General features: G+C 51.4%; 7 protein-coding genes across 9 annotated transcripts; 1 reads left to right on the forward strand and 6 right to left on the reverse strand.

The window, feature by feature from the left end:
• Positions 1-5,170: 5,170 nt before the first annotated feature.
• HOXD8 (homeobox D8) lies at positions 5,171-7,647 on the reverse strand. 3 transcript variants are annotated; one of them, XM_036254806.1, is made up of 3 exons: positions 7,325-7,618; positions 6,585-7,192; positions 5,171-6,223 (listed from the first exon to the last, which is right to left on the reverse strand). In XM_036254806.1, the coding sequence occupies exons 2-3, from the start codon at positions 7,144-7,146 to the stop codon at positions 5,931-5,933; spliced, it is 855 nt and encodes a 284-aa protein (XP_036110699.1). In that variant the 5' UTR covers positions 7,147-7,192; positions 7,325-7,618; the 3' UTR covers positions 5,171-5,930. The 3 variants fall into 3 exon arrangements, with proteins under 3 accessions (XP_036110699.1, XP_036110700.1, XP_036110698.1); XM_036254807.1 differs by having other exon boundaries at positions 5,514-6,223; positions 6,585-7,647; XM_036254805.1 differs by lacking the exon at positions 7,325-7,618 and having other exon boundaries at positions 5,931-6,226; positions 6,585-7,146.
• A 5,623-nt stretch (positions 7,648-13,270) lies between these two features.
• HOXD9 (homeobox D9) lies at positions 13,271-14,686 on the reverse strand. Its single transcript, XM_036254891.1, has 2 exons — positions 13,879-14,686; positions 13,271-13,539 (listed from the first exon to the last, which is right to left on the reverse strand). The coding sequence occupies exons 1-2, from the start codon at positions 14,654-14,656 to the stop codon at positions 13,298-13,300; spliced, it is 1,020 nt and encodes a 339-aa protein (XP_036110784.1). The 5' UTR covers positions 14,657-14,686; the 3' UTR covers positions 13,271-13,297.
• Positions 14,687-17,578: 2,892 nt separating this feature from the next.
• HOXD10 (homeobox D10) lies at positions 17,579-20,859 on the reverse strand. Its single transcript, XM_036254704.1, has 2 exons — positions 19,905-20,859; positions 17,579-18,540 (listed from the first exon to the last, which is right to left on the reverse strand). Exons 1-2 carry the CDS (start codon positions 20,857-20,859, stop codon positions 18,263-18,265), a joined length of 1,233 nt encoding a protein of 410 aa, XP_036110597.1. The 3' UTR covers positions 17,579-18,262.
• Positions 20,860-27,749: 6,890 nt separating this feature from the next.
• HOXD11 (homeobox D11) lies at positions 27,750-30,178 on the reverse strand. Its single transcript, XM_036254903.1, has 2 exons — positions 29,331-30,178; positions 27,750-28,589 (listed from the first exon to the last, which is right to left on the reverse strand). Exons 1-2 carry the CDS (start codon positions 30,106-30,108, stop codon positions 28,354-28,356), a joined length of 1,014 nt encoding a protein of 337 aa, XP_036110796.1. The 5' UTR covers positions 30,109-30,178; the 3' UTR covers positions 27,750-28,353.
• Positions 30,179-36,607: 6,429 nt separating this feature from the next.
• Positions 36,608-37,696, reverse strand: HOXD12 (homeobox D12). Its single transcript, XM_036254821.1, has 2 exons — positions 37,122-37,696; positions 36,608-36,966 (listed from the first exon to the last, which is right to left on the reverse strand). The coding sequence occupies exons 1-2, from the start codon at positions 37,693-37,695 to the stop codon at positions 36,728-36,730; spliced, it is 813 nt and encodes a 270-aa protein (XP_036110714.1). The 5' UTR covers position 37,696; the 3' UTR covers positions 36,608-36,727.
• Positions 37,697-41,531: 3,835 nt separating this feature from the next.
• On the reverse strand, positions 41,532-44,682 carry HOXD13 (homeobox D13). The gene is made up of 2 exons (XM_036254789.1): positions 43,734-44,682; positions 41,532-42,988 (listed from the first exon to the last, which is right to left on the reverse strand). The coding sequence occupies exons 1-2, from the start codon at positions 44,506-44,508 to the stop codon at positions 42,738-42,740; spliced, it is 1,026 nt and encodes a 341-aa protein (XP_036110682.1). The 5' UTR covers positions 44,509-44,682; the 3' UTR covers positions 41,532-42,737.
• Positions 44,683-53,044: 8,362 nt separating this feature from the next.
• On the forward strand, positions 53,045-56,821 carry EVX2 (even-skipped homeobox 2). The gene is made up of 3 exons (XM_036255073.1): positions 53,045-53,657; positions 54,573-54,838; positions 56,105-56,821. Exons 1-3 carry the CDS (start codon positions 53,231-53,233, stop codon positions 56,819-56,821), a joined length of 1,410 nt encoding a protein of 469 aa, XP_036110966.1. The 5' UTR covers positions 53,045-53,230.
• The last annotated feature ends 2,120 nt before the right edge of the window (positions 56,822-58,941 follow it).

Consider the following 58,941-nt stretch of genomic DNA (forward strand, 5'->3'; position numbering starts at 1 on the left):
TTTGCCTCCCAGGTACCTCTGACCACAGACAAACCACAGAACACTATACTTTTAGGGGCCCCCAGCAAAGCTGAGACATCCAGGAACCATCTGCACACTCTCTCCCCAGGGTGGGGATTGAGGTGCTCTGATCCAGGCAGTGGGATCCGCCACTATCCATCTCTCCAGAGGAAATGGGGCTTCCTCTCGACTTCTGAGCTCAGCAGGACCCCACCCGGATCCCCGGGGTCGCCCGCTCCGAGACAGACTGATTAGGGAGCAGGGGCCGCAGACAGCCCACCCCAGGTTCCGGGCAAGTGCAGGGGTCGGGTCGGGCTCACCGAGCTGCACGAGAGGGTGGGCGCCTCGAGCTTCCTCCTCGGTGGCCGTGCTCGGGCGTGAGGAGAGGCGACTCTTACCCGGAGCTGCCGAGCAGGAGGCGGGGGGCGGCCCGGGAGGCTGCTGTAATCCATTAGGCGCTGCCGGGCTACGGGCACTCTGGGCGGCATGGACCTGCTCAAGTCTTGAGAGGGAGCCTCGTCGGAACCGCGGCGCTGCGGCCACCCGGAGCAGGCCGGCCGCTCTTGGCGGGCGTTGTCGGCACCGGCGGGGGCTTCGGAGCCTGGGGCTCCTTCCGGGCTCTCCCGCCCGCCGGGCTCCCCAGCGGCTCCGGAGGCCGCTGCCGCGCGGCCGGAGCTGAGCAGCGGTGGGGCCAAGTTGGGCGCCGGGTGGGAGCCGAGGCCGCCGCGGAGCCCGCACTCCCGCAGCCGGCGACTGTAGCCCACCTCTGAAGAGACAAAGGTTAGAAAAAGAGGGGGTGAGGCTCTAGGAAGGCAGAATGCGGGGGGGAAATTCGCCTGGGAAATCAGGAAAAAGGCCGTGAAGGCGAGCGGCGCCTGCACATGACCAGCCGCAGCCAATGACGACCGCAAATAGGTCATAAAAAGGTCTATTACCAAGTTGTAAATTTTCTTCAAACAAAAAGGAATTTACTGCAATTCCTTGCGGATTTTGCACGTACAGCTCGCAAGCGCCATGTTTTTTCCTCTCTTTCTCTTCTCTCTCCTTGCCCCCCCACTTTGTCCCTCCCTCCCCCAGTTTCTCTCTCCATCCTCCCCACTTTCTCTCTCCCCACACACTTTCTCTCTCCCCCTCTCCCTAACTGCGTCCCTCCCAGCCTCCCTTCTCTCTTCCTCGTCTTCCTTCCTCCCTTCCTCCTCTGTATTTCTTCCTCTATGTCCCTTACCTCTGCTCTCTCTGCTTCTTTTGCTTCCATGGTTTCTGACTCTTTTTCTAGGAATTTCCCCCCCCATTTTGGTTTGCTTCTAAACATCTACTCAATTTGGCGCTGTTAGAGAGAAATGAGTGCGATGTACTGCCCAGGTGCTTGGTGATCCTGACAGTTACCTCCCTCCGACTCTCCTCTTGCCACCTTGGGGGGGTGGGGTTCCCAGCTTCTCTTCTCCACCCCTCACAAAAAGGCCCGCTCTGGAAGGCAGCCAAGCATTTTTGGGTTTTGTCCCTCACATATCCTGGCAAGCCAGCGCCAGGGATCTTGCGCAGAAAGCCTGGGATCTGCAGGCCAAAAATCGCACTCTCCTCCCTAACCCCTCTCCAACATAAACTGGGGTTCATCCCATTTCTTGGGGTTTCTGCAGTAGGAGCGTCACCAACCAGCTGAAAGACTGGAGATGGTTTTAGATACTTGTCAACTCCAAAATAACAGTTTGAGCTCCATTGCCTGGCCTTTATCTCAGCAGAAACACCTTCCGGGTCAGTTCTGGGTTAGAGGAGAAGCAATCTTTCTGGATCCTCACTGAAACCTCTTGCATAAGTCTCCTCTAAGTGCAGTTCTAATTTCTATGGAATTCTAGTTCCTCTCCTCTTCCCTCACACCCCAAATGTTTGTCCATTGAAAAGCCTGCTCAATACAGTATTGGAGAGAGGCTTCATTTATTCAGGAAAAAGAGTGACTCACCAGTTTCAGCCTTGAAAAAACGTATTTTTTCTTCAAAAGCAGGAATAGCATTCCCTTTGCACTTCTGATAGGAGCCGCTTCAGTGAATCTCAGCCGAAAGTAAACGTCCTAGGCTAGTTCTAGCATTCCCCTCATTATTAATGCATGGGCATGACCATCCAGGCTTCAGAATCTGCCTGAAAGAGGTAACTCCTTCCCCTCATCCTTTCAAGACACTGTATTTGGACTTCTAGTAATATATGTGTAAATATTTGCATTGGATGACTACGTGTAAGTTCTCTGCTATTAACATCCTCACACCCAGTAAGTACCTAAGTGGATGTGCACCTAAGCAGGAAGTGCACAGCACCCTCTGGAGCAGACCATTTGTATTTCTTGAAAAAGTTCCGATGACCTTGGGTGTTGCTGATTAAAGGATTTCTGTTGCCACCTGTCAGCAAAAGTCATATTCTTCCTAGAAAAAGTCTTTGGTTTGTGGAGGGAATCATAACAGCAGCCAGGGTCCTTTAAAATGTTCTCTCTCTTCCCCTGTCCACCACCAGATTCCCAAGGATTCAGAAAACACTGGAGAAGCACAGGACACAAGCTCGGATGTAAAATAGCAATACATTCTCCATTGAAGAATAAAATAATGTTTTTGATTATACAAGAAAAGAGGGCAAGTTGTTGGGCCCTCCTAAGCTAGAACACTTTCCGCTGGTGTGTTCATGTGGAACTGAACAGATTGTTTACTTCTTAAATTTTCTGATAATCTCAACTGTCAATTTTCTTTACCCCCTCTACTCAAAAACAGCTTTACGACCCTCCTTTTCAGCTTGGGGAAGAAGGGCTGGGAAAAGACTATGCACTGAAAAGGCAGCCATATTTGCACTTTTTCCCCTAGTGCAGGGATAAGAGATATACTGGGCTTTGTGGAACATCACAAAATGGCAATCTCTGAACTGACTTTTTCTCTAGGAACCATTGAGACCCACACTCTTTTGTTTGTTTCTGTTTCTTGCAAACAAAGAACCTAAATCACTTAGAAGGCTTGGTTCTTTCATTTTATGTTAACATTAGAGTGTCCTATTTTTCTCTAAACGGTTTACAGACCTCTTTAAGCAGATTCCCTAAGCAGTCAGGGAAAAGAAGCAGTCGCCTGGGTTTGCAAAGGGTTCGAGGAAGGTTTATGCAAATTTCTGCAGCAAAAATGTTTGTTCAGTTGCCAAAACCCAAACCCATGGGTATTAACAGATTTTAGCCAATTAGAAGAGCATCTTCCACACGTCACTGGGAGTCTGTCTGCGTGAAATACCATGATGGGCGGTTTCTAGCCACTGTAAGAAAAAAGGTGGTGAGTGTGTGTGATGTTTAATTCCCCAAGTTCTTTATTTGGAGACAAATCTATGGTTTTCTTAGCTACAAATGAAACATACATACTGACATTTATTTCCAACACTTTCTGCACATGTGCAATTATATATATATATATTTCAATCCACCAAATATATACAAAAAATGATCGAATCTGTATATGTATAAATATTCTCAAATACACCAGTAACTGCAAGTCTTTTTCTGTACATGAGCTATGCTTTTACCATGCGGTTAGGGAGACGATGGGGCCAGAAGGTACAGCACTTCCAGAGCAGCACAGAATGCAGAGGAAATAAGGACATTTTTACTCCCCTTCTTTATTTCCACATCCATCCACGCACCAGGTTACCCACCTGATAGAATCTTACCCAAATCAGTGGTTCTAAAAGTGGTATTTGGGTAGTATTCCTGAGTGAGAGAAAGCAAATTTTGCTAATAGGGGAGTCTCTTAAATGGAAGGCAGCTGGAGTTTAGCCAGTACCAGTCTCTGGCCAGCTTACCACCACCCCCACCACACACACAGGCTGTTCCCTAGTCACGCTCTCAGGCGCTTGGCATCCTTGCTCTTTATCAGCCAACAGCAGTCTCAGGCAGCACACAGAGCAAAATGTTTCCAAATCCGGCATGCACGTTTGCAGCTGTCTCTTCTCCTACAAATGTTTCTTAAGCCCCAAGACACCCATGACTTAAAATTGTCTTTCCTGGCTCAGGTCAGTGAATGCCACAGCCATGGTCTCTTCCCTGGATAAGATAGTCAGGCGGTGCTTCGCCTCTGGCCCCATCAGTGACAGTTCCCTGGTCCTTGTAGCGGAAGGCAAACAGCTCACCAAAGCCTGAGGGGTGATTGAGGCCTAAAACTATAGGATTCCATTTCCTTACCTGTGCAAGAAATGCCACTCTGGAAATTAAAACGTACCTCTTAAAAAATAAAGTCATCTAGAAAAAGCAGAGAGCTCTTCAATGTCTACCTGACAAAGATGCTTTCCCTTTTGCAGGGAGAAATGTTATTTTACTTAAATTTCTTCTCTCTTCCACCTCCTCTTCTCATAAAATGGCAGCTGCAGGAGCAGCCTCAAATGGAAAATGGATCTTGTTAATAACAGTGCAAACCCCAGCATCAGTGCGGGCTCAGCGGAATAAACTGTGGTGTAACCAGGGCTCTGGGTCATCCCCCACTGGGTCTGCAACTGGAGTCCTTTGTGAAGTTCAAAGCTTTCACAGTATCTTAGCAAGGTTATTTAAAGCAAGATGAAGCTAGGGTAGCCTAGTCAGCCCTCTCTGGAATGAAAAAGACCAACCCCCCTCCCGCATTTATTTATTTTTATGGCATGTAACCCCCACCGTTTTTTTTTTTTTTAAACCAAATAGCTTTATCGGGACACTGCCTTCATGTAAGCACAGGCAATTATTCCTAAGGAAAAGGTTTATTTGCGGCGCTCAAAGATACTAGCTCTAGAAAAAGATTCATTTCTTTATTAAGGAGCTAGCTACGTTCTGGAGCGGTTGTTTACACTCGGATTTTTCTGCATTTGCTCCCAGGGCTTGTTTCAAATAGGTGAGGCCATTCTGGAGAACAACAGAGGACGTACCAACCGACATCTGAGAAGCACACAGTAAGCTGGCTCAAAATGGGTGTGCAAACAGCGAAGGGAGTACAAATAAATATGGCACCCACTCAAAAAACTGAATCACAGCAGTGACCACAGCATTGAGACCTAGCAATTTCAGTTGATACCAAATGCAGCTCAAAACAAAAGCAAGTTTTGAAAGAAAAGGCATTCCACAAAATGACTTGCCAAAATGAAAAGTTAATGAATAAAAATGTTATGATTGGCTTTTCAAGTATTCATTCACTCTAGATTATTAAATTGTCATATCTGCATAGACTATAGAAAAAATTATTAAATGTCAACTTTGACATTGCCCTGAAACTTTTGTCACTGGCCCAACATTTCCCCCCAAGTTTAAGGAAACTGCAGAGCCGAGACTACGCATTACACTCTTCAGTTAACATGTGCTTTTCAAATATTTGGCCCAGACTCTTCCCAGAGATACTACGTTTACAAAATAAAGAAACCTCTTAAGAGTAAACAAAAGGCACCTGAACCATTATTATAAAAGCAGAAAGGAAAATACATAAATAATACATTTTAATCAAATAAAATAAAGTAAATATTCTGCAAGCATAATTTTTAAAAAATTAATAGACTTATTTTAATTTACTCACCATAAAGAAATGATTTTAAATGTTCAAGTGCACTTGTTTGATTAATAAAGCATTTTATATTCAATTATTTAGTGCTAAGTCATTAGGAAGTTTATGTTGTTGAGGCAAATCACCAGCTCAGACATTAAAAACTACCATTATAAAAATTTCACTATAAAGTCAGTATCAAATTACCCTTACATAGGACAGCTCAAGGGCTGTTTCTATTTGATACAAGAAATTTTTTTAAACACCCAAATCCCTCTCAAAGCGCAGAAACCTCAAGAGCAGTGGCATGAAGGTAGCTTGAAATACAGGTAAAGTCTTTCAACAAAGAAAATAGGTGGTATCCCACCAGCATATGTTGATCATTAGCTTTAATAGTCTGTGGTAAATTTTTAAAGGTAGAAGTTAATTCGTGGGGCCTTCAGTTCTGTCTTCCTCCAGCTCTTGGACTTCCTTTTTAGTTTCCCCATCCTTCACCTCCTGTCGGGAAACTGGGAATTTGTCCTTGTTATTCTCCTTTTTCCATTTCATTCTCCTGTTCTGGAACCAGATTTTTACCTGTCTCTCTGTGAGGGCTAGGGCGTGGGAAACCTCGATTCTTCTCTTTCTGGTCAGATAAGGGTTAAAAAGGAATTCCTTCTCCAGCTCTAGGGTTTGGAAACGACTGTAGGTTTGTCTTCCTCTTCGTCGACCAGGAGCTGCTGATTAAAACAAAAAAAGAGAAAAATAAATATATTTTTTAAATGGTGTCTCTGCAGGTTGCTGGAAGTTGCTGGAGTGGGTCTAAGGGATGAAATATACGAAACTCTCTTTAGCTCTGATATATGTATGATGTGCAGAAGAGGGGGAGAGAGAGATCTTCACAATTATTCTGTCACCATCATCTTTTCGTGGTTTCTACTTTAAGGAAAAAAGTCTGTATCACTTTATGAATAAGAGCCACTGTAGCAACACAAGAAGGAAAAGGACAGGGAGAGGGAAAGGGGTTTTAAAACTAGAACGTGAGAGGAAAGCAGATTTCTCCCCCTCTCCCCGCTTAAAAAAAAAATGCATCCCAACCTTGTGGTCTCATCCAGGGAAACATTTGAGAAGGAGACGAGCTCTGATTTAAGTGGTCTGGGTCCTCGCCAATATTACCACTGGACGATTTACAGTCAGGATATTGTACCAGCTCGGCCTCTTGCTGGGTCGTAAAAATCGGCTGTCTCTGTAAGTTATCGTATCCGTAAAACTTCGCGGGCTCCCCGTGACAGGCAATCCCGCCGCAGGGGGGAGGCGGCGGCGGAGGATGCGGAGGAGGAGGGGGAACGGCCTGGTAGGCTGCGGCCGGGCTGCCCCCGCCGGGGTGGTAGTAGTCCTGGCCGGGGCCCAGGCCGCCCCCACCACCGCAACCCGGCCCGGCGGGCGGCGACGACGGGTGCGGGTGCGCGTGCGCCTGCGGGGGCGCGTGCGGGAAGCCAGCGGCGCTGTTGCCATAGAGTTGCAGGGCGGCGGCGTGGCGGCCGCCGACCTCAGGCGCGAAGTGACAGTCGTAGTAAGTGGGATTGATGGCCTCGCCCGCCGCGGCCGCGGCCGCCGCCTTGTACTTGGAGTACAGCGGGTTCACGAAGTACGAGCTCATCGGGGCGGCGGCGGCGGCGGCGGCCCGGGGCCGAAATAGGGCGGCCCTGAGCGGGCGGGCGGCGCGGAGCAGGCAGGGAGCGCGCCTCAGCGCGGCCGCACTGCCGCAGGGACCTCTGGGGCAGCTGCTCGCGCCTCTGGAGCCGCCAGGTTACGTTGCTGCTGCCGCCCGCTCGCACGTCGCCTCTGAGGCTCGGCAGCCGCGGGCGCTCGCTTACTGGGCGCTCATGCCCGGCTCTGGCTCCCGCCGCCTCGGCCTCGCACCGCCTCCCTTGTGGGTCGCGGGGCCTCACCCAGCCCCCGCGCTCGCCGCCCGCCCGGCCTCTCCCTGCGCGCGCCGGCTTGGCCGCAATATAATCGCCGACGCCCCGGGTGACCTGCCCTGCTGCCTCCACTGTTTCCTCTCAGGCACCAGGCGGCCCTCTGCGCACCGGGACAAGAAAAAAAGTGCGCCCGGCCCACGGGGACACTCTTTGGCTTCGATTTACAAACCCCCCGCTCTGGAGGGAAAAGGAAAAAAAAAACACCCTCTGCCCGTCGCCACCTCTCACCTCGCCCCCCCCGCGGCCCCCTCCCACCGCTCTCGCCGCCGCCGCCGCCGCCGAGGCTGCCGCCCCGGTGCGCCCCGGCGAGGCATTTTCGCACCACGCCACTGCGCGGAGAGAGAGCGAGATGGAGGCGAGATAACCGCGCGGAGGGATCCGAGGCGACACCACTGCTCTCGACGGGACTCCTCACGCTCCCGGGGAGATGCCTCCGCCGCCCTTAAAGGGGGACCATAAAGCAGCACTGCCAAGGGCTCTCGGTGCCCCTGGAGCCCAGGGAATGTGGGTCGCGGCTAACGGGGCAGGGGTGCAGCAGAACCTTACACTTGGGTGGGAGGCACGGAGGCCACTCCCAGGAGGCTGCAGAGCAAATGACTCTCTCCCCCGGTCCCCGGAGCAGCCCCGCAGAAGTTGGCGGTGGCTTTTGCACCTCTGGACACGTGGGCGCATCCCAAGAACATGGGCAAGCTGTGTAGACGGACCGGACCGGACTTTTTGGGTTAGGTCCTATTCACGTAACTTGATTAAAGACCACAAGGGTGACCCTCCCCCCAAAAGAAAACGGTATTATCAAAGAGAATCTAAGCCCTCCTTTTCCAGCCGAGCGGGCCTTGTGGAAATGAGATGTACATTTACCCTTGACGCACTGCACGCCTGGCTGAGGCTCCCAGGTTAATTGATATTTAATGGAAATCATGCCCATGAATATAGTTTCCATCATTTCACCCTTGATAGACGTCAGCACCAGGCGCAGGGGGGAAGCTGAAGAATGTGGGGAGGGAGGCATTAGCATTGCTGAGGGAGTAAATAAAAAAGCGGACAGAAATGTTCCAAGGCGGGAAGGAGGACTCACGCTGGGGTGCCTGGTATTTCCTAGGGCAGAACGCGCGGCTCACGGGTCTCAGCCCCTGTGTGGAGCGGACCAGGGCAGGCGGTGTGTGGCCCCCCTCCGTCCCCAACGTGACTTCGAGCTGGCCTTGGGATCGTGCTGGTTCCAGGCAGCTGCAGGCGGCACCCATCTCCTGCTAATGATTTTAGTTCACCCGCCCAGTGTGTGCAGTTACTGCCTAGAGTAGGCGCCCTGCTCAGCTGTAAAAGTTACTAATTTTTCCAAAGAAAAGAAAGAGAACGCTCGTCCTAGCTTGTGAGTGATGAGGAAAACAAGTGTCTAGAGTCATTTGGGCAAGTCCAATGTGAATCGCAAATATGAAGGTCGCTCTAAAGCTGGAGTTACACCACCAACCAACCACCTTCTCTCTCCCACATTTTTTTAACCCCCTCTCAACTCCCGTTTTAATGTCCAATAAATGTGATAGGTCTCTGTTGAGTGACTTTTCCCTTGCCTTCTCGGCCTTTATCGTGGGTTCTTTGGGTGACCCAGCCGTTTCCTTTGGAGGATAATCCATTGTTGTAATGGCGCCGGGCCCGCCGGCCTTGGGAACCAACCTGGAAAACCCTGAGCCCATTGAGGAAGCTCCCGCTAATGCTGAAACCTTCCACGCCGGGTTTTCACGCCAAATGCAAATCTCTAAAAACTCCAGGTGGCCCGCAAAGGCGCCCCAGGCCAGTGATTTCACCTACTTCTCTCTCCTTGTGGGTTGCCCCAGCCTGAGTGCGAGCCTGAGGTCAGTCCCGGTGGACTGAGTGTCATATTTTGCAAATGGAGAAAATAAGGTTGAGATGGAAAGGCATAACAAGATAATGTCTAAGACTCAGTTGTTTTTACAGGAAATGACTGGAAATGGTTAAGGTAAACGGATTACTAATAAATCTCCAGATGATAAGGGCATACTTTAGTTTTTAAATTAGCAGAGTGCAGGAGACTATTGTTGTGGGACTGTTGGAGGGTAGGGATTTGTTTTGTGGTGGTTTTCTGTCGATTATCGCCAGGTAAAACCTACTTTAAATCCTAAGGCGAACGAACGGATTCTGACAGTTAACGATTTGCATTTCATCCTTGCAAATATCTAATTTTAAAGTATTATTTTCAACAAAGCCTTGGAACTAACTTTGTAATTGTGCCTTTTTAATTTCACTGTTTGGCATACGGGCGTTTGCGTGTTTAAACACTGGATAAAAGAGTGGGTCTGGAATGGAATGGGGAAAAAGAAGAGGGAGCCCAGATCTCAATATTGTAAGGCGTCTTCTAGAACTGTAATTCCTGAGGGTGAAAAAGAAATACAAATACTACAAAATTCATTTCTACATTTTCTGGCCTAATTAAAAAAAAACATTACAACACGACATTCCCTCTTGGGACAAAACACTTAATTTTTCTTTCAAGCATTTGTTTATAATTTGAATGGCAAAAGACCACGATTAACTTCGTAAATAAAGATCTATGACTTTACAGGCTTCTGTTTTGATAGAATGCATTAACTTACCATAATGTTTAGTTTCAGCAGTTCCATAGTCCAAATTTTCTGAAATCCTGACTAAGCCAAAAATGTATCTCTAACAAAGCGGCTGTAGCATTTAATAGTGCACATTGCTTCTTTTTTGTTAAATTTATTTTAATTTTGAATTAAAAATAAGATTGTAAATATTTTAAATCAAAACCTTTCTTCACAGTAATGCCAGCTTTACGAGATCACAAAGTGGAGCAACGGCGCTCTCTAGTGGCCAAATGCCACCTCGAGCCGACAGAACTTAACTTCTCTTTATTGGACACAAACCAACTTCAATCTAGTTCTTCAGTTTCGGACTTGGATCGCTGAGGCTAATAATGCTTCATCTCTTTGATTGTCAACAAATCTAGTGCAGCAAGCAGGGGCTCCTAAGTGCCAAATATATTTTTGTGCCCCCAAGAGCTTCCCGAAATGTCTTTTTCAAAAGCTCCCAACCCTTCTTTTGCCAGACACAGTAGGTCCTCATATTGTAATCACCCACAATTATAGGATGGACTAGATTTAACAAAAATCCCAGCTTTCTAAATATCAACTGAAACAGGATTTTTTTTTCCAGAGAAGCCAAGAACTTCAAAAACTAAGAAAATATAGAAGTTAACTTTATTTTTTTCTTTTAAAGCTGTTATTCTTAGCATTAAATCATATTTGCTATTTTAATTTTGTAATTTTAATGTTTCAGGTCCATTTCGCTGGGCAATGGGTAAGGGGCGTGGAGAAATCAAGTTGAAAACTTTTTTCTAGATTTCTGAGTGTTTCTCTGGAAAGTCCCTGTTGGGCCTGTGTTCACTGGAACATGTATGCACAATAAATGATATTTTATATTTAAAATCACAGAACGAAATTAATTGACTAAGCATTCCACTTGAAAAAAAATTTTAAAGACTTTAGTCAGCTTAGTGTTCTGTGCGAAATTAATCTTTTTTTCTCATTTTTCAAACACGCTTTCCTCCAACTCAGCAGTAACTATTATATTTTCTATAACCAAATATATATAATGGCCAGCAATGTTTTTGCTGCAAAGTTTGGAGTGGAGGGCCAGATATTTTTGTTAAAAGGCATTTACATAACTTCATTTTTTCCCAACGTCCATTTGGCTGGGAGACCCTCAGCCGAGTAAATGACCAAAGATCACTAACTCCCCCACCTCCGAATAAAAGGCCGCTTTAAAAACAAACAAGAAAGAACTAGCTAGACCTCGGCCATAGTAAATATTATAAAGAGCCACCCACCGTAGGCTAATTCTAATACCCAGACCATTTTAAAAATCAGAAATACATCATCTCCTCCTTCCTATCCAACATTCCCATTTTTATTTCCCAGGTGCTCACACCTCACTGGGAGCACCGAAGCCCCTTCCTTGTTGGTCCAACGCAGTCTTGTTTATATTTTATTGTCCAGATTTTAAGACCCAGTTTTTGTCTGCATTTTTCCTTTTCTCCTACAAACACAAACATCAAAATGAGACGGTTTCAAAGCGAAGCGCCGGACCTGTCGTAAACTCATTACCTCCAGACGTCTCGCCGGCTTGATGGCTTTATGACACCTTGGCTCTTCCTGTTTTCAAAGAGCCCTAGGTATCGAGTTAGCCGCAGGGGCGGGGGTACGCAGCACCTTCTGCCGGATCTGGGCCTTGGCTTTCCCTCCCAGCATCCCACCCCCCCCTTTGCCTTCCTTCAAGTCCCCTCTTTCATCAGGAACCGCCCCCCCCCCCCCACCCTGCCATTGCCCCCGCCTTCCGCCCAGCCTGGGCCGCCCGGCGCCGCAGCCTCCACGGCCTGCAAGAGCTGTGCTGGGCCCGAAACCTCACTTACAATGACCTTCATTTTAGCCTCTGAATGCGGCTCTCAGAGGGCCTAGCTGGGAGCTAAAGGCTCACAGAAACTGGGTTGGGGAGGGGGAGGGGAGTTGGAGGTAGTTGCGGAAGAGCCTTGACCATTTTGATCTGCTAAGGTCACTTTGGGGCTCCAATGGGGAGGGGTGGGAGCTCACAGCCTGACCGGTTCAGGCCTCCCGGAGCCAGCCAGCACTGCGGAGCTGGAGGAGTTGCTCCACAGTGCAGAGTTGGCCTTTTCCTTGTTTGTTGGGGTGGGGTGTTGTCAATGCCTGGGACTCCATGAGCAGATTGAGGCAAGGGGTAGGGTGTGCCAAAGCCCCAGTGAGAGGGTGCCTGGCTTCTGGGGCCCTTCCTCTCCTCTGGGCTCAGATGTGAGGCTGACACTGGGTCCAGAGCACAGAGTTCACCAAGGTACTGAAAGCAAACTAGGGGAGGGACAAGCCGCCAACAGCCACCCAGGTGCTGTGCTCTAGGCTGGGTCTACTCACACAAAGGGAGAATGGGAGGCACATAAGGGAGATCTCTGAAGTGGAAGGACCTCGGATTTTTAGCAGTGTCTCCCTCCCAGGGATGGGAGAAAAGACCAGAGAGGGTGACATTTTGCAGAGAGACAGAGAAAGCAGGCACACAGCGTTCAGGGCCAGTGTCTGGGCTCCATTTGATCAGGTCAGCATTTATTGGTAGGAAGCGGTAACATTTACAACTGGTCCTCAGGCAGGAACCGGGAGGGCCTACACCCACGGCCCCTCATGAGAGCCGAGCCCTCCTGGGGACAGTGGCTCCTCTAGTGCACTGAGAATACACCCCCCCACACACACACACACACACTGGAGGTTCTGGGCTCCTCTTTGGGTTTCCTTCCAGGTCTCTGTCAAGGGCCCAAGGGCTTCCCGAAGAAAGGGGGCTTTCATAACCGTTGGGCTACCCAGCCGGGCCTCTTGGGCCTCCACACTGTCGTCAACTGCCTTCATTCTCGGAAGTGAGGCGCTTGTGGCCCCTGCTTGAGCAGCGTGAGGGGCTAAACTACAGCACTTTTCAGAAACATGGAGGACATTTACAAAGGAGAGAGCTGTTGAAGCCAACGTGCACTCACAAAATACAGCATTTCCTAAGGAACCAACAGGGGCAGGAAAGGGAGGGCGCAGGGCAGGGCAAAACCCCAAAGCCACCTGGTTTCTCCAACACATAAGCGAGCAAATACAGAGTCTCCCAAATACCTCACAGAGACCAACCACACAGTCATTTCTACCTAAAAACGGGGTAAAATGTCCGAGTCGCTGGAGAGTTTCTGGAAATCAAGCACCCACAAAGAAAAAACCCCACTGCCATTGCAAAGCAGAGCGGTCCTGCCAGCGCCTCGCCCAGTCAGTCTCCTTTGGGGCATTTCTCCTTGCTCATCTTTTTCATTTTCATCCTACGATTCTGGAACCAAATTTTGACTTGTCTCTCTGTGAGGTTTAGAGTCCTTGCCACCTCGTAGCGCCGGTCCCGGGTGAGGTACATGTTGAAGAGGAATTCCTTTTCCAGCTCCAGCGTCTGGTATTTGGTGTAGGGACAGCGCTTTTTCCGGGTGGAGCGAGCGTGAATCCAGTTTGCGGCGGGGTTGTCTATGAAGAGAGGGGTTTGGAGAAGGGGAGCGGAGGGGAGGTAGGGAGAGACGACAAGGTGGGGGAGAGAGGTCGTTAAATTAATTTCACCAAGGATGGTCGCTTTTCACAACTTGAGGGAATTATCATAAAAAGCCTTAATGCTCGCGCTCTGGTCGCCGTACATACCGCGCACCCAGGGTAGGTGGTTATGGGAAGCTTTTTTATGGATGCGTGTTGCTCGCTGAGGCTAGGGTAGGCGGCTAGACGTTTTTATAGGTTAGTAAAACTATCAGTTTTGCACATTTGAGCCTTACAGGTTTCAGCAATAAATCAGGGGGCAATTTCTTTTGCACTTACTTGGGTCAAGTTGCTGCGGTGGCGGCTGCGGATGCTGCTTCTCCTCCTCCTTTAGCGGGCAGCCTGGGCTCGGGTGGTCGCTGCAAGCCGAGGGCTCCGACGAGCCGCCTGCCCCGGCCCTGATCCCTGCCCCGGGCCGGGTTCCCCCAGCCGCCGCTGCCGCCTTGTCCCGTAGGAACGAGTTGCATGAGAACTCGGGGTCGCCGCTCCCCTGGGACTCTCGGGCCGCAGAGCACTCAGTCTGTTTGGTGGAGGAAGACGAGGAAGTGGAGGAGGAGGTGGCGACGGCCGCAGGGGTCGGGGCCGCTCCGGTTTCAGGCTTAATCCCGTAGTGGCGCCTGTTGGGTGGGCCGCCGGGGCCGGGACTGGGACCAGGGCCGGGGCCACAGTCACCTCCGCCACCGCTGCCGCCGCCGCCCGCGCCGCCTGGGAAGCCGGGCAGCGGTTCCATCCAGGAGCGCATATAGCGGCCGGGCTCGGAAGCGGCAGCAGCCAGGGGCGGCGGGGGCACGTACGGGTGGTAGAGGCCGCTCATCGCCGCCGCCGCCGGGGGCTGGGCGGGCACCGCGGACCACGAGGCTGAGAACACGGTCGATTTGGGGGCAAAACTACACGAGGCAAACTCAGCGGCGGCAGCGGCCGGGCTGTCGGCCACACCTGCGGGCCTGCCCTGCGCGCCGGGCCCGGGCGGTCCGAAGCGCGCGGCGAACACCTCGTCGCCCTCATGGCCTATGAGCGAGTCCACGTAGTAGTTGCTGAGGGTGCCACTGGAGGACATTTTGAGGCGCCGTGCGCTCCCACCCAAGGTTACACTGCCCGCCGCGGCGCCGCTCCCCGCCGGCGCCCTAGCCGCCGACTAGTTCGCAGGCTGCAGCCTCCACCATTGGTCGCGCGGCCCACGTGATCATATTTACCAATACCGGGAGTAAATCAGTCCGCTAAACTGGGGGCCGCTGTGATTAAAAAAAAAAAATCATCATCAACATAAGCGCCGCAATTAGAGCCCGCGCGTCCCGGCCCCTGCGCCGGACTTGGCCCAGCCAAACTCTGCAAGCCCGGCGACTACTAGGACCACACGCCCGCCTGCGGCCGGAGGAGGCGCTGGGGACTATTTGTTCTCCTCCTCTTGCAGCCCTTGGTCTTCAGTCCCGTCCCGACGCTGCCTCCCCAGCTCCTGGGCTCCGAGCTACCAGCCGCGTGTCCTGCGCTCACCCAGCATTTGGCCAGAGCCGGGATCAGCCAGGGCCACGAAGGGCCGGTGCTGGCCCCAGGCAGGCCGGCCTTCAGAGGCGGCCCCCTGGCGCCAGAGGGGAGTTCTTCTTCCTTAGCCTCTCTCCCTACCCAAACCCACCCCCTCCCTATACATACCCACACACACGCTCTCACAGCTTGTCGTGTTGTTTAAAACAGGTGGAAGACCTTTGTAATGATATTATGCCTTTCAATAAAAATTTTATGAGGTGTATTTGATTATAGATTAATGTGTCCCTAATAAAACGGACGGATGGAGCAGCTCGGAGGGCCCCCTCCCCCTACCACACTCACACACGCTCGCGCAGCCACACACACCCCCGACGTGAGGCTGAGCACACGCCGTGGCCCGACGGGTGAGCTGGGGCGGCCTGGCTCACGGGCTGGGCCTGATGGCGGCCACGGCCGAGGCTTCTGTCTGCCCTTGGAAGGGCCGGCAGGAAGGCGAGTCGGCACCGCGCGCACAGTGGCAGCCAGGGTGCCTTGTCTTCTCCAGGACTGCTGCAAATGCCCTGGAAGAGAACACGCCATAGGGCAGAACCCAAATGCTAGCGCAAGACACGCTCCCGCCTGCCACCCAACCCTGCCTCCACGAGGCTAGCAGAGACCGCATCTCCCAAGGCAGGGCCTCTTCGTGTGGTTCTCACTTAGAAGCCTCCAAGTAGATGTCTGAATGTCTTTAAAATGGCCTGGTCCTTGGGCCACTCTCTTCCGATCTTTTTTTTTTTTTTTGCCTCCAGCGGTAATGCTGGGCAGCCTTGAATCTGAGGGAAATGCCCATTGTCACTCCCAAATCCATGGTACAAAGCCTCAGCTTGGCTGGGAACTGAGACAAAAGCAGCCTGGTGCAGGCGGCGGACGATATATTCCTTGCTCTACAAGTTGCCCAGCTCACCCTTGGAGGGCTCCTAGCCCACCCCGAGCCCCGGAAAGGAAGGGGGAAATGGCTACTTATGTCCTGATTGATTGTTTTTGCCATTAGCTTTCTGATTTTGTTCCAGAGGAGCTGCCTTTGCCTGTAGCACGGTTTTCCTCCTGAGATGTGGCCCCCTGTCAACAACTAGTGGTGTTCTCCACATCGTGGGGGGAACGGAAAAGTTAAAATTGCCCCCCTCCTGCTGAACCAATGGAGGTCTGGGGCAAATTGATTCCAGTGTTCCCAACCTGGCATTTATTCGGACATCGCTCTCTCCCACTCCTAGGAAATAGCTCCCCTAAAAGGTTCTGTCTTAGAACTGGAAAAGGTTCTTGGTTTTGAGAAGGAAGTTTAAAACTCTGAATAAATACAGAGTCTGCCAAAGACTCCCTGGATGAGAGTTCTAACACTTAGAGCCCCTAAATATAGGATTGTTCTTAGGGGAAAAGAGGGGGGGGGTTAAAAGAACGTGTTTTGTGAAACTGCTTGAAGCTATTGGAGAGCCTTTGAAACTGCAGCACAACCTGGAGTAACGGATTCTCTGTCAGTAATTCTTTCCAAGGCCTCTCTTTCCTTCTCCCTGGCAGAACTAGATAGTCTGGACTCTCTTGGGCTGAGGATCCTCCAGTATATATACTGTTGAAAGCTGGGGTTTTCCAAGCCATGGCGGCAGCTGGAACATTGGACTTCATGGGAAGTTATGTTCATTTGCAAATTCTTTCAGTCAACCTTTGTACATTTTCTTGCCTCCTAGATTCTGTGGCTCCAACCAGCATTTTGTAATTAAATAGAGGGAGAATTTTCTAGGGGAAATAAATATTTTCTTCCTTTAAAAAAAATTTCATGTGGACCACTAAAAGGTAATGACTGAGCATAAAATCCATCCACAAGGAAACTAAGACAAAGTGGGATGGAACAACTCACCCATCCTCTGCTTCGCTGTGGCCTGGCTGTCTTGCGCTTGGAATGGGGGTGAGAATGAGGAAATGGGGGGCAGAATTGGATCCGATGCAATGCTAAGCTGCTGCTTGTCCTTGCTCCTGCAAAGGAGGCCCGACGGCTTCCAGGTGGGCAAGACTGGTTTCAAGCCAGCCCCTGCTGATGGCATGCCAGCCAGATATTGCCAAGACCCCACTGAAAGCATCAAAAATAATACAACCAAAACCAAAGAGAGAAAGGCACATAAGTAGGGAGCTTTGAGGAAAAAGCAGCTTGGGCACACACTTACCAGGCTTGAGCTAGAGGGAAACTCACACCCATTGAGAATTCAATTCAATCATTGGGGGGCTAGGGAGAGAACACTCCCCTTCTTCCCAACTACGGAAACTGAACACCCAGGCTGGATTATCACACCCCCCCCCACTGCCAAATTTCAGGACCCTAGGCCTCCTCCAGCTTCTCTCTCACATCCTTACCTCTTCTATCTTCCCCACACTGCCCCAAACAAGCAGATTAACAGAAGATAATCTCACCAAAGGCTTTCTTTTCCACTGTAACAAATTTTCATTTTATAAAGCAGAGGGAGCAAACTTCTTTCCAGAATTTATTGCATTATACATGCGACCAAAACATGCACAGAAAGGACAGGTTGCTGTTATACTCTACCAAACCACAGATGCACCACAAGGGAAAGGCTACAAGGCATAAATTGTCAATATTCCATCTCACCAAGGACAATTGCTAAATTTATTTGTGAAAAGATACATTGTAATGTGCTTTTTAGTCCCCCTCCCCCCAAAGCTTGTGGGTTTTCTTAATCTTTTTTAAATATATATGTAATTTAAGTACTTTTAAGTACTGATGTATTCAAAACGCCATGGGCTCATGTACTAACCACACACAGACCTTTTGTGTTAGGAAAAACATGAAAAAGTCACATTGCTGGATAAATGAATGGATTGATGGATGCTCTACAGTTCCAATAAGTTAAGACCCAAATGAAAATGCGCAGTAATAGTTACCCTGCATTACGATGAAAAAAATAATAAATTACACGTGCTAGTTTTTTTAATATATATATACTCATAGGGATTACAGATCACTTGCAGCACGAACAGAATGACCCCAAAGTCACATTCTAGCAGGAAAAAAACAAAACAAAACAAAATAAAAAACAAAGAGCAATGAAGGTTTTTTTTCCGCCTTCCCAGTCCTCCAGCTCTCGGCCCTGGAACTCGGTGTCCCCTCTCCGATCCTGGCCTCCCACGGGCCTCGGACCTAAGAGAAGGTGAGGTTGGCGGTCAGTTCTCGGATCCGGTTCTCTCGGCTCATCTTCTTGAGTTTCATTCGGCGGTTTTGAAACCAAATCTTGACCTGCCTGTCGGTGAGGTTAACGCTCTTACTGATCTCTAGGCGGCGCTCGCGGGTGAGGTACATATTGAACAAGAACTCTTTTTCTAATTCCAGCGTTTGGTGCTTAGTGTAAGGGCACCTCTTCTTTCTGCCACTCTTTGCAGTGAGCCAATTGCTGGTTGGAGTATCAGACTTGATTTCCTCTAACAAAATTAAAGGGAGAAGAAGAAAAAAAATCAAGAATTTTTTTTTCTCAGTTGGTTCAAATGTACCCTTGGCCATGACCCGGCTGGCAGCCAGGCTGCTTTGGGAAATACTGGTATTAAAAATGGTATTAAACATTACTCACATGAGGTGGGCCTTGGAAAGGCTTTGTAATTGATACCAGATTAGTTTAAATGCCCCAAATGACCTGATGGGTGGGTACCTCGCCCTCTGTGTCAGGATTCTCTCTCTCTCAGCTTTCTGACCTGCACCAAACATTAGTACAATAGTAAACTTTCAGGGTCTTCCCAGCAACAGTCTAAGTGGTCAGCTCATAACAGGGCTGAAGTAGAAGAAGCAAGCCACAGCCTGGACAAACCAATCAACCCCACTGTTGCCTCAGGTCTCCAAGTCTGCCACTTCTTCCTCACTTCTCCTTGGCAGTCAGGGAGCCCCACAACCAGGTTGGTAGGTGCCCATTGTCTTTTAAAACATACCCAAGGAACTGAATACACCTTCTCCGCCCTGCCTGGGCATTGTTGAACCCCCGAATTTCCTGAATTCTCATGCCTTCTTACACAAAAGCGTTGCCCTGAAATGAAGCTCCTTAATGTGGCCCACCTCTGGGCACTGGGAGAGAGGCTCAAGGGCAGAGTTCCTTCTCAATAAAACCAGAGCCCCAGGCTCTTTGCCCTAGCCCAGCCCTAAGGCTGGCTCTGCCGTCTGGGCCAAGCAGATTCTATCCACCCCCCTCCGCCTTTGCCCCCTTTGCAAATGAATTGCAAAGCTCGCGGCACTTTCCCCAGACAAAGCCAAGGTTACTTAGCCCTGCAGAGGCAACAAGCCCTTGTCCCCCCGCCCAAGAGCCAAACAACCAAGCCATCTCATTCTCCTTGCCGCCCCTAAGCTCGCAGGATGCGGGGTGCATACACTTAAACACAAACACGGTGCCTTGAACCACCTTAAAATCATAACTGGGTGAAAGACAAAGTTGGGACTGCAAATCTGAGCAAGAGAAAGGAGGTTCTGGGGCCGTGTTTATGAGCTGCAGATCATTTGCACTCTTTTGTTGCATTTCAGATCTAGCTCAGGAAAAATAAACCCAGCAAAGCCCTTCCTCTGGCCAGACGCCATCAGCATGGGGGCCAGGACTAGCCAGGAGGGCCAGGGCCAGGGCAGAGGTGGGGGGGTGGGGATGATCTCGGGATTGAGATTGCCCCCTCTAAAAACTGGGAGGAGCAGCACCTGCCAGTCGGGCCCTGCCTGAGCTACCAGGGCTCTGCGTCGGGCACCCAGGTGCTCCTTTTTTGCCGGGTTCCCGGGCTGCACGCCCCGCTGGGGTGGCAACTCAGCTCATACCGACCTTTGCTTTCCTTCTCCTGTACTTCGGGACTGGACACGGAGACCTCAGCCAGGCAGCTCCTTTCTTCCGGAAGGCCGCCCTTGGCCTCAGGGCTCTCCACCTGGGAGACTTTGGTGGGCTCCTGGCCGCTCGAGGGCTCGTTCATCTTCTTTTCCATCTGCAGCTGGGCGGCGGAAAGCTGCGGCTTAGCCGCGCCGCGAGGGTTGAGCTGGAGCATGACTGTGGAGCTGCCTTCGGGGCTGTTATTGTACTCTTGGGTTTTCCCGGTGGCGTAGGTCTGACTCAGTCTAAAATATCCAGGGACAGGAACCTCGGGGTTCTCAACCGGACAGGACTCAGGGACCAGCCTCTGGTACGAAGGGACCTCGCCAGAAATGAGTTTGTTGCGCTTATCAGAATACATGCAGCAATTGGATTCTTCCTTAATGTTGGTGGTGAAGGAGCAAGTGGGGACTTGCTGTGTAACAGGTTGCTCTATTCGACAAGATCTGTTCGGGTCTGTCCAACTGTCTACTTGAGGTATATAAGGATGCACATTCATACCCATATTTTGGTGGTTCACTTCTCTTTTGGCCAGAGACGGGAGCAGTCCACAGGTTTGCATTCCATAGGTCCCCATGTCTGCGCTAGGTGGTGGCATGTACATGCTGGCGCTGCTCGAATAAAAACTGTCACTCCTGCAGGCACTGATCAAGGAATCTACTAAAAAAGTATTAGCAGCAGGAGAGCTGTTGGGAAAGGACATTTTGGGGAGGAATTTGAAGAAGAGAGATTGTGTCCTTTGTAGGCTGACATCTCTAGGAAAACATTCCCCGTGTAATTGTGGATGCCTCTGCCGACCACATGACAACCAAGCCAATGAGATTTGAAAATGGCCTTGAGCCGCAGCCTCCTCGCAGGTCACGTGCTCCAGAGCCCGGCCAGCGAGCCGCGTAAGCACGGACAACAGCGACATCTACTACGCGCCAGAGATAGTGCGCGCTGGAGACAACTGGCCAAGCACTCTCCGCTGCCGGCCAGCCTACCCGGGGCTCGCTCGGCCCGCCTGCCCCATTCGCGTCCCCCACTCCGGCCTCTGGGCCACGCAGGCGGAAGGAAAGGCTCGGCCGGAGGGCCCTAGGGAGGACACGCGCAGGGAGGGCAGCCGGAGCGCCGCGGCGCCAGCACATAGAAGCATTCCACGCACACACCCAGGCAGAACGCTCCCGTGAGGGCTGGGCCCGGGCGGGGGTGGGGGCCCAGGCTGGTTAATTTTGCCCCGGGCAGCCTGGGAAGGTGAGTCGATTCGCTGGGCTCGGAGACATTCCACCCCAGGGGTTCACAGGAAAGATCTCCAGCGCAAAGACGCGGCCAAGGTATCCTGGGGAGCAGAGGCGAGAAGGGCCACGAGGGCCGGGAGGCCACGCAGCTGGCCGGCCCGGAGCCCCGAGCACCCGCTCGGCCCTGCGCGTTGCCCTCTCCTTCGGCCTGCCCGCCCGGGCTCCAGGTTTCCTCCGCTGAGCCTTGGGCTTTCCGAGGAACCACACCCCGACCTTTTCGCGCTGGCGCTGGGAGTTTTCAAACCGGAGACAATCCCTCGCCGGAGCAGTTCATTATCCGCGAAAGCGTCCCTCCGGTTCCCAGAGGGAGAACTAAACCGAGGTTTCCCTCCCCACACACCCTGATAATAGAGGGCAAAGCAGAAGAGAGAAATAAAGTAATTTTTTTTTCAAATACATAAGAAAACTCTCACTCTCAGACTCTAGAAGTTTTAGAAAACTGACTGGGCCAAACAGGAGAGAGGGAGATACAAAGGTGTCATTTAGTTCTTCTGCAAAGAAAAATGTTTCCTTTTATGGATTTTGTAAAAGCATTGGTTTCTGACAAGTGCAAGGTACAAAAGGTTGTGGAATTTATTAATATATATTAAGAAGAATCAGGGCGATCAATAAAATTCTCATCTACATTCTTGGGCTACTTGGTAATTTTCTTGCTTCTGAAGGTTTTTAAAGAGTTATACCCGCTGTTGCCACACACGGGAAGATATTTTATTAACAAATCAATCGAGACTTTGTAAAGGATAAGATTAATAGTTAGGATTTAGCATAATGGCGTTCGCTTTATGAATTATTGAAAATTATACTATTGATTTTTCCCCTTCGCTACTAACCAAGAAGGTCAATTTTTTGTTTTAACACAAATCGTCAAATATTAAAAGCTATACTTTTGTCAGAAGTAGAGTTTTATAGTTTTGGACAATTCCTAAAATTATTTGACACGGTTTTGCTTGGGTAAGAGGGGAGAGAAAAAGAAGAGGTGGGGGAAGAACCTTAGTCCTCTGTTTCCTTTGGTGAGGAAAAGTTCTATAAAGAGGATTGGTCTGGGGTTGTGGTTGAGCTCATTAAAGAACCACCACCATCACCACCATGGAAACTCAGAGTTTTATGAGAAACTTCTCCAACAACTTCCTCCCTCGTTCTCTGGTTGCAGGCGGGTGAGCAACCCTTTGGAAGCTCTGGCCTCGGGCAGCAGCGGGGAACTTTAACCTTGATTTCCTTCCAAAGGCTTGCCCTGGCCAGACTAGGGCGCTGGAGCCGTCCTCTGGCTTCCGGATCCCTTTCACTGCATCCGAGAGAGGAAAAGGGCCCCCGCTAACTCTGATGGTGAACCAGTTCTCTATCCCGGAAGGCATCCGTGTTTTCTTCTTCCCACATTGCCCTGTTATGGGCTGGCCTTGGATTTCAGGCCCAGAGACTGAACTTGTGGGCAAATTGGGTTTCCGTCCCAGCAGAACAGTTCTTTGTAGCCCGATGCTAATGAAAGCGCATCAGTTTTCTGGGGGACCTAGTTGCCCGCTCGCTCCGTCACAGAAACCTTTCCAAAAACCTTTTGTCAGCCCCTCCCCAAAAGGAGTCTCCCCTGGCCTGATGGAAAAACAGGGATTGGACATTATTTTCGGCCTTGGGACAGCTTCCCCTGTCCCCTCGCAGTGCCCTCGCCCAAACAATAACCCCTTTAAAAAAAAAACTCCGCGGTGGCAATGAGACAGACCTTTTAAACCTTTACGCAGCTGTTCAAATACAACATCATTGTCAGGTTAAAAGCCTACTGCCTCTAACTGCTCGGGCTGCGGGATGCCCAGGCAGAGAAGCCTGAGAAGCCTGGGGGTTAAACATTACATTACCTTTCTGCAGGGTTGTCTGTTTTTAAGCTTGGCGGGGGTGGGGGGTGGGGGTGAAGACGGCAGGGGGAAAAAAACCAACTTTTGGCTCTAGTCTGCTGCTAAGGTCCCGTTCCAAGCTAACAACCACTGACCAGCACCCCGAAAACTGCTTTCTCACAAGGCAGAGATTATCATCGCAGCCACGGCAAAGCGTGCCCAGGGCTGGACAAAATGCCCGCTACATGCGCTCTCGGCAGGCGCCCTGACACCAGCCTGGCGCTCCAACACTGTCTCTTTCCATCTCGGCCAGGGAAGCTGCCAGGAACTTGATTGTTCAATTTTCCCTATCCCACTCAGAAGGCAGACTGTTCAATATAATTGGGAATTTTATGCCCATCAAATGCCCTTTAATAAATTTATTCACACATAAAGAAAACAACCAAGCTAAAAAACAGCGATTCCTAGCGGAGCGGATAGGTCTACCAGGACAGGCAGGGTCTGCCTTCAGAATTTGAGGGCCTTTCTGTTTCAGTTCCCAGTGGCTTGGAGCTCAAACTCACCCCAACACTGGATTTGGTTTAAACAGGTCTTCTTCACTCACAGAAAGAAAAAAAAATGTGTATCAGATATAATTTTGAATTATCACAAAATTCTATTTTATTATTTTTCAAATCTCTGCTTTCAGACCAGCTCCTTGAGGCCAGAGACTGCCAATATTGCAAACAGATTTTATCATAAAAATCAAGCAAAATAGTTTTAATACAAGAGAATTATCTGGGCAGGGGAAGATGGAAAGTTTGCCTAAGACCCTAAGGCTGAGATGAAGCAAATGAAATGAAAAGGCAGTGGCTTTTAAGGCCAGTCTTTATTTTGCTTACGAGTATTTAATGTAGCTGCATAGCCACTCTTCTCGATCATCTTTAGATCAGTGGGAGCAGTTACCATTAATAATAAATCAATATTGCACCATAAAGGAGATGAATATCCATGTTTGTACCAAGATATCCTTCTCCCTGGCACAGCTCTTTCCAGAGAAAAATTAAAAGGGTCGCTTTATCAAGAAATTAGCAGTTATAATCAAGAAGTGGTTTGCATTTACACTCTCTTGTCCCCGGGAAGAAGAGCAGCAGCTCTGGGCCTGAGTGAACTTGGGGGCTCCTAGGTTTGCCCTGAATTTGGGCCCTGCGTGGCCTCAGGGTTGTGCCAGTCTGAACAGAGTGGATGGAGACAAATTAAAAAGCCTGCTTCCCCAAGGCGTCCCTTGGGGTTGTACTGTGCACCTCCCAGCCAATGTAAAAAGAAATCAAAGGAGCAAATGGGGAGGCTGGGGAAGTCACCACCAACTCCATGAGGGGTCTATAGAGATGTGTAAAAAGAGCTGGTGGCCAAGGGGACTCTTTCCGGTAGCAGACACAAAAGATTCCTTACTTAGTGCATTTTCCCTCCACTTCAAGATTTGGGACTTCAGAGACACAAGATACATGACCTCCCTCCACGAGCCCCATAGACCTGACCGATCAGGAGGGATCAGGTCTGCAGCTTTCAGAAGTCCTGGTCCAATCCCTTGGCCCTTTTCAGGTCCATCTTGGGAGCTGCCAGGAGAAAAGGAGCTGCAGACCGATGAGCACCCGTGGTCTTCCAGAGGCTGCCAGCCAAGGCCAAGGGGCCCCACAAAGCCACAAGCATCCCCGCTGGAGCTGCCTAAAGAGGAACACAACGACATTTGAGGAGGGGAGTTCTCACCCCACGTGGACTGAGGCTGGGATTAGGCCCCGGGAAATGTCGCTTCACAATATCTAAGCTGGACCCACAGTCTGACAGGCTGGAGCCTGGGGTGCCCACAGGGAACACCCATGCCTTTAGCTGGCGCCTTACTGGGATGCTCATGGAGCCCCAGCCACCCTGGAGCCCATTTCAGTTCCCAGGGATGGACCTTGGGTCTGGAGGGAGGAGACAGAGACAGGGGAGCCGACCTGGCCAGCTCTAATTCCAGGGATTTCATGCGCCTCACAATGAACTTCGAAGAAGAAGGGACAGCTACCCATCCTTAGAAACCTATGTCCTGGAGACCTCTCTTTTGGAACCTCCCTTTTGGCTGGAGATAGTGACACAGGCCCTCCCCAACGACAGGGACTTTACAAAGGGGGCCAGGGAAGGCCGGTAGAGAACGGCAGTAAGCACAAAAACTGCTGGTCTCCAAATCAAATTCTGAGCTCATGGCCAGCAGGCGGCTTTGGAAGGGTGACCAGTAGTCTGTCAAATGCAAAGCCCGTTTGCTTCCATTGCATTACCTATTCCACGACGCCTAGGAGTATAAATGCTAACCGAAACAATCTGCCGCTTCCAGCAGATGCATCAGCCTAGCCCGGGCGTCCCAACTCACAGGCCTGTCTGTGCCTCCTGGTCGCCACCCCATAGTCACTGGAGTCAGGCTCGACCTGGCGGGAGGGGGGACTTCCTCGCCTAGAACGACCCCCCTCCTCAGTTCCGACGGGTCCTATTTTTTCTGGTACCACACTCAGTTAATTTGCCGGCGCCCTGATCTGTCCTAAACAAAAGCCTTTTAATCGTCTCAGGAGGTCGGAGAGCGCGCAAGGGGGACGATGTTTTTGGGAAAGGGTGGTCCTATCTTCATATCGTTCTCTACATTCAAACCAACAAGAATTCATTTTCCCTAATTTAATTAGCTCGTAGTGTTATAACCTACTTCGAAGTGCACATATTAGCCTTTTAAAAATCTCTCCTCCACACCACCGGGTTATTACAAGGTAGTCTTTGCAAACGCTTTATCTTTAAGGAGACAACGATTAGGTGATCAATATTTTCAGAAATCAGGGCAGTTACCTTTTCTCTGTCTTTATACAACTTCCCACACCTCATAGCTGCTTAGAACAAATAAACAGCAAACGAACACCTTAGCGGCCGCCTGTTTCTAACGGATTGAGACTGCCTATTAGAATCTAGTAATGCAAAGATATGGTACCACCGCCTCTCCGCGGACCGCGGCTTCTGGAACGTGAGCACGCCCCCGTGTGGCTCTTCAAGGCCATGCAAACGGAAAATGGTATTTCTTGCCTAAGGTGGTGGACATACAAGCTTGCTACATTTAGCCATTGTAAAAAAAAAAAAAAAAAAAAAAAGGAAAGGAAAGATAGATGGAGAGAGAAAGAAATAAACCAGTTTTAAGCTCCTGGAACGATCATACTAATACTACTAGGGCACTGACATTTTAACGGACGCCCATAATTCCAAACAAAGGAATCCCCTTCCAAACGAAATTACTCAACTGTAGACTTTGTTTCTATTGCATCTTTCACCAAAGGTTGTGGGACGCTTTTGAAAACAATATATTTTCTTTTGTTCCATGTCATAGAAAGTGCAATAATTTATTTGACAAGGTGACAATTTTTTAAAAATACAACGAAGGTGTAAGTCTAAATATAACTTCCTTTTTCAAATGCCTGCTTTTAAAACCGAGGGTCTTCATAGAGCAAAGGGGACTACTACCTATGACTCCCCCCAAAATACCCCATCATTTTGTAGCTGAATTAAAAGCATGCTGGTAGACATTTTAATCTAACTAATGTTTTTAAAAGAAGTCAATTGCTATTGAATTACACAACTGCTTGAAGGGAAATTAAGGTTATTGATCCTGAAATTAGGAATTTGCTTAGATTTATGGTGAGCCCCCATATGATTCTGTGTGGTCATAAATGTGTGTGGGGATCTATATGTGTGAGCATATGTGTGTGAGAGTGGGTGGCAGATGAATATCACAGAAGAACTTTAAGGCGCCTAATTATTCAGAAAGGTTAAAGGTGATGACCTTGACATTTTGGAAGTTCAAAGGCGTACACTTATGCACTTATGTTTTTCCTTCTCCCAAAAGCTTTGGCAATTTAAAAAATTTGCATTTGGAAATTCATGCCTCCTCCGAAGAGGTCTGTGGTGCTGTATATCTTATGGATTTATTTATTTTTTTACTTTGGGCTTATGAGAGGTTAAGAGTCATAAGATTCACTTTACTCTTTTCAGAGAAAGAGAAGCTTTTCTCACTCCTCCAGTTTATTGCACATTGCGGAAATCTCTTTTGGGCCCACCAGAAGGTGTATAATATAACCCAATTAAGTTGTTTAGAACTTTGGTTTTTATGGTGTTGTCTAGACAGTTCAAGGTTTTGTAAACAGCCTGGCCTGGTCCTGCAACATAAAGTGCAGTGCACCCCCCAACGTATTCTTTAACTTGAAGCGATAAATATGGTGAGAACTCAGTCTGCAGCCCAGGCCTTATTCTAGGAAGGGGGTTTGTCTTCCCTACTCCAAACTCACTGTGACAAGTATCCCAAGACCTCTCTATCCACTGATAACTTCCTTTCAGTAAACTTTTTTTTTCAATAAAGGGTTCTAATATTGGGTACTTCTTTTAAGGGACCTTGGATCCTTGACACTTTAAGAGTGAATTTGGATTTTCTAACCAGTTTTTAAAAATAGTTGTTGTTGTTGTTTTTTTCCAGAAATTCCAAGTTCACTACACTAAGTGTGTGTGGGGGGTACTACTTCCACTCCTGCTGCCCCAGCCTCACCATCTGGAGAAGGCAGCACCAGGGTCACATCCTCAATTCAGAAATTCATCCCTAAAATGATTTTAAAAACCAATATTGCCTAGAAGTGGGGGTGGGGAGGACAACTCTTATTTTAACAGAATTGATTTTCAGTTGTATGGGAGAGAAGATTTTGCCACTAAATATCCTAATCAGACACTAAACTTATTCGAAGAGGAAAATCCATACAGTGTATTGAAGCTGTAACCTCCATTTTACTAGAAACCATTTATTCACACAAAAGACAGTGACTCATGCCTTGAAACGACAAACCAAAGGTACATTTCCCAGAGTTTAAATAATCTGCGTTCACCAAGGGGGAAGGACAGGGTCCCTTAAACTCAGAACAAAAACAAGTGCTTTGCAGCCCGGGCCTAACTCTCTACAGATCCCACAGCGTCCCCACAGGGACCTGGAGAGAGGAAGGGAAAACAACAGCACACTGGCGGTAAAATTGTAAAGGGACGTTTGCATTTACCATTTTCCCCTTATTAGGATCCATTCGGCCAAGTCCTCGGCCTCGTCCGCAGGCAGCAGTGGTCGCTGGGGGGTCCCGAGTTGACCGAGTTGACCGTGGGAAGGAATGGTGGAGTTCCACAGAGAAGAGGCGTCCTTAAACCCAAGGACATTGGGCCTGCCAAAGGCAGGCTGGTGGGGAGGAGGGTGAGTGAGTGGGGTTTGGGGGAGAGGGGTGCTTCCTGGAGCTCTCAAAATAAGGGATTTCCAGTGAAATACTGCAGACGGTCTCTGTTCAGTTTCTTTTCCTTCATCCTGCGATTCTGGAACCAGATTTTGACTTGCCGGTCAGTGAGGTTGAGCATCCGAGAGAGCTGAAGTCTTTTCTCTTTGTTTATGTACACGTTAAAGAAAAACTCGCGTTCCAGTTCGCGGATCTGGTACTTGGTGTAGGGACAGCGCTTTTTCCGGGACCGCTGGGGGGCCACTGCAAGGCAAAGAGACCAAGGGGTGAGAGAGGCCGCTGCCTGCCAACCCCCGCCCACCCTCCCGCCCAGGCTTTCGCTAGGGCCAGGCCTGGGCCCTTTGGGGACATCCCCTGCCGCTGCTGAAAGGCCCTGCCTGAGTCCTGGGGGGGGGGGGGGGGATGATATATGGGCGGGCACAGGAGAGAGTGCGGGCGTGGACGTGTGTTCACACCCGGACACACACATACAGCCTGGCACCCAGGTGGGGAAGCAGGGCGCGAGGCAGGCACTGAGCTGGAAACCGAAGGGAGAGAAACAAGAGCGCGCCGGGGCATCTGCTGACTCCAGCCAGGAGCTCTCATCAGCCAGAGGCTTGGATAAAGTCCAGTTCAAGGATCAAACTCTCCCCACCCAACCCCCTCCTTAAAAACAGGAGGCTCCAGTGTCCATACTCACAAATTGGTTTGAAATCTCCCCTCCCTTCCTCCCTCCATGGTCTCCAGCACGCACACCCCTCAAACTGGGGAAAAAACTCTCTGCAGCGATTAATGTCCTCCTCGAAGTCTACCTTAAGCCCACCTAAATTGGTTTCCTATCGTAAACACGCTTTACAACGGCCCGGGAAATCTTATAGGATGTATAAACCTCTTCGAACGCTTATAAAGTAGCACATAAAACGGCGCAAGCGGAGGGAGGCCCCCGCCGCCCCCCCGCGCCCGCGGCCCCGGGGCCCAGCCGCCCACCCCAAGCCCGGTGCCTACCTGTGTCGCCGCTCTTCTCAGCCCCCGCCTCCCCTGGGGGCCCCTCGCCGTCACCTCCACGGCCTTCTGCCGCTCCCTTCGGCTCCGAAGCAGGGGTCGGTTTGGCGCAGGGACTGCCCCCACCGCCACCGGTCCCCGTCTTGGGGTCGCCCTTGTCGGCAGCGCCCTCGGGCTGAGGCGGTGCGGGCGGCGGAGGGGGCTGCGGCCCGGCGAACGGGGGCCCGGGCGCGGCCTCGTAGAACTGGTCAAAGCCCTGCGGCAGGATGCCGTTGCGGCCCACCGCGCTGTAGAAGTTGGAGGCGGCACCCGCAGGGCCGTGTGGCGGCCCCGGCGCGGCACACACCGGCTCCGGCGCCTTGAAGAGTACGTCCGGCCGGCGGCCCGCGGGCTGGAGCAACTCGCGTTGCATGGCTGCCTCCTCGGCCGCCGCCGCCGCCGCCGCCGCCGCCGCCGCCGCGTAGTAGGGAGCGTAGCCCCCCGCGCTGCTGCTACCGCCCCCGCCGGGGCCACCCCCGCCGCCGCCGCCCCCTGCGCCGCCGCCGCCGCCGCCGCGGTACGGCCACTTGGCGCGCTCCAGGCCGTAGTCGCGGAAGGCCACTTCGCGCACGGGCTGGACGTGTGGCGCCAGGTTGGAAGAGTAAGGGAAAGTCATCTGGCAGGACGACGGTTGCGACAGGAACGACGGCTTGCTGGCGAAGTCCGACGGGGCCACATAGTATGCACAGCCGGGCAGGTACATACTAGCTGCGCTCGAGCCGCACTCGTCAAAGTCGTTCATGGCTCCGCGGCGTGCGCGCCAGCGAGCCCCGGGCCGCTCCCCGCACCGCCAACCTGAGCCATTGATTGCACAAGAGGCTTGGGCCAGGATCAACTAAGCAAAAATCCCCACCGGGCGCTGACGTGCAATTCATCTTGATTGATTCTGGTGGTAATTATGTCACGTGACGCCATGGAGAGAAATGTCCTTATATCTATATCAGCGCTCGCCAACACGCCCGGGACGGCTCCTGGCGCCGAGACGCGTGCGTTGGGGGCGGATCGACCTCCCTCTCCAGCCAGATCTCCCTGGGCGCCCCCTGACTAGGCTGCTCCGCAGACTGGTCACCTGTGCGCCGCCGGTGGCTGCCACTGCTGGGTGCATCTGCCACCGCCCGGCTGGGCCGCCCGCCCGTGCCGCTTAAGTACGCGGACCGAGGCTGGCGGGGAGGAGGAGGGAGGGGGAGGAAGGGGGAGGAAGGGGGAAGGGAAAGAAGCGGAGAGCAGAGGGGGGAGCCACGGCCCGGCCCCGGCACTGGGGACTAGGTGTGAGGGTGTGAGGTTCCCACTCTCCACACCCCTTCCAGCAACCGATCCCTCCCCCGCGACGCCGCCACCTCTGCAGCTTGCCAGCCAGGAGCTTGTTGCTTCTGGTTCTAGGGGCGTGATTGCGCAGCTCTCGGGGCGCAAGGAGTCCTGATTTACATATTTCTCTGCCAGGCGTTTTCGCCGCAGAGTATCTTGGCTCTCTCCACTCCTGACCCCGGGAGCGCGAGTGCCAGCCTCGAAAAACCCACTCCAAAACTCAACCAGGAGCTCATCCGGGCTACGGCCTTGTTGCCCACTGGGCCCTGTCGCTCTCTCTCCTCCTCTTTCTGTCCCTGTCTCTTTCTTCCTTCGTCTCTCTGCAGCCTTCTCATTTCTTTCTCTCCTGTCCTCTGTAATTATGTACTCCCCTTTCTTGTTTCTTCTTTTCTTCTTCATTCCTCTTACTTTTCTGTCTCCTTTTCTGTTTGTCTCCTGATGTTCTCTTCTCCTTTCCCCTAGCCTTGTGTCACAGCCTCTATCTTGCTCCCTGTAGCCTCTCTGTCTTTTTCTCTCCCAATGCGAAAGCAAGGAGGAAGTTCAACCATTGGAGACACCCTGTGGCCCTTCTAGAAGCTGCGGAGTCTGATGAACAAAAGGATCTGGAATCCTGCTTTTCTCAGGGTGCTCAGCCTTCAGCTCTCCCCTCAGCCAGAGACAAACCATTGGTGCCACTGCCCTCCTGGCCCTCTCTGCTTTCTGGCCTGGACTGGGACCAGCCCACCTCACATCCAGCCCCTTCTCTGCGTCGGAGCCCTGCCAAGGCTTCTGTGTCGCCAGGTCTCCCCTAATCTTCTTCAGTGTCCTTGGGCCTGCACAGTCACTGCACCACCCTCCCCCTAAGTCCATTGGTTTGAGGGTAGGATCTCTCAGCAGCTCTTGTCTCCTTGCTCGAGCCCCTCTGATGCCATTTGGCCTTGAGGACCTCCCCATCCACTTGCCCCAAAGGCATCACCCTTCTTGGTGGCTACTTCATGTCTCTTTCCTAGCCTAGGGGTCCAGGCAAGGCCTGGGCTCCTGCCTCCGGAAGAGCCAGAGTGTTCCAAAGGTAAAATCAGACTCTCAGAAAGAAGCTCCTGAAAACCTAAATCCCACAATCCAGGTTAGGAAGTTGCTCCTCTCCCCAGGATTCCTCTAAGCAATGGGAAGCACTGTCCTGAGTCTCAGCACTACGCCCAGGTCAGGCGTGCAGGCTGTGAAGCTGGTTTTCCCTCCCTGTCCCTGGCCACCGCAATGCCCATGAAGTGAGTACTGCCCACCATGCCGACAGACAGAGAAAAGGCGGGTGATGGGAGCTCATATCTATTTTCTGGCCAATGTACCCCCCCTTCCTCTTTTTCTCCTCCCTTCCCCTTTTCCCTCCCACTCACCCTTCTCCGCCCCCCTCCTACCTCGGCTTGGCTCGGAATACAGCGCAAACTGATCAGCGGCGACTGGAGGGCAAGGAACCTCCCCCGCCCCCCAGAACTGCCCATCCTTGTGTGTACCCCCTTCGCAGCTGGCACCCTTACCCAGATTCCAGCTCGTCCCCCTTCTTCTCAGCCCAGAACGCCAGCACAGTTATCTGCCTCCCCATCTGCATCCCCGGCCCAAGCTCGTAGTCGACGCCCCTGGATCTTTCTCCTAAAATGGCTCCCGGGACACTGCACACTAGCCCTGCGGCGGCTCAGGACCTAGGGCAACGGCTGCGGCCCCCCCCAGCCGAGTCTGTATGTGTCCGGGATGCACAAAATTCTCGCACCTTCTCTCTGCAAGTATCCTTCTAACCCCAAAGAAGAGCCTGCTGACCGCCTAAGAGGGAAATGTGGAGGACGAACCATTCAAGTTCAACGACATGGCGATGGCGGCTCCGGCTGCGGCAGGAGCCGCGCTTTGGCTGGGGAGGGTTCGCCATGTGCAGCGGCGCTCGGGTGTATAGGGGAAAGGGGCCTGGCCCCCACTCTACGCGTTTGCACGTACCCCCGCCCCCACACCCAAGCCAGGGTTTTAGTTCTGGGCCCAGCCCGCTTAGTTTTTGGCCCCAGCTCCCTGCTCGATGGATCTTACCCCAAACCCAAAGAAAACCGCAACCTCCCAACCCGCGCGTCCCGCTCGAGAACCTACCGTGAAGACCCCGGCGCTGTGGCCTTGTTCTTGCCTGAGCGGCCCCAACTCGAAGCGCAAGAAGCGCACTGGACCCTCCCGGCACAGCCAGCAGCTCCACGAGTGACAGCTTTCGGAGCAGCGCTCGGACGCGATGCGGTAATTTTGAGCCACCCAAGATAAGACACTAACTTGACCTTAACTTTGTCAGGGCGCCCCTGGTATCTGGAGAACGTGAACAGACACTGTCTGGCAGCTCTCGTAAAAGCTGACTGGGGAAGGGATTCTGAGTCATTTCATTTATTGCCACTACAGTTCTGCAAGAAAGCTTTTCTTTCCTGCCAAACTTTAATTATTTATGCTCTTTTAGGAAACGAAAGAAGAGGAGAAACGCGGGGAAAACACCCGGAGCCAGTCCCTTCCTGTAGAGCCTTCAGAATGGGCTTCTTAAGTCAAGTGATTGGAGAACAAAAAAATGTGGGGAGATCACCTTTGTCCAAGGACGATCAGACAGGCGCCGAGACCCCCACCCCACCCCCACCGCCTCTAAGGTGGGTGGATGCAGCTGGGAGAGGCGGGGTGAAGGGGCACCCCACCACCACCACACACACACACACACACACACACACACACAGAGGCACACACATGAATATTTACAACGGTTCTGGATTTCTCCTTCACCCCATCCCCCGGCTTCCGGGAAGCCTCCCCAGGCAACCTCCCTTGGGGAGAGCCCCCAGGCCTTAAAACGTCCTCGGGTAGGCCCTCTGAGTTCGTAGCCGATTGAATGCCAGACGAGGCTGTTTTTTTCTCGTTTAACCCCCCCACCCCCCTTTTTTTTTTGAAAGAGGCCTGCCTGGGCTACAGCATTTCGGAGAACATATTTGTCTTTATGCGAGGGAATGTTGAGTACTCAGATTTCAGCATCCTTTCTCTCCAGCGTTTGTTTCTTAAGAATTTCATCGTGGTTACCAATCCCTGCCGCGATTTCGGCTACCGAAGGGAGAGAGGACACCGCCGCCTTTGTATTTGTGCAGATCAGTAAAATGGATAGATTTGAAAAACATTGCTGAAGCCATACGTGAGAGACAAGATTTTACAATTAGAATAATTTCAGTTATTTGGGGAGTGGTCTTCATGGATATCTCCTCCCACCCCACATCCCAGGCTAAAGAAAAAACCAACCAACAAACAAAAAACCAAGATGATTTAATGGTATATATTGAAAAGAAACGGCCTCTGAGTGTTGTTGCAGGTCCTGGGTTTACGTCCGGTTTCCTGATCCTTTACCCAGCCCTTGGAACCTGAGGTCTGAGTATGGCCTCCGCCTTTGTTTAGATGTTTTGAGACCCAGCTCCGGGTACCAGTGCCTCTCTGAGCCCCACAAGATGGGAAAACATTTCTAAAGACAGAGCCTCCACAGCCTCTTGGTTCCTTTTTCCTCTGTTGTGTTTTTTAAAGGAGCTGTTTAAAAACTATTTTTAAAGTGCACATCAAATTCACTTGTGGGACGGGTAATTGGAAACACTGAATACTCAGTATTAGAGATTTAGCAGTTTTGTTAATTGTCCCATTTGCTAAAAGCTAGCAATTTTCTACTTTCCATCTCCGAGTTAACTGGGCCTGGGGTCTGTAAGAGGATGGTGAATACAGTAGGCCCTTGCTTTCCCTGCCTGAACTACAGGCTCTGAAGGCCAAGGGATGCAGAGACCACATTTCCCAAGGGAGTTTTTTGGGCTGCAGGCATAGGTGCCAGTATGGAGGTTTTCCATAGGGCATATCTTTTTCCAGAGAAGCCTGACCCAAAACATGGCAGGGAGAGATGTTTGTATTGAAATCTGAGGAATCTCATATCTTGGCAGCCCCCCCCCCCAACAGCATGCGTTCAAGTTTGCTAATTTAGGCAAAATGCAGAAACCCCTGCCAGCAGTAAGCTGAGGGTTTGCTTAGTGTGTGAGACACACTCAAATCTGTCAACGAATCCCCCTCTTTGGGTATTTCATACACACTTTGTTCATAGGCTTTTATACACCATTTCCTGACTGACTTGGAAGATATTTTCTCATTTAATGAACAATCAAGTCAATACCTACAGTGAAACTGCAACCAGGAAAGAAAAAAATGAATTTTGTTGCCTGAAAAACATCAGAGAGGGAATCCAAAATGTTTTGGAAAAAAAAAAAAAATCAACATCAGTCCCTTGACAGCTTGGCTGGGACTTGGATATTTATTTCCAATCAAAACAGTTCTATGTGTTTGATATATACAAGCTATTATTTTTGACAAAATCAAAACAAAATAAAACATGCATGACAACTATTAGATAGCACAGAAAATGCAATTAGTCTAAACATCAACTAAGGGCAGTTGGGCTAAAGATCGGGGGCTCCTTCTGAGGTTTCCACTCTAGATCTAGGGCCTGGTCCTTCACTGAAAATAAATCATTAGACTTTGGGAAGGAATATTCAACTTTTAAGCTATTGTGCATTTTGCTAGGAGTTGGGTGTGCTACTTCTCAGAAGGAGAGAGAAAAGAATCAGGGATGGTAAAAGGAGTTTAGGGGGCTCTTAGATTCACTGAGGTTAAGGCAGGTTACCCCAGCACAGGAAGAACAACTCCATTTGGCATTCTGGAACCCCAGCCTCCACAAATCAAGCCTGGTAGGGCCCAGGACCTTTCAGACTCCATGGAGGCAGACCAGAGATGGCCTCAGAAAGGGCACAGTGATTGGGCCCCTGGTGGAATTGGTGGGTGGTGGAGAAGAAGAGGGAAATGTCTGCTCCTCTCTACTTGGTCATAAGCAGCTACAAGAGCAGCTAAGAGGGGCTGAGGATCTGAGGGAAGTCCTTCCTTGCCTGCCCCCTAATTGATGGAGGAACTTGCACTTCTTCCTGCGGTGGCCCATTACTGTAATTCAGGAAAGAAAGACATGTCGACACCTTTACATATCTCAAAAGGAAAGCCATATTTACAGTGGGACTGTAGGACCCCCTCCAACCTTGCTCACTCCCTTCTCCTGCCCCTGGACATTTCCCCCTCCTTCTAGTGCAACCCAGTCTCAAAACAGACTAGCAGCTCTTCATCAGAGCTCAGCTAGGGGGTCCAGTTACAGAGCACTCTGTAGCACTCTGGCCTAGACATGCGTGAGGCGTGAGGCGGTGAGAGAAGTAGGGGAGTTTTACCTAGTCTTGGCTAGGAAGTGCAGTTTGCCATGGAACCCCAGCCTCCCTTGTCCCATTCATGGGAACAAAGTATCCAATCCATTCTGCCCAGCTGGAGGAGCCAGTCCAGCCTGAACTCCGAGGTGTCTCCAAGTTTGTACCATCACACTCCCTCCCCTTTCCTCCCGAAGTCAGAAGGTCTAGGGTGACTTTGGTCTTTCCAAACCAGCCAGGGCAGACAGGAGGGGGTGGTGGTGGTGGTACCCTTTCCTTTCTCCACAATCAAGATTCTGGCTTTTCCACAAGGGGCTTTGGCTGCAAAGAGGCACAACTGTGCCCACAGCCCTTTCCACTCCACCCTAGGGGCCTTTCTAAATTCAATTCCACTCTGAGTTCTAGCTAGGTGCCTGCTAAAAGCAGAGGGAATTGGGGAGAAAGGGAAAGGGAGACTAACTATGTGAAAGCAGAAATCCAAGTAAAACGGAGCTAGAGTGAGCCCAGGTGTAAATGCCTCAGCCGAAAGCTAAGACAGGTGGCCCCAGGTCCCCACTGGGGAAGCCTCAAGGCCAAGGTTGTGTTGCAACTTCCACAGCCCCTCCGGGAAAGGGGAAAAGCCTGGAAGCACAACTGGCCAGGTCTCCAAATATCCTGCTTGCTTTGGGGGCTGTAGACGGAGCGGGAGGGTACCTAGGACCAGCTGAGAAGCAGTGGAAGGAAAAGCCCCAGTCCCATCTCTTCCTCCACGTCAGGCTTCGGCTCAAAAAGGCAGGCAGGCCTGGCCATGGGCAGGCCCGGCCACGGCCAGGCTCGGGGCTAGTATAGCGCCAGCGCCTGCTCACGCAGCACCACGCGCTTCTTCTTCATACGACGATTCTGGAACCAGATTTTGACCTGCTGGTCGCTGAGGTTCAGCCTGTTGGACAATTCCTTGCGCTTCTGCCGGTTGATGAATTCGTTGAGGAGGAATTCGTTCTCCAGCTCCGCAATCTGCTGCTTGGTGTAGGGTTTCCGCTTCTTGCGGGCCCTCCCGGGGGCCGCCCCCCACGGCAGGCCTGCAACACAGCCCCAGCCCAAGTCAGCCCAGCCCGCTCCCTGTTGCCTGCCCGCCCCCGGAGGCTCCCTCCCCCTACACACCCTACACACTCTCCCCGGCACCCCACCTCCCATTCCGGCCCATACTGGCCCGGGGAGTGTGGCCACCGTTTACCGTCGGGCAGCGAAGGTCGCAGGCAAGATGCGACACCCGCTGCCTGCACTGTCATGTTCAAGTTGAGCGGGCCCTTGGCGTCGTCCTTGAAGCCGGCGGCGCAGGGGGTCCCCTCAAGCAGAGCCGCAGAGCCTGGAGCGGCACGGCCCACACCCGGGTAGTCGTACTTGGTCGATTTGAGACCAGCGGCCGCGGGGGCCAGGCTAGACTCAGGGGCAAAGGGCGGCCGCATTCGGCCACGCTCCTCAGGCCCAGCGGCCGCGTCAGGCGTATAAAACTTGGCCTGCTCTTCGGGTCGGTCCTTGGCGCCCAGGGGCTGCAGGCCAAGAGGCCCGGAGCCAGCCAGGTAGGGCTGCGAGAAGCTGCCGAAGGCTGTGGCACCGGCAGGCTGCGCAGGGGCGCAGGATGCGGGTGTGGTGGCCCACGGCAGCGCGCCGCGCGGGTATGAGATGGGGGGAAGCGCGGCCAACTGGCCTCCATTCGGCCGCAGGTTGGAGAAGTAGAAGGAGTCGGGCGACTGAAGGTTCAGAAGCGAGCCCACATAGCCCGCTCTGTAAAGACTGCGCTCACACATCTCCAACAAAGGGCTTCGGCTGCGCTCGCAGCAGTATTTAGTTACAACCGGGAATAAGAGGACAGGCTCAGACGATTGGACGAAACTTTGCCTGCAGGTTCTTCAAAGCCGGTCATTTCGGCACCGCCTACATCCCCCGACCCGGTTTCCCCCCCTTCAGGGTATTATGATAACACCCGCAATATTCGATGGTGAAGGACAAGCCTGCCGGGCAGAGCCAAGGCATATTAAGGGAAGGTGAAGCCTCTGCAAGTTTCCAGGCCTAGCGGCAGAAGCTGGGGGCACCAGGCATAGGGTGTTTTTGCCCGAGTGTCCCTTGGGACTCTTCTTGGTCTTGATTGGCTTTGCACTCCCGTTTTCATCCGCTTACCTGGGCCAGGCTTGCTTCTGCCAGTTTTAAGTTGCAGCTGAGGCCTTTTCCAGTACTGCGTGACTCTCGGCTTGTCCGAAGATCTCGTGGTCTAGTGGGGCCACCAATTCTGTCCCTGAGCCTGAGCAATGCTACTCCTAACCCGTTCCTCCCCGTCCAGTCTCTCTGGAGAGGACTCTTCACCGGCGATCTGGCAGCGAAGACCCACGCACTGCCTGAGGCCTGGGTCCCGGGCTGCAGGCACAGTTCCAGAGGTTTGATGATTGAGAAGTACATCACAAACTCTCCCAAATTTGGCGCCCGGAAAGGAAGCTTCACACCAATCCTGGGTGCTTCTTCATGGCCAAGCCCTCTGCTCCTGGGGAGGCGCAGACCGGGCAGCTCGATTGGCCAAAAGCTACATTCCTTTTATCTCCAGGAGTCACCTTGGCGACTACATCCTGCAAACCAGAAGTCCAAGGTGTTCATCCACTCTGGGCGGGCAGAGCAGGTCAAGCTTCTCCGACCTGGTGTGGAAGGAGAGTAGAGCCAGAACCACCGCTCGGGAACAGCGGGGCACACGGAGGAAAGGGGCTAGCAGCATTCCCCCGCTCAGTGCCTCCAGGGGCGCGGGAGGCTGGCAAATTCCGGGGTCTAGAGAACACGGAGATGGGCGGGGCAGCGCTCGGTTGCCAGGAGCAATGCAGCAGCCACTGCAGCAGGCCCTGGGTCTAGTCTGGCCAGAGGGCTAGGGGTCCTTCTCTCTTGCCTCCAGTCCCAAGACCCCCAGCGACCCGGTGACTAGAGCCCGCCCCAGCCTGCAGCCCGCCTCGCGGTCCTCGAGCCAAGCTGGAATTGGTTAGACCGCCAGCTCCAGCAACTGAGACCACACAGGCGCCGCCGGAGGGCAAAGCTGACCACCGCGCTGCGACTTTATTGTGTGAGTTATGGCGACCAATTGGGCGGCTCTGGGGAACGCAATCGGCCTCTTCCTCCCGCTCTAGGGCGGGGGTAGAAGGTGGGGGTGGGCAAGTCGGGGGCTCCTCAAGGCTCTGTTGGTTTCTTTAGGAGCACAGACATTGAGACGCATTTCACTCCCCGACCTTTCATTATGGGGGGGGGGGGTAGTGGGGGGCGGGAGGTGGGTAGACACAAGCTGCAACCTCAGTTCCTAGGGACTTAGGGACCCAGGCCCTCACTTTTGGAAACTCGCCCGGTTTTTGAGGAGTTACAGCCTCCTCGGGTCGAAAGCTCCAGTTCCAGGGGTCCCTGACGTCTCCTCTCCTCCCGTCTCAGTATACAGAGATTCTCCGGTATTTCCAAGTCTACTTCGGACCCTTAGGCAGCCCGCACAGCTGCGGTTTGCCCCTCGGGACTAAAGATAGAAAGGAAGTAAGAAACAGGAAAGACTAACACAACTTGACTCTTAATTTCTCCTTGGCTCAGAATGGTGCCCAGCCGCCCCACTTCATCTTCTGCGTTTATGATTTCCGAGGTCCGGCAGGCAAAATTGTATGCGTTCCACGGGAGCTGGGAGCAGGGTACAGGGAACAAGGGCGGCGAATGGGGAGGAGGCAGGAGGCTCAGCTGGTAAACTGGGGAATAGGAAAGGAAATTTGGCCACGGAGCTAAACGGAGAGCTCTGCCAATGCCGTCAACTGCCCAGGAGATGGCGAGCGAGCTCCACGCCTGGAGAGGCGCCGCCGCACGGTCAAGATCAACAGTGAAGGGCGGCGCAGTGGGCCTGGGTTCTCCAGCCGTGCGGTCACAGCCTGCTGCCAGGCGCGGCTGAGCGTCTTGGAAAGCCGGAGATCGTGGTAGCAAGGCTGGCCCGGACAGCGGAGCCAGAGGGACTCAGAAGGCTGCTAGACACGGGGAAGCGTCGCAGCCGCCCTTTTGTCTGGCGGTGTATCCCGGCTCCAAAGCTCCCGTCGCCTCTTGAATCACGCGCAGACGCGCGGGCCTGGATTCTCCACCAGCGGCTCTCGAAACCTGCCGGATTTGGAGGCGCTCGCCTTGGGGCCTCTCAGTCTCCACCCGAAGGAAAGGCCTGTTCCCGACGCTCCCAGCGCTTCGCAGTTTCCTGCGGGCCTCCCTTCCAGCCTTTAGCCCACCGACCGGTTCCTCTCCTCCCTCCTCCCTTCGGAATATAAAAGGAATTCATATAAATAACAAAGTCTTCATCTGTTATTGATTTAGCCGTCAATTCAAATTCCGCCAGGAGAGCGTTTGAGCGCAGTTTTAATCTTCAGCAAACCTCCCATTTCTCTTAGGCGGAGGAAAACTGACGGGCAAACTACAGATGAAAGGAAAACCTCGAGGCAGTTTCCCCCATTCACTTACAGGAAACCTGAGAAATAGACCTGGGAAATGGAGTGCGGCCCGGGAGTCTGGAAGTTACAAAAAAGAAGGGGGGAGGGGGCGACGATGGAGAAGAAGGGAAAACAGGCTTGTTTCGGATGAAAACATATCTTGTGAGAAAAACAGAAAATTTTAGGATGGTATGGGCCTATGTTCAGGGGTTCTCTCTTCTCCAGAGATTGAATCATGGTCCCTTCTTCTGCCCCCCCCCCCCTCTCTCTGAGTGTGTGTCTCATTCATTATTAAAACGAAATTGGCCGCCCCGCAATCCGCAATCAGTTGCAAATGAGAGAAATCAAGCCGGGCCAGAGAAAACGAAAGTAGCTTCGAACCTGGGATCTCTGCGCTTTCTCTGGCAGATCCGTAAAAGGGGCCCTGCCGCCAGAAGAGTTTACATACTGTGTGAGGTTTTAAACATCTGCATTGAGCTTACATACCAAAAAGTTAGCAACTACTAAACTGATTGTGCCTGGGTGCTAAAAACGAAGAAGCACCCCATTTCTAAACGGCCATTTTCCTGAGAGGCAAAAAGAAAATTTTTAGAGCTTAAAATTTGCCTCTAGAGGTTCAGGATGTATAATTATAGTTTCAGTCTTCAACTGCTTTGTGCAGGCTGCCGGGAGAAGGCGATTAGGCATAAACTGAAATGTTTCTTTTTTAGTTGCCAAATATGGATATGTCTAATTTCAAGACCTTCCTAGAGTAGATATTTATAACAGCCTTTCTAGGAAGAAAACTTCCAAGTGAGCACGTTTTCCTGTACTCGGGCACACATGGCACATACGTATTGATATAAAAAAAAAATAAAACCGAATAAATTTATAATATTGAAAGAAAAGTAAAATTTTATTGGAGATGTTTTTGAGGTGGTCTGGTATAAAAATATCATTTTAGACACAAGTTATATCATCATTTAAAGACATCACTATTGATGTTAAAGCCACGGAGAAAGTGGGGAGGGGTGGCAGAAGTGGAGAGCCTGGAGGGTTCAGAGACCAGAAATGGTATTGAGTTTTCTTCCTCTGTAGGGAACATCATAGTATTTTGAATAACAAGATTTTATAATAAATAAGAACCATTTCTAGAGGTAACACAAACTTGGGAAAGAAAACAAATGTATAAAGACTCAGAGGAAATAAGAAAGTTCTGTTTATTTGTATCTCCCTAGGAGTAAAAAGTGATTTTTAAATGCCTGAAGCACTGCTCATATATCCCAGCTCACAGACATTTTATCTACAAAAATAATCTCTCAGTCATATAAATATGTAGCACTTTAAAAGTAGTTAACACTTTCGGAAACTTTTTTTTTCCTTCTCCGACCTTAGAGCTCCACAAATTTTGCATTTGTTAGATGTTTTATCCTTCTGAGAGAGGTCAATACGTTTATTCAGACAGTCAAGTTCTTCATTGGTTCTGGATAAAAGTTACCACCCATGGCCACATTGCTTCAGCCTTTTTCTGGGGATGAAGGAGAGGCCTCAATTCTAGTCCCACAGACTGAGGCCAAGGAGAGGGGGGTGCATTTATACCATCCATGGATACCTCGGGACCACTGCAGCCATTTAAATATTTGCATCTAGAGCTGGGGTAATGAAGGCATCCATGAGAACACATTATTTTCAAATTAAAGATTATAAAAGCACAAGTCTACAAGGTGTATTAAACACATACAACTACAACAGCAAGTGAAAGACCCGGAGCTGGAAAGATTGTCTTCATTCCAATATCAATACAAACCCTATTTAATAAGGTAGCTGCTTTTAAAGCCATCACAGAACCTCCAGCCTCCTGGTTTTAGACGTTCTCAGAGACCTCTGAACACTGCTTGCCCAGAGCTGTTTCACTTGCCTCAGGGCAACTTCTGAGAGGTAATGATTCAATTACCCAATCACAGGATATGAATGACTGCAAACTTTTTGCCCTAATGGATTATGAAAATAATCTGTGCTGGAAACAGGCATATAAAGTGATTAAAAAAAATAAAACCCTAAAGTCAGAATGGCACTTCTGAAATTCACTGGGGTGGGTATTCAAAAATACTTCAAGTCCTTTATACTGGCCGGGAGGGAGAAACAGAACATTAAAAACGTCATAAAAAATAAACCTAGAAAAGAACAAAATCAATAATAAACAAGTAAGAAACAGAACTACAAAGTCAGGTTGGGTAGCAAAAAGGTTTAGAGCAGATAAGGGGAAGAGAGAAAAACAATTCACAAAATGTGCCATTTCGGGCAGGGGCGTGGGGGGAATTAAATACATATTCAAGTCTTTCCAAAGGTCTTTTGGAGACAACGGAAAGCATTTAAACGCTCAGTGACCAATCTGGCCCACATCAGGAAACAGTATCTTTGAGCTTGGAGACGATTTTCTTGTCTTTCACTCTTCGGTTCTGAAACCAAATGGTCACTTGTCTTTCCGATAGGTTCGTGGCAGCCGAGATCCGCCGCCTCTTGTCCTTGTTAATGAACTTGTTAATGGCATACTCATTCTCCAGTTCTTTGAGCTGCAGTTTGGTATAGGGCACCCTCTTCTTCCTCCCACGACGGTAGACACACATGTCTGGCTGATTTAGAGCCACATCCCCTGTTATAAAAAAACAGTATGGGAAAAATTAGACCAGAATATCTGGAGCACCCAGCTGGGACTATGTGTGTATGTTTGGAGGGGCTACAGGGACTAAAGAAAGCCAGGCTGTTTATATTTTATTATTTACACAGACATTATTTACATGTTATTAAAGAAAGGTTATTTACACTTCAAAGTGAAGGTCTATTTGATCAATCATCATAGTTTCTCAGACCGGCATCTTAACAAGCCTGAGATTTTATGGCGTGGTTATTGGGGACTCTCATAAGGACAGTTTCTGCAAATACCAGTTGCGCACATACAAACCATACACAGACTTTAAAAAAATGCAGGCTGTTTGTTCAAGCTTTGATTTCTTGTGTTCCTGTGTTTGAAACTTGTGAGCTTTAGTGGTTACTCTGGGGCATTCATGTCCTTGAAAAGTAGGGCCCAACACTGTGACACCTCTTTGGGGAGAAGGAACCAGGGCCTTGACTGAGCTAAGGGCGTGAAAAGACCTTCAACTTTAAGAGAAAAACAGGCCTGTACCCATACACAAGAAGAAAACGGTTGTGAAAGAGGCAGTTTAAATCAAAGGAGGCATTTACAGATTTCACACTAACTGGAGGAACTGCTCCACTAGGTTGACCCTGGTTGGGCAAGGAGGGCAGGGGCCCACTACCAAGTAGGGGCATATACTCCAAGCCCTTTCTTTTCCTTCTTTCTCTCCCTCCTGTCCCCCGCACCTCCCCGACGTCCCTACCTGGAAAGGATGATTTCCAAAAGTGGGAGCCCTGTGGCTGGTCTTTGGCGCAGTACACCTGGCTGTTCCACCCGTTGGCCAGCGTCCAGGACTGGTAGCCCTCCATGGAAATATACGCCTCGTGCCGAGGCTCCCCAGAGCCAAAGGTAGACACCATGTCGATGTAGCCAGGCACGTGCTGGTAGGGACTCGTGTAGCCCTGGTAGAAGGACACCTCCTTGGCTCGCGCGGGCACCTCGTTGGCCGGTACGCTGCTGCTTGCCAGGCCCGACACGTCCATGTACTTCTCCACCGGGAATCCTCCCAGCGAGGAGTGCGGCGACGACTTGAGAGCATTTTGCTGTAAGCCCATACCATGAGACATGCGGCAGCTATAGTAGCCGTTGCCGAAGTGGTAACCGTAGCCCAGAGCTGGGGCACCCGGGGGCGCTGCAGCGGCCGCACCAGGCGCAGGGCACTCTTTGGCGGAGGGAGCCTCCGGGCGCGCTGAGACCACAGCCGAAGATGACGAAGACGAGGCGGAGCCCGCGCGCTCAGAGGTCCCAGGGTATGCGAAACCAGAGGCTGCCGCCGCCGCCGCCGCAGCCGCCGCTGCCGCCGCCGCCGCACGCCCGGAGTGTGTCCCGGCGAACACTGGCGCCGAGAGGAAGCCGCGACACTGGCCGGGCGCCGCCGCCGCCACAGAGGAGGAGGAGGAAGAGGAGGCCGGGGCCGCCCCGGCGGCCCCGCCGTCTGCCCGCAGCCCGTCCATGTCCCAGCTCCCGGCGCGGCTCATGGCCCGGCCTGGCCTGGCCCTGGCCCTGGCCCTGGCCCCGCGCAGGACACCATGGCGCAGCGCGCCTCCTCCCTCCTCTCCTTTCTCTCTCGTTCTCGCGCTCCCGCCCTCTTCCTCTCGCCCTCTCTCCCACTGCTAGCCTCCCGCCTCCCGCCGGCCTGCCCGCCCTCCAACAGGTTAGCTCATCGCGGGACGTTTATAAAAACGAAGTTCAGGTTGGGAGGGGGCCTGGGCCGGTCGGGGGGCCGCCTCCCTCCCCGAGGGCTCCTGCTCGGGGCCGTGCCATTGGCTGCGCGGGGCCACGTGGGGGTGGGGGCGCGGGAGAGCCTGGCTCCTGGCCCGCTCCCCTCTGGACCCACCCACCCCGCCCCCACCCCTCCCCAGCCCCTTGAGCAGCCCACCTCTTCTTCCCGCCCTCCCCGGGACCCTGGCGTTTGCTCCGCAGCCACCCCCAAGAGCTGATTGCGCGACCAACCATCCTAGGCCCTGTTTGCGACTGAGGCGGGCGCTGAGGCCTGCGCCTTGTCTCCGCCAAGGCTGTTTTTGCCACCTCTCCTCGGCTCCCTAAGCTGCACAACTAAATGAAGGCAAACGACAGAGATGGTTAGAATGGTGTGAAAACAGACCAATTTTTCACTCTGTTGCTTAATCGCTTGGATTGGCTGACCTAGACCTCAAACCTAAGGGAGCTAATTTTCACGACCTTGCTACCGGGGCAAAGGCATCTCACGCATGTTATCTCAGGGGATCCTCCGAATTAAGACCAATTGGAGCAGACCCTGCTTATGTCCGCCTGGAAAATGCTCACAAAGCGCCCTTGGGGCCAGGCGCAGACACTTAAAAATAAGTCAAGGAGACGAAAAGACTCGACGCGCGAACCTGACGATCTAACCCAGCGAGAAAAGTTCCAAGCCTGGTCCACGCTATTCGCCTCCACACTCGTGCCAGCTGGGAGTCGTCTCCCAAGCTGGGCTCCCTGGGTCTGGCGCAGCCTCCCCCCGCGCGCAGAAAAACTCAACTAAGGGTTCCAGGCGAAAGCCACTCCGCTGCCAGGCGCAAAAGTTAAGCGCCTCGCCTGCAGCCACCACCCACCCCCGTCCGTCACTCACACCAATTAATTGAAAACTTCACTTTCCCAGGGACCTTTGTTTCGCTTTCTTTTCCAAGCTGCCAACTGCAGAGACGGGACAGGGGCAAATTAAGGGGTGTTTTCCCCCAAGCAAAGTCGGGGCTGGTGATAGGAGCAGCCCAGAGTAACTGGTTCTGATTTTCAGGGGTTGGGGTGGGCTGTCCAGCGAGATCACTGTCCTGACCCCTCTTAATGCCTTGTGCTATTCCTCAGCCACTGAGCCCCAATCCACCATTCTCCATCTCAGCCATTAACAAGGAGCTAATGTGGGTTTTTCGTTGAATCTAAAGTTCCGCTTTAAGAGCAACATCGGATTAGTTTAAGGTTCTGGGATGGGTGTAGGAGCCCTCTGAGTGAGCCCATTTGAGTCTGTAGTATCAACTCCCAGGCCAGCCCATCTCCAAGAAAATCACTCCCCTGAGCCTGTGATTGGTGAGTCCAGCTTGTCACCTAGACCAGCTGTTCCTGGGTCCAAGACAAAATATGGATGGGGCAGAATAAAAGAGCCTGGGCCTATTAGTGGGGCAGAGTAAAAGAGTCTTCCTGGGCCTGGCCTGGCATTGCAGGGTGGGCTGCTGGTGTTGGGAGTGTTGACACGCAAAACCCAGTAACCATAAAAGGCTCAAATAAAGGGGAAAGTTATGAGAGGGGCGCTGGAAAGGAAAAGCGGGAGAATTTGACCTTTTTGAAGTCCTAGACATGTTCATGATCAAAATGAGACAGGAGGAGCCTAAGCATTTGCAGAAAATCTTAGGGAATAGGAATTTGCTGATGAAAACAATTTTGGCCACTTGAGAGAAGGCAAAAGTTAGCAATGGAAGCTGCATCGGCATTAAAGAAAATTCCAGTTAGGGTTAGGTGACAGAGTTGTTGACTTTTTAGAAGAATATGGCTGAGTTCTCTTTACCCAACACTTTTGGTACCAAACCAATCATGGCATGCTACTGTGAAATGTGCTTACTTTTCCTTCGTCTCCCTTTCATTTTTCTCAGAGAGGGAAAACAAAGATACTTAGAAATTATTTTCTGTGACCTCAGAAAACAAATTCATTGAAATATTTCTAAGACATAATTGGAACCAATGAACTTTCATTGTCTTAAAACTGATTATCCCTGTGATTTTGTACCCTGGGACATCTGTGCAATATTCTATCTGATAAATACCTTTTAAAAACCGATTATATGCTTAAAAATGAGGGAAGTGAAATTAAGATAGGAAGGAAGAGCTTGTCAAGTTTTGCTGTTTTCAGACAGCATGCCACTTTTGGCTTCATAATCTGTGCAGCAAATTGAGTTCTGCATGACTGGGAGGAAAGTTTGAATTAATGCCCTGGTTGAAAGACAATTTTCAATGGTGGTCCTGCCTCCAGTTGCCCTATGGGACTCTCATAGGACTTGGAGTTTCTCTGCTTAACCTCTCAGATGTTCAGAGACCAGGGAGACTTTGAACAATAAAGAGCATGGCCTCTTGCAGTCCTGCTACTGAACCTACTTCCAGTGTAGCCCTATGTCCTGGGAGAGGGAATTCCCCTTAGGAAAGAGGCTCTGACTAGACCTATGAGGGCCTTTAAACCCAGCACCCCAGGTCAGCCACTGCTATTGGATTATAGGGCTGTGGTTGAGTACCAGGCAAAGTCAGGGCTCTTTTTATGAACCAATAAGACACAGAGTTTACAAGCGGGGGTAGTAGTTAGGGAAGGAATTTTGAGGCTGAATTTGCAGAAACATTTCATTTAGCTTGTATACTCTATGTCCGAACTGATTCCGGGTTTAAACTTAATGGGAATAATTTTCTTAAACTGGCCAGGAGCACAGACTGTGTATGTGTGTGGGTGTATTAGGTTGGGGTTTTAACAACAGAAATAGTCTTTGTTAAATGAAAATCTTTTGCAGCCATAAATGGTTCCAAACCTTGATGTGTTATTCAGTGAAACCAGTTTTGCCACCATTCCTGGTTTTTGTGAGAAACTCAGTATAGCCCTTCATTGACCCACTATGCCAGAGAGAGAGAAAGACAGAGAGAGTCAGATCAGCTCTGCCCTCTTCGCTCATCACTTACTCCCCTTCCTCCTTTTCCTCAACAAGCACCCTTTTTGGGAATCAGTCATGTTCTGAAAGTCACATTCTTTTTTCCTCCTTGTAGATGATTCAAATCATGTCCCTGTCATGGAGTGGAGATTGGATAGATGCAAGCTGTAATTTAGATTTATTGAAGAACATAAGTTCCTCTGCTTGTGAAGACAGCAGTGAGCTCAATTAACCACATAATCAGTGACCACTAGGGCCAGGACAACAATTACCAAGTCCTATCACAGTGGGGTCCTGGGAAATTCTTTGAAAGTGTTATCCAGGACACCCTCCTAATTAACTTGTAAGAAGTCAAAAATTCAGTGTAGAAATAGAGTTTTAATTCCAAACTAAAGTCTTAAATTCAGTGAATATGGCTGGACAGTGTTCTTAAACCAAGTCTGTGCCCTGACAACTTGGGAACTAATCTTCCCTCTGCAGACAATACCCAGTTTTACTCAGGCTGGAAATATCCAAAGGATTTTAAAAACAACAACAAACCAAGGGTAAAGAAAGAGGTCTCTAGCAAAAGCCAGACAGGAATCCTAAGTTGAGCACTTTTTAGGTCTGAGAGTATTCTGTTTGGATTTAGCAACAAATTATTAAATGTAAATTGTTCGCAACAAAGAAAACCCTCTCCAAACCCAAAGCGTTATTTGGTGAAATCAAGTTTACCTCCCACAAGGCAGCTTGCCCCTGTTGGGGATGGAGAGGACTCCTCCATTCCTGGTGGGAATTAAGCACAGCAAGCGCCGTCTTTCTCAGAGAAGCGCTAGTCTCACTGAGGAGGAGGCGCGAAAGGGTGGGCCCAGAACCAAACCCGGGTTACTTGTTGCTCTTTTGGCAAGACAAAAGCTGGAACCGCAAATAATTTTCTGCTATTTTGTCCACATCTCAAGGTGTGAGACTGTTCTTGCAATACACTTGTCTAGCAATATTATTAACTGAACTCCAGAAAGTGCTCACTCCGTCGCTTTTTGGGATGAAAGGGAATCTTCTCCTCCTTCCCATTTTCTTCCTCCTTCCCCCAATTTCGCTGTCTCTACAGGGAATCCACGTGTGGTCGCCGGCGGAGCAAAGGGTTGAAGGTTAGGGAAATGCCTAATCACCAAGGGGCGCGGGGTAAGGTGAAGGTGGGGTGGCGCAGGGAAGGAAGAGAAGGAGCTAGCGGTCAGGTTTAGCGTCCTGGATGGGCGGCACGCAGTTCCCCAGGCCTGGCGCTAGATGTCCCTGCAAGTTTTCCTGTCGCGTCTCAGGGAACACACGCGTTAGGCAGGCAGCGTGTCTAGGTAGCCCCAGAGTTCATGGAGAAAGTACCCCTCCATCCTCCACCCATGGCCGTTCCTGATGGGGTGTGGGATTGTAGGAGGAAGGGGGAGTAGAAATAGACACAGCCAGAGAAATCTGGGAGAGACAGAGAGCTCAAGGCTGGCTTGCCAAGGATGGCAGCAAAACGTTGCCAGTAAGGAGTCTGGCCTGGAGTCCCCAAACCAGTGTCTTCCCTTAACAACCGAAACCTCCAAGCCATGGGGACCTACCTCACTTAGCCTAAAGAAAATAAGCCCGGGGTTCGCAGCCGAGGCTCTAGCCAGCGGACCCAGTCCTCCAGGGAGCTTTCCACGCAAAGTGGGCCTGGAGATTTTGGCCCCATGGTCTGGGAGCCTTCCACGCGGAAGGCGGGAGCCAGGCCGGGTGGACCAGGTGACCCTCCCCTCTTCTCTAGCATCAGGGACCAATTTTTATTATATTCAGTCGATCAAAAGTGGAGAACCTACAGCTCCTCAAGAAACAAATATTTAGTCTGAAGGCCTACCCTTGCCCCAAATTAGGCCTCTTTCATGTAATTCATCCTTTTGAGCAAAAATTGCTTTCCAGTCCATTTGGAGAAAGTCCTTTCTGCACCCTCACCCTCAATGCATATTAAAAATCCCTGTCAAACTACATAGACATGGGGTGGATCCTTTTCTTGTTTTATTGAGTCCTGTACCTTGGTAGTAGGTAGAAGGCCTTCATGACACAAAAGTTATGTCTAAAAAAAGTGGGGATATTTAACAAGCCCATTCCCAGTTTCACGTGAACTTTCTGGGAGAATTGCAAGGCTTGGGCATTTCATTAATAAACACCAACAGAGCTGTGTTAATCTTCTCACTATCCTACACAGATTCAATGTTTCCAGGTAGGCCCGAATTTAAAGGAGATATATGTAAAATGAGAAAACCATGTAAAATGAGAAAACCAACCAAAAATGGTGCCCAAAGCTTTTAAATACTGTATAACGTGGATATTATCAAAGATAATTTTACATCAGGAGGAAATCCTCCAATCTCTCTGTGTGGATGATTTCTCCTTTGATAAAGGGAAAATAATACAATTTATTTCTAGAGTTGCTGTGAGCTTTAGAGGAGATAATATATGTAAAAAGCACTTGTAACTTCAAAGTGAAAGCTATATATAAGTTGACCAATATTACTACTACTAGTAGGTGTGGAATCTAAAATAAAGGGGACTTAAATATTGTAATGGAATCTTCACAGCCTCCTATGAAACATTGTCCTCTAAACGCAGTTTAGTGGGGGAAAAATAGGTGCCTTGTACTGTGAGCAATTTCCTTGACATGTTCTCAAATGTATTTTTCATAATAAACGTGCTAGAATACAAAATATTAGTGTTATTTAGAAGGTGCAATATAGTTTTCAAAACCCTAATGATTAAAGGTGTGCCTAAGAAAAGGCGTGTTCCCTTTACTACAGACCGAGGTAGGATTTTCTACAGGCAGAGGCGCAGACATTGGGACCAGAAAAAGGGAGGAAGTAGGGGACCTACTGGCCCGGTGAAAAAGGAAGGGTCGCTGTATCCAGCTCAGCCCTCAGCAGCGGCTTCTGCGATTGAAAGCTGCGCACAGCCGCCAAAACCACCAGGAAAACAGATGGGGGCGCCAAACGACAGCAATAAAGGCTTCCACGACTTCCGCCCAGGTCGCGCCTCCGCCTGAACCCACCTACTCCAGGGCCTTGGCCCCCGGTCCCCACCACAAATCTGAGCCTAGACCGAGGTGTCCCATTCAGTCCCCAAAGTAAGTGGGACTGGGGGGGGGTACCCTTTCCAGTTTCCAGATCAGCGACTTCCCTCCGCTGGGCGCGGCCTGCCAGGAGTGGTTGGAGAGCTGGGCGCTTGGACAGTGGAGCAGAGAGGAGAGGTGGGGGCATCCGCAAGGCTGAGCTCTGACCGCGTGAAGGGCCGGAAAACCAGCTCGAAAGGGCTTGTAGTGCTCTGAGTCCGGTGGCCTCTGGGTGAGGGGCGGAGGTGGATGCCGAATCAAGGCCTCTTGATACCCGAAGCTCACTCCGCGTCCCCCCACCCCCTCACCTCCCCAGCCACGGCGTGCCTATCCAGCTTCCCATTTCTCACCTTGGGGGAGAACTCCATTTATTACCTTAAAGAGGTGGAATTGATTTTCTAAGCAAAATTCGCGTTGTTGAAATAAGTTGGCGCCGAGGGGAAAAGGAGAGAAACTTTTGGCATTGACTACATATATAAATGTATATAAATATACTTCACACCTCGCCTCCCCTCACATTCCTGACGCGCCCCCAACGGGTCCAAGGTTAAAAGGAAAGCGCCAACAGAGAGATGGACAAATAGATCCCGGATTTGCCCCTAACACACCCCGATGTGCTGGGTGTGGCAGCAGGGAGGAAAGGGGGGGCAGAGTTGGGGTATGGGTTGGTGCTGAGGCGGGGATGCAGGACCCGCGCCCAGCGCCCAGACTGCCAGGGTCTCTCGGCTGCTTTGGAAGCTTTTGCAGGCCGACCTCAGTGTCCCGTCCCTATGCTCTCTTGTTCCCGCTTGTGGCGGTGGATCTCTCTCCTTTGGGGCTGCTGGCGGGTGGACCGGCACAGTGCATTTGGGGTCTGGGCAGGGTGGGGCGCAAGCGCGGGAGGAGACGTGCGACGGCCTTGAGTAAAGATTGATCTTCGTTAAAATGGTTGCCACCAGCGTCATTATGACCATCAAAGTTATCGCCAAGAGGCTCAGCCGCCAAGGTCAGGCCGTGAGGAGCAGCAGCGAGGCTGGTCCGCGACTCTCCACGCCGGGAGTCAGCGAGGGGAATACCCAGGGCTACAGGTAAGGGGCTGGCGTGGGGGAAGGGAGGAAAGAGGAAAGAAAAGCTGAGTGGGGAAGAGGGCAGAGGAATGATAGAGGGAAAGGCTCTCTTCTTTCCCCCATTTGACCTCGAAATCCGGCAACTTGGCCACAAACAATTTGATTTGAGGAGGGAGGGGGAAAGCTGGCAACGTAAAAAGTGGATTTGGGGCGGCCCATATGGCGCTGTAAATCGCGACTGCGTTTAAAGTTAGCTGTCGAATTCTGCTATGAAATCGTCCAGCAGAGTTCATTTCCCCCAGGGAAAATCCGTAGGCGAGAAGCCTATCCATCAACAAGATTATAAAAATAAAAAGCCCGGGACTTCAAGTTCAGAACTCACTCTGCAAACGGTGTTAAAAAATCAGAGAGGACCTAATGATTTCCGTTTGGAGGCGCGGGCCGAACGCACCTCCCCAGCCACGTAGCACTAAACTGCTTTCAAAAGTCTACAAGATTTTCTCTCCCCCCGCCCCCCTTTCTCCTGGGTGGGAGAAGAGCAGACAGGCTGAGGCGAAGTGGGGGAGACAGAGAAGTCGGTGTCTTATTTGTTAAATAAAAATACATATGTGGTTCTGAAATTCAAAAGATAAGTAATTCAGACAGGAGCGCAAGGTCTTCGTCCTTACGCAACTCTTCCTACATCCTCCCCCTTGTCCACCCCTCACCCCCCTCCCAATTGTAAATGTTAAAAAAAAAAAAAGAAAGAAAGAAAGAAAGAAGGAAAGAAAGAAAGAAAAGCTTCCCGAGGATCTACTCTGGAAAAATCAAAGCATTATCTATTACTTAACACGTATCTGTGTCCGAGGAAAAATGAGGAAGGCGCTGCATGATTAGGACCTAAGGGGCAACCCAGCAAACTGAGAACGTAATGATGCCCCTAAATGAAGGGGGAAATGTGCCGCGGAGCGCTCTATTAATCAGACTGTCAATTTCACCCCCGAGGCCAAACCCCCGGGCGAGCAGAACCGGCTTTGAGCGGGCAAAGGACCGGAGCCTTCCTCCTCACTTCTTGTCTTTTCAAGCCTCCTACCTGGATCTATTTGTCTGCTCCGAAGCCGCCTTCATTACCCACTGACAGGAGCGTGTATTTATTTGCTTATAAACCTGTTACAATAAATGATTATTCGAACGGCGTCATTCGTACCTTAATGACGAGGGAGCGCTACTTTTTGATGAATGACATCTTGGGCTCGGAAGGATGTATGGGTCATTTTGACCAGTCATTCCCTCGCTCTGGCATTCCACAAATTTTCCGCCTCCCTCCAAAAGAGATAATAATATTTAGAGGCACTCGCTGGGGCTGAATGAGAATTAGCCCTAGGCGCAGCCCATCATTAGGACGGGACAGCCGGACCACTGTGATATTTTTTAGAAAGCTGAGATGATGGAAAGAATAAGAAAAGAGATGATTCTGATGGAGAGAGGGCTGCACAGCCCCACGGCCGGCAAGAGATTCTCCAATTTGAACGACTCAGCTGGCAATGCTGTACTCGAGGCCCTGGAAAATTCGCAGCACCCGGCTCGCCTCAGCCCGCGCCTGCCATCCGCCCCCCTGCACAGCGCTCTGGGAGACCTGCCTGCCAAGGGCAAATTCGAAATAGACACTTTGTTCAACCTTCAGCACCCGGGCAGCGAAAGCACCGTCTCCTCCGAAATCGCATCTGCCGCGGAGGGCCGCAAAAAGCCGAGCCATTATTCAGAGGCGGCCGCCGAGGCGGATATGAGCAGCGACGTGGAGGTGGGCTGCTCGGCGCTGCGCTCCCCCGGCGGCCTCAGCGCCGCGCCGCTTAAGGAAAACAATGGCAAAGGTAACTGAGCCTCCCGCGCCGCGCTCTCCAGTCCCATCCTCCCTGTTCCTCCCGGGCCGCTGCCTGCTCTTCCTGGTGATTAGCCCCTTTCCCACCCCCTGCCGCTAGCTGCAGAGAGCGGGCTCAAGCGGGGGCGGGACGCCTGCGGGGAACCATGCTCTCAGGCTCTAATCCTTGTCTCTCAAAGAAGCTCAGGCCTGGGGCTGCAGGCCCCCCTGACAGTTTGCCCTGGCTCCTCAGTCCGAAAGAAATGTTTCTGCGCGCGGCTCTAAAAGCCGGTGCGAGCCGACCGACCCCAAGCCTGCCGCTGAGTCGCGCTAGGGAAAGAGTTTCCTGAGCAGCTGCTCTGGTCTCCTCTGCCTCTGAGCTCCCAAGGCCGAGTGGAAGGGTCCTTCTGAGTAAGTCGGGGGAGTCTCGGCAGGAGCCTCTGGGAGACCCGCTTGGATCAGCGGGAGAAAAAGAGTTGAAAAGTAAGGTCCACCCCCCCCCCCCCCCAATGGTTCCGGTTTGAGCGGCTGCTGGCTCTCGAATCTTAACATTTTAAACAAACCCAAAAGACTGTCAAAGGATGAGAGAGGCCATACAGAAAAATGCCTGGTGGTCTCCAGATCATGGCAAATCCAGAGCTTCCCAAACTGCCCCTAGATGTGGCATTTTCTCTTGGCCAATTTTCCCACTGAGTTGAAATTTTCCAATTATTAAAAAAAAAAACCTAATTGAGTTATTATTTGGTTATGAAGTGCTCTCCAAACTTTATTGATTCCATTAACGGCAGCAATTTGTAAGCATGACAGACCCCATCAATTCAGGCAGCGCCTCTCCTTCCTTTCCCGGCTTCCCTCATCCGCGCGCAGCCCCAGCGCGGGGATCTCGGCCCTACAGTGACTCATGCGCTGTCGGCCGTTTGTTTGCCAGGGTACGCGGAAAGCGGTTCGGCCGCGGGCACCACGACGTCTGCGTCGGGCACGGGCCTCAGCAGCCTGCATGGAGGCGGCGGCGGTGGGGGCGCGGCGCTGGGCGGCTCCGGCTCTGGTGCAGATCAGGTGCGGCGCTACCGCACGGCGTTCACCCGCGAACAGATCGCGCGCCTGGAGAAGGAGTTCTACCGGGAGAACTATGTATCGCGGCCCCGCCGGTGTGAGCTGGCCGCTGCGCTCAACCTGCCCGAAACCACCATCAAGGTATCGATTCCAGAGCGCGCCTGTTCTAGCCTCCCTGGGGGTGTCTGGGTTGATTTCTGTTTCTCCTTTCTGGGTGGCTAGATTTAGCTCGGACCAGAAAACCCGCGCGAGAGAGTCACGAAAGGAATTGGCATGTTTCTCAGCTGCCGAATCCGAAGGGTTGGTCGGCCTGGCTGACCTGAGAAGGCCCGGAATGGCGGAGCCCATGCCGCAAATGTTCGCCCATGTCCAGGTGCCCCTAGCCCATGTCCATGGCTCCCCTTTCCCCTTGGCAGCAGAGCCGGCTTGTCTTTGTTCCTCTGGTACGAACCAGACGTGGAACTTTTCATTTGCTCTTGATCTTGGAGATTAATTTTCTACAGAAATCGTTACAACACGAATAAAAGGATACTGTATTTTAAAAATCGATTGGGTTAAGAAAGTAGTTTCCTAAACATTTTTCTCCGGGGCAACGGGAAAAGGGCAACCTCCTGGAGACAATACAATGAAATTGTCCTTATTTATATATTTTAGGTGGTTAATTTTATTATATGGCCAGGAGAGATAGACGGGAGGTTGGGCGACTTTGTGACTACTTCACGGAGGATCCGACACTCTAGAAAAAGAAAACAGGAAACACCACGGGACAGGGGAGGGGTTTGGAGATCTCCCTTCGTTTCCTCGGACTCTCTTTTATTTAGAGAATGATGTCTTCATTAGATATCGGGTTGGGAGGGGTAGGAAAGTCCCTTTCCCAGTTTAAGAGGATGCTATTCCCGCCACTCATTTGAGGCAAGTGGTTCCAACGAAACCATCCCTTCAATATCAAAATTGGACCCGTGACCCTCCGGGCAGGTTCTTGCAGCTCAGAGAACTCAACACCTCGCGCAGAGACCGTTGACAAAAGCTGCCACAGCAGCCTCTCTTCAAAGGAGGCCTAGAATCGCCTTTCAGGTTCTGGGATTGAGAGACTGGTACCGGTGGGTGGTGGGAAGGAGAGGAAAGGTTGGGTCGGGACGAGAAAACGCATCAAAAAGTAAGGGAGCAGAAGCCCGAGGGGCCGCAGCAGTAGGACACAGGGTAGAAAAATCTTTATTGAGCAGGGTATGCCCAGCGGCCCACACTGCCGCCAGCTCTGTCCCAGCTGGGACGGCAGAGGGGACTGGGAGCTGGGTCCTGTCTGAGGGGAATAGGCCAGGTCACTCAGAGGTCCCAGAGGGGCGGGGAGACCCGGGGCGCGGGCTGGGGCGCTCCCTAACTCGGGCCGCGGTGCGGCTCTCCCCGCAGGTGTGGTTCCAGAACCGACGCATGAAGGATAAGCGGCAGCGCCTGGCCATGTCGTGGCCGCACCCAGCCGACCCCAGTTTCTACACCTACATGATGACGCACGCGGCCGCCACCGGAAGCCTGCCCTACCCCTTCCACTCGCACGTGCCGCTGCACTACTACCCGCACGTGGGCGTCACGGCTGCTGCAGCTGCCGCGGCGGCCTCCGGAGCAGCGGCCGCGGCCTCATCGCCCTTTGCCACTTCCATCCGCCCGCTGGACACCTTCCGCGCCCTCTCGCACCCCTACTCGCGGCCGGAGCTACTCTGCAGCTTCCGTCACCCGGGCCTCTACCAGACGCCCGCGGCCGCCGCAGGGCTCAACAGCGCGGCCTCGGCGGCCGCGGCTGCAGCAGCTGCGGCGGCCGCGGCGTCCTCGGCCGCGGCGGCTGGGGCGCCCCCCAGCGGCGGCTCCGCGCCCTGCTCGTGCCTCAGTTGCCACAGCAGTCAATCCGCCGCAGCGGCCGCCGCAGCGGCCGCCGCAGCCCTGGGCTCTCGTGGGGGCGGCGGGGGCGGGGGCGGCGGCGGCGGCGCGGGGGCCGCTGGGGGCTCGGACTTTGGCTGCAGCGCCGCAGCGCCGCGATCGGAGAGTGGCTTCTTGCCCTACTCGGCCGCAGTGCTTAGCAAGACAGCCGTGAGCCCGCCAGACCAGAGGGACGAGGCGCCACTCACCAGATAACTACGTTGCCGCCGCCAGGGGGCCGTGCCCGCTGTTCTGAGTGTGCCCGGGAGTCCCCTCAGTGTCCCCCGCGCCCGGTGGACGCCCACGTGCCCTCTGCGCGCTGCCCGCTGCTAAAGCTGCCGGCAGGGGGCGCCCGGGCGCGGGAGGCCAAAGGGAACCTGCCGAAATTGGGGGGTAAGAGCGGGCGCGAAAGCCCGGCGGGCATCTCCCCCAAATTATTTCTATTTTTGTATTTGCTACCCAGCCGCTTTCCCTTCTCTAAGTATATTTTCCGCTGCCCAGGACCCGCTTCCCGCCTCTGTCCCGAGCTCTTGGTCTCCCCGAAGACAATCTCCTCGTCCCCAAACCACTTCTCTGGGGTCCTGGCTGTAAACCTTCAGGCCCGAGTTACTCAGCTGAACCACGTGGCCAGAAGCAACAGAGAACCACAACAAAGAGAGAGGGGAATGGTGTGCGCAAGTGCTTTGTGCGGAGGGAGAGTCACCCCTGAGGTTCCTGCTGCTGCTCTTTTTCCCCCCATCTTTTTCTTTAAACGAGGGTGAGGGTAGGTGGCAATTTTTCTCTCAGCCTGAGATTGTTAGGGGCCCTGTCGGAGGAGAGCGAAGAATGGGAGGTCTGAGGAGATGGCCAGGAGGGCGGATGGAGAGCACAGACCGCTGTGGGTGTGTTTTGTGCGATTGTTTACTGCGTGCGGGATCAGGGCCAGCGGGGTTGTGGCCGTCTTCTCGAGGAAGGACAAAGCAGGGGTGGAAAGAAGGGGTGGCGTCTCGCCTCCTCCTTCTCGGCCCACCACAGTTCTCTCCTTCGAATTTTGGTTTGGGATGGAGGCATCTTGAATATTTTATGCAAAAAGTAATGGGCTAATGAGGTTTCCGCAGCCAGGCCAGGAAAAAAAGGGAAATGAAGAGAAAGGGAGGGCAAGATTGACAGATCGTTGGAGTATTTGAAGAAGCGTTTGCAGCTCAGTTTTTCGACTACCGGGTTCCACGTCATCTGGGAAATACTTGAATCTCTAGATATATGCTATTATCCTGAAGCATTTCCTTAGACACTTTTCTGAGTTCGAACTCTATCCCCTTCATCCCTTTCGTTCCTCGCTTTCCTATTCCTCGGGTAAAATGGTTCTTGGCATATTTCTCACGCATGTCTAGTGCGCCTTCGCCTCTGCAAAGCTGCCGCTGGGTTGTTGAGACCCGCTCTGCCAACCCCGGCTACTGGAGGGGTTTCCTTGAACTTGAAGAAAGGCACATCAAAACCCACCAGTGTTAACTGCCACGTCAATTTTGATGCTAATAATGTGCAGATTATGACGAAAATTGCCAATCATGCTCTCTGATGGACCTCCTTTGAATGTGGAATTGGAGAAAAGTTCCCCGCACGGAGACCTGCTGTCAAGTACTAACAACCCGCTAAGGGAAGTCATTAGGAGAGACGGATAAGAGACTCGGTACATAAAACATTGTTCTTGGTGCATAGAATGTATGTTATTTAATGTTATCTCTGTTACCTGAAGTGATTTCGCAGAAGAAAGCCACGTTCTTATCATCTCAATTGCCAATTTTCATTTTGGTAACTTGGACGCCCTGGGTAGACTTTTCTCTGTTAAGTTCATATTCCACCAATGTGAACAGCCTCATTAAATCAAGCCCAGATATTTCCATAATGCTCCCCGCAGAGCCACTTCGCTCCTCACATAATGAGATTTTTCTGAAGAGTTGAAGCCCTAAAATAACTTGCTAGTGCATGTTTAGACCCAGTGAAGTGGGTATGTGTATTAAAATGTAGGTGTGCTACCTACATATTCGTGTATGTGTGTGTGTGTATATGTATGTATATATGTATATACATATATATCCGTTCTCTTAAACATATACATATGTAAGAGATACACACACATTCATATATACCCATTGGCACTACTTTCTGTGATTTATTTCCAATTTGTGTTCTGACATATTTTTGCTATTTTAAAGACACTGGATTTTAAAAAATCATTTTCTAAAAATAGGTTTTCATGAGACTTTTGAAAGAATTCACTTTCCAGGATAAATTATTTTCATCAAATGGACGATATTTCAAAGGGAAACATTTTCTCCTGGGGTCTATTAAAATATTTC

The sequence above is a fragment of the Molossus molossus genome, unplaced genomic scaffold (assembly GCF_014108415.1).
Source record: "Molossus molossus isolate mMolMol1 unplaced genomic scaffold, mMolMol1.p scaffold_m16_p_11, whole genome shotgun sequence".
Classification (NCBI taxonomy): domain Eukaryota; kingdom Metazoa; phylum Chordata; class Mammalia; order Chiroptera; family Molossidae; genus Molossus; species Molossus molossus.

Bases quoted from the DNA above. Each gene is read 5' to 3' on its own strand.
- HOXD8 (XM_036254805.1), bottom strand. From the start codon at position 7,146: ATGAGCTCGTACTTCGTGAACCCGCTGTACTCCAAGTACAAGGCGGCG. The intron at 6,227-6,584 runs GTTGGGATGCAT...TGTTTTAATCAG, and splicing joins TCCCTGGATGAGACCACAAG to CAGCTCCTGGTCGACGAAGA.
- HOXD9 (XM_036254891.1), bottom strand. From the start codon at position 14,656: ATGTCCTCCAGTGGCACCCTCAGCAACTACTACGTGGACTCGCTCATA. The intron at 13,540-13,878 runs GTAAGTGCAAAA...CTCTCTTCATAG, and splicing joins ACCGCAGCAACTTGACCCAA to ACAACCCCGCCGCAAACTGG.
- HOXD10 (XM_036254704.1), bottom strand. From the start codon at position 20,859: ATGTCGCTGTTGTCCGTGCTTACGCGGCTCGCTGGCCGGGCTCTGGAG. The intron at 18,541-19,904 runs GTCGGTATGAGC...TAATTTTGTTAG, and splicing joins ACAGGAGAAGGAAAGCAAAG to AGGAAATCAAGTCTGATACT.
- HOXD11 (XM_036254903.1), bottom strand. From the start codon at position 30,108: ATGAACGACTTTGACGAGTGCGGCTCGAGCGCAGCTAGTATGTACCTG. The intron at 28,590-29,330 runs GTAGGCACCGGG...TTTGCCTTGCAG, and splicing joins TGAGAAGAGCGGCGACACAG to TGGCCCCCCAGCGGTCCCGG.
- HOXD12 (XM_036254821.1), bottom strand. From the start codon at position 37,695: ATGTGTGAGCGCAGTCTTTACAGAGCGGGCTATGTGGGCTCGCTTCTG. The intron at 36,967-37,121 runs GTAAACGGTGGC...GCTGTGTTGCAG, and splicing joins GCGACCTTCGCTGCCCGACG to GCCTGCCGTGGGGGGCGGCC.
- HOXD13 (XM_036254789.1), bottom strand. From the start codon at position 44,508: ATGAGCCGCGCCGGGAGCTGGGACATGGACGGGCTGCGGGCAGACGGC. The intron at 42,989-43,733 runs GTAGGGACGTCG...TTTTTATAACAG, and splicing joins TTGGAAATCATCCTTTCCAG to GGGATGTGGCTCTAAATCAG.
- EVX2 (XM_036255073.1), top strand. From the start codon at position 53,231: ATGATGGAAAGAATAAGAAAAGAGATGATTCTGATGGAGAGAGGGCTG. The intron at 53,658-54,572 runs GTAACTGAGCCT...TTTGTTTGCCAG, and splicing joins TAAGGAAAACAATGGCAAAG to GGTACGCGGAAAGCGGTTCG. The intron at 54,839-56,104 runs GTATCGATTCCA...CTCTCCCCGCAG, and splicing joins TGCCCGAAACCACCATCAAG to GTGTGGTTCCAGAACCGACG.